The sequence below is a fragment of the Bos grunniens genome, chromosome X (genome assembly GCF_055505025.1).
Source record: "Bos grunniens cultivar Pamir isolate PY7600 chromosome X, Bosgru_T2T1.0, whole genome shotgun sequence".
NCBI classification, from domain to species: Eukaryota; Metazoa; Chordata; class Mammalia; order Artiodactyla; family Bovidae; genus Bos; species Bos grunniens.
The window spans coordinates 56,779,499-56,841,562 of record NC_141194.1 but is presented as its reverse complement, the minus strand read 5'-3'; the positions used below and the strand labels follow the sequence as shown (position 1 = coordinate 56,841,562).

At 49.7% G+C, this 62,064-nt stretch overlaps 3 protein-coding genes across 73 annotated transcripts; all 3 read left to right on the top strand.

The window, feature by feature from the left end:
* Nucleotides 1-4,614: 4,614 nt before the first annotated feature.
* UBA1 (ubiquitin like modifier activating enzyme 1) lies at nt 4,615-26,606 on the top strand. Of its 7 annotated transcripts, none has more exons than XM_086386391.1 (27): nt 7,762-7,844; nt 9,055-9,156; nt 12,427-12,543; nt 12,674-12,732; nt 12,833-13,001; nt 13,090-13,224; nt 14,154-14,260; nt 14,521-14,611; nt 14,719-14,851; nt 15,347-15,444; nt 15,565-15,711; nt 15,843-16,019; nt 16,146-16,250; nt 16,338-16,418; nt 16,775-16,930; nt 18,569-18,734; nt 18,889-19,085; nt 21,393-21,457; nt 21,701-21,896; nt 22,619-22,693; nt 22,813-23,002; nt 24,147-24,235; nt 24,524-24,616; nt 24,745-24,936; nt 25,853-25,954; nt 26,057-26,157; nt 26,278-26,606. In XM_086386391.1, the coding sequence occupies exons 2-27, from the start codon at nt 9,154-9,156 to the stop codon at nt 26,411-26,413; spliced, it is 3,180 nt and encodes a 1,059-aa protein (XP_086242517.1). In that variant the 5' UTR covers nt 7,762-7,844; nt 9,055-9,153; the 3' UTR covers nt 26,414-26,606. The 7 variants fall into 7 exon arrangements, with proteins under 7 accessions (XP_086242520.1, XP_086242518.1, XP_086242519.1 ...); XM_086386390.1 differs by having other exon boundaries at nt 7,762-7,970; XM_086386394.1 differs by lacking the exons at nt 7,762-7,844; nt 9,055-9,156 and adding an exon at nt 4,615-4,690.
* Nucleotides 26,607-29,571: 2,965 nt separating this feature from the next.
* On the top strand, nt 29,572-41,604 carry CDK16 (cyclin dependent kinase 16). Of its 44 annotated transcripts, none has more exons than XM_086386439.1 (18): nt 30,158-30,550; nt 33,735-33,803; nt 35,466-35,673; nt 35,936-36,071; nt 36,281-36,414; nt 36,517-36,642; nt 36,729-36,785; nt 36,883-36,997; nt 37,662-37,756; nt 37,854-37,916; nt 38,169-38,292; nt 38,494-38,614; nt 38,724-38,821; nt 38,905-39,010; nt 39,092-39,134; nt 39,280-39,370; nt 40,153-40,230; nt 40,644-41,604. In XM_086386439.1, the coding sequence occupies exons 3-18, from the start codon at nt 35,572-35,574 to the stop codon at nt 40,682-40,684; spliced, it is 1,530 nt and encodes a 509-aa protein (XP_086242565.1). In that variant the 5' UTR covers nt 30,158-30,550; nt 33,735-33,803; nt 35,466-35,571; the 3' UTR covers nt 40,685-41,604. The 44 variants fall into 44 exon arrangements, 38 of the variants coding, with proteins under 38 accessions (XP_086242564.1, XP_086242572.1, XP_086242554.1 ...); XM_086386427.1 differs by having other exon boundaries at nt 38,470-38,614; XM_086386444.1 differs by having other exon boundaries at nt 33,696-33,803; nt 40,331-41,604.
* A 2,806-nt stretch (nt 41,605-44,410) lies between these two features.
* Nucleotides 44,411-59,486, top strand: USP11 (ubiquitin specific peptidase 11). 22 transcript variants are annotated; one of them, XM_086386399.1, is made up of 21 exons: nt 44,411-44,703; nt 51,093-51,202; nt 51,377-51,507; nt 51,848-51,965; nt 52,108-52,253; nt 52,377-52,438; nt 52,556-52,655; nt 53,025-53,198; nt 53,302-53,460; nt 53,853-54,077; nt 54,220-54,303; nt 54,422-54,516; nt 55,325-55,531; nt 56,191-56,243; nt 56,462-56,704; nt 56,794-56,864; nt 57,202-57,314; nt 58,246-58,395; nt 58,501-58,616; nt 58,790-58,878; nt 58,958-59,486. In XM_086386399.1, the coding sequence occupies exons 1-21, from the start codon at nt 44,429-44,431 to the stop codon at nt 59,093-59,095; spliced, it is 2,859 nt and encodes a 952-aa protein (XP_086242525.1). In that variant the 5' UTR covers nt 44,411-44,428; the 3' UTR covers nt 59,096-59,486. The 22 variants fall into 22 exon arrangements, with proteins under 22 accessions (XP_086242525.1, XP_086242523.1, XP_086242524.1 ...); XM_086386397.1 differs by having other exon boundaries at nt 44,414-44,703; nt 56,462-56,719; XM_086386398.1 differs by having other exon boundaries at nt 44,414-44,703; nt 56,459-56,704.
* The last annotated feature ends 2,578 nt before the right edge of the window (nt 59,487-62,064 follow it).

Below are 62,064 nucleotides of genomic sequence, written 5' to 3'. Positions count from 1 at the left end.
ATTTACATAGTTCCAAAGTTTCAAGGAGGAAAATAGTATCTCTACAGTAGAGAAACTTGACAGATACCATCTTAATGAAGGGAAAAAAGTGAACATTCAGTTCAGTCACTCAGTCGTGTCCAACTCTGCGACTCCATGGACTGCAGCATACCAGGCTTCCCTGTCCATCACCAGCTCCCGGAGCTTGCTCAAATTCATGTCCATCCAGTTGGTGATGCCATCCAACCATCTCATCCTCTGTCATCCCCTTCTCCTGTCTTCAATCTTTCCCAGCATCAGGGTCTTTTCCAATGAGTCATTTCTTCACATCAGGTGGCCAAAGTATTGGAGTTTCAGCTTCAGCATCAGTCCTTCCAATGAATATTCAGGACTGATTTCCTTTAGTATTGACTGGCTTAATCTCCTTGCAGTCCAAGGGATGCTCAAGAGTCTTCTCCAACACCACAGTTCAAAAGCATCAGTTCCTCAGCACTCAGCTTACTTTATGATCCAACTCTCACATCCATACATGATTACTGGAAAAACCATAGCTGTGACTATACGGACCTTTGTCTGAAAAGTAATGTCTCTGCTTTTTAATATGCTGTCTAGGTTTCTCACAGCTTTTCTTCCAAGGAGCAAGTGTCTTTTAATTTCATGACTGCAGTCACCGTCTACAATGATTTTGGCGTCCAAGAAAATAGAATTTGTCACTGTTTCCACTGTTTCTCCATTTGTTTGCCATGAAGTGATGGGACCAGATGCCATGATCTTTGATTTTTGAATGTTGAGTTTTAAGCCAGCTTTTTCACTCTCCTCTTTCACTTTCATCAAGAGGCTCTTTAGTTCTTCGTTTTCTGCCATAAGGGTGGTGTCATCTGCATATCTGAGGTTATTGATATTTCTGGCAGTCTTGATTCCAGCTTGTGCTTCATCCAGGCTGGCACTTCGCATAATGTACCCTGCATATAAGTTAAATAAACAGGGTGACAGTATACATCCCTGTTGTACTCCTTTCCCAATTTTAAACCAGTCCATTGTCCCATGTCCAGTTCTTGTATTTTGCTTCTTGACCTGCATACAGATTTCTCAGGAGGCAGGTAAAGTGGTCTGGTATTCCCATTCTTTAAGGATTTTCCACAGTTTGTTATGATCCACACAGTCAAAGACTTTGGCGTAGTCAATAAAGCAGTATTAAAATCCTGAGCCATCCGATAGGATGAAGTGAGGAGACAGCTTTGCTTCTGTGATACTCCTAGACAGTATGCAGAACCTGAATCTAACCACAGGAAATGTCAGAGGAAGTCCAACTAAGGGACAGTCTACAAAACTCCTGGCTTATAATCTTCAAAAGTGTCAGTGTCATGAATGTCAAGGGAAGATTGAAGAACTGTTTCAGACTGAAGGAGATATCCCATTTGAATTTTCAAATGTCACCTCCTGGCTACCCCATTTAAGGTTCCAAACTCTACCCTGTCAATATTTCCTATGCCCTATTCCTTGTGTTCTTTTTCTCCATAATATTTCTCAATTTCTAATATACTATATGTTTTTTCCTACATTATTTGTTTCCTTCACTAGAATGAAAGCTTTCGTGAGGGAAGGGACTTTGGTCTGTCTTGCTCACCACTGTGCCTATAATGCCTTGAACAGGGTTTGGCACATACTGGACCTTGGAAGCACGAATAAATATACACACCACAACTGTTCAAATCTCTCTCATCCTCAAGACTCCATTTTTCAAGAGGCTAATATATAGAGAGTCCCTAAAAATCCATAAGAAGTACAACAACCCCATAGAAAATGGATAAAGGATTCAAACAGAAAACTCCCAGAAGAACGACAAATACCTTTAAATCTATGAAAAGATGCCCAAGTTCATGCCTAGTAAGAGAAACGCATATTATAATTATACTGGATTGGCAAACATCCAAAGGTTTGACAATCTGCTCAGTGAGGCAATAAACCAGCTGCACTCTCATATGTGGCTGTGGGCAATGTGAATGGTACACCTCTTGCCCCCACTTCTCTCTCTCCCTGCTTTCTTACTTCCACAGGCTTTTGTTGAAGCTGTTCCCTCTGACTACAGTGCCCTTCCCTCTCACTTGGGAAAGTCCAAATCCTGTCTCAATTACTCCTACTGATCCATTTGAAGGCAGTCAATTCCTCAGAGAAGTTGGCCACACCCATGGCTTCAGTTGCCACCTATGATGGCCCCCAAATCCAACCCCTGCATCTCAGATCTAGTCCCCAAAATTTTCACTCAACTGACATATACCAGACCTTGGATATCTAACAGGCACTGAAAATGTAACACATATGAAACCAACTCCTGATTTTGCCCCATGACTGCTCCTAATGGAGTATTTCCCCTGACAGTTAAGGACAACACCATCCCTCCAGCAGCTAAGGCTAAAAACCCAGGGGTCAGCCAGGGCTCCTCTCTAGTTTTCATGCCCTGTATCTGATTTCTCAGCAAACCCTGGTGTCTTTACCTTCAAAATAAATTGAAAAATCGAATCCCCACCCCCACATCCCCCTTGGCCTGACACTCTCTCATCTCTTCCTGGACTCTAGTAGCTTTCTCGCTGGCTTTTCTGCTTCCTCTCTCTGCCCATCCCACTCCCCCAACAGTTTTTTCTCCTTCCACACAGAGCAGCCAGATTGTTTATTCTAAAATATAATTTATATAATGTGACTTCCCTACATGGAATCCTTTTATGGCTCCCCATGGGTCTTAGAATAAAAACCTAATCAAACACAGCCTGGCGTACAAGGCTTTGCTTGACATGGCCTTGGATCTCATCTCCCAGTGCTCTCCCTTCCTCACTCCTCTCCAGCTACACACACTTCAAGAACTTCCAACCTCAAGGCTTTGCACCTGACGTTCCCTCTATCTGATGCTTCCCCCCATGTTAAATATACATGGTTTGCTTCCTCACTTTTCACAGGCCACCTCCTCAGAGAGTTATTCCCTGACTACTCTACATGGAGCATCAGGGAAGATCTCTCAGAGAGAGGCAAATGATAAACCAGAAGGAAAAGATGTGATGGAAGAGTGCTCTTGACCATTGCAAGGGGAGTAGGAGATCAAACCAGTCAATCCTAAAGGAAATCAGTCCTGAATATTCATTGGAAGGACTGATGCTGAAGCTGAAGCTCAATACTTTGGCCACCTGATGCAAAAAACTGACTCATTGGGAAAGACCCTGATGCTGAGAAAGATTGAAGGCAGAAGGAGAAGGGGATGACAGGACAAGATGGTTGGATGGCACCACCAACTCAATGAATATGTATTTGAGCAAGCCCCGGGAGATGGAGAAGAACAGGGAAGGTTGGCATGCTGTAGTCCATGGGGTCACAGAGAATCAGACATGACTGAGTGACTGAACTGAACTGAGTCGCCTTGCTGTGTTCTTTGCTGTGTTCCTGGAGCCCTGCACTTAGTAGGCACTCAATGAATCTTTTTCAGATGAGCAAATTTGGAGGATTTGAGGACAGGATATGTGATACAGAATTTGGGATAAGGCAATAAAGGCATTTTGTGTTAATTACCTTGGCTGGAGCAACACCTTCTCAGGAGGGCCTTCCATAACCAGACTATCTAAAAATGCAACCTTCCCCCACAGATTTCCCCTTGTGCATGCTAAGTCACTTAAGCCATGTCAGACTCTTTGAGGCCCCATGGACTGTAGCCCGCCAGGCTCCTCTGCCCATGGAATTCTCCAGGCAAGAATACTGGAGTGGGTTGCCATTTCCTACTCCAGGGGATCTTCTAGACCCAGGGATCAAACCTGTGTCTCTTATGTCTACCTGCATTGGCAGGCGGGTTCCTAACCCCTAGCGACACCTGAGAAGCCTAATTTCCCCTTACTTTGTTCTATTTTTCTCCGTAGTAGTTATCACATATACACAACACATATTTACATATCTATTTAATTGCATATTCACATATGAATATAGACTATACACAGTGTGTATGTGATATATTTATTATATATATAGTTTTTTTTTGGGGGGGAGCAGCACTGCTCCCTTGTGGGATCTTAGTTGACCCATCAGTGATTGCCCTGAGCCTTGGGCAGTGAGAGCACAGACTCCTAACTGCCAGGGAATTCCCTACAGATGTAAATTATTTACATACTGATACTAGTTATCATGTAACATTTACAAATATTGATACATTTTATTAGATAAAATTTTTACATTTATGGGCTGTCTCTCTAGTCTGTCAGCTCCCTGAGGGCAAGGAAGATGCCTAGCACCTGGCCCACAGCTTGAGCTCTGTAAGTGTCAAATGAATGAACTTTGGTCAACTGAGCCTCAGCTTTTCCATCTGTAGGATGAATGTGCCTTTCCATCTGGAGTTACTTCCATGTTCTGATTCCTTTTCCTACCCACCCCACCCCCCAAAGTACAGCTCCCGGAATTCCACAGCCCAAGTTCACATTTTCCAGTACCCTGGGAGCTCCTGCCCACCACGTGCACCAGGCACCGGCCCAACTGGACTACGACCCCCAGCATGCCTCGCGCGTTCGGGAAGTACCACAACTCATAGGGGTGTCTGGGTCTGACACAGGCTCCAAGAGAGCAGGAGCAGGGGAGGGCTCCCCTCTAGCTTAGCATCTGTGGTACGTCCCAAACCGGGGGCCCTCCAAGGCCCCGCGCTTCCGAGCTCCGCGCAAACTCTGGCTCTTCTTCTACGCCTGAGGTGATTTGCTCTTCCGTTGCCCCGTGGCTTCGGCTCATCTCCAGCAGGAAGGAGAGGCTTCCGCCCGGCACAGGGGGTGAGCTGGATCAAGGTCCCCCCAGTCCCCTGAACAGCATTCGAAGGAGGGAGCTCAATTTCGGGGATCCTCGAAGGGGCATATTTGGGAGCTCTGAGCCCGGTGTGGCATTTAGAGGTGGCTGTTTTTGAGGGGACGCAAGTGGCGTTAGGGACTCCGGGGTGGGACTTTGAAGTCTGTTTTCGGAGCGTCCCTCGGAGGCAGGGTTTATACCCCTTAGATACTGGGTTTAGGGGGATGTTTGGGGCGACCCTTAGGATCCATGTATGAATACTCTTGTCCATGAGGTAGGATTTGGTGTGCTTCCCAAGGGGAGAGGCAAAGTTTGAGGTTCCTGAACTCAAGGCGGAATTTGGGGAGGGCTTGATTCAGGAAGGGTCCTGATGACGGTGGGAACAGGCGGGACCGACGTGGCATGTGGAGGTATCTAATGGCCTTTGTGACCTCTGCTTCTATTATGATGTCTCACCGCGCTTGGGTATTAAAGGCTGAGAGACCGGACACATTGGGGCCCACATGTTGTTTTAGGAAGAGGAGCCCCCAGCCCAGGCTGTAGAAGGGACGCTGGAGCCTAGCGTGCTAGGCTCTTCCGAGGGGACAGAGTGTCACCGGCTTTCCTTTGCCATGGCTTTATTCGCTATGCATGAGGAGATGAGCTGTTGAAGAAGACCGTTTTGGCCCTTTTCACACCTGGTTCGTTGGAAGTATCAGCTTGTGAATTATTCACAAGGGAGCGGTTCATTGTGCTTAAGGGGCGTGCTGAAAGGGGCGCCTTGCAGTCTGCCGGGAAAATTTAGATCACACTGATAAAGCGTGAAAAGGTGAGTAGCGGCCGGAGTTTTCTGTGGCTTGTCTAGGGGCATTGTGCATAATTCATGAGGGGCGTAGCTTTTAGGGCTTCATCGGCACGATCCGCTCTTAGCTTTTCCTTAAGAGGTTTCAGGATTTAAAAGTTTTGCGTCTCACGAAGGGATGAGGCCTGGCGCATTGTTCATTCTTTGCTGCCCGATAATCCCAGATTATCAACAAAGACTCTAGATTCAAGTTACATCGATCCTTGCCAGCTGTGTGATCTTTGGCAGATCTGTGAACTTGAAAAAATGAGTCTGAGCATAATGGTGATCAGGTTAGTTTGCACTCATTTAGCAGCTTTATTAGACCATTTAATCCCCACAACAACCCTGGGAGGTAGGTTATTATCGTCCCACTTTATAGATGAGGAAACTGGGACACCAGGAGGCTAAGTAATTTGCCTAAGGTTACTCACAGTTAGCGAGTGGCTGAGCCAGGATTGAAATCCAGTTAGTCTAGTTCGAGAGTCTGTAGTCTTAAATACCATAATGTCTCTCTCCCACCCACCCAATTCACTGGTACTTCTACTACTACTACTGTTAGTCATATAGCACCAGGTGGCCAGGCACTGTTCTGAGCCCTTTCTACATGTTTATTCATTTAAACTTCATCACAAGGTAGGTTACTATTGTTCTCATTTTATGGGTGGGGATACAGTGGCCCAGAGAAGTGTCTGGTCCCAGGTCACAAAGCTAGTCATCGATGGGTGGAAGTGATTTTTGTGAGGATTTGAGAACTCAGGAGGTCTCTTTGACCTGAGACCTGAAGGAACTGATTCCCTGCTCTGCATTCCTGAGACAAGTGGCACAACGCATGGAAAGGACTCACCAAAGGAACCACCACATAGCAGGCGATCGGTTAATGTGATCTATTATTATTAAATAGAAATGTAGTGGGTGTTTATCATGTCCCTGGGGCTTTGGTATACAGTTGTGTCTCTTGGTGACCTTAGTGCTCTGTTTTACAGTGTAAATCTGGAAGGGTGTTTCAAGGCAATATTTTTTAGATAATGCCCCAAATTGGGGGTTTCTCTGGTGTCTGGGTATACTCTCACCCATAACTAATTTTATATCAATACAAAATATTATATTTACATGTTACCTTTACATTAATATATAATACTTTAAAAATGTAACAGTGCTCTGTGCCAGCACTGCTCTGAGTTCATTTCATAGTTTATACTCTCTGGTTTTCATAGTGACACATTTTGCCTTTATGATGTAGGTGGGTTCTACTACTACCCCCATTTTACGGTTGTAGAAACTGAGGCAACTGCCAAACGCCGGTAGTAAACCTGGATTTGGGTGGACCAAAGCAGCTCTGGTTCACGTGCTTTTAGTTAACGGTGGGGAGGAGGCAGCTCCACTTCCCCCTGGGTTTCCCCTGCGGCTCTGCAGCATCTTTCATTATTCATGAACAGGAAGCGGTGACCGTGTTGTCTTGGCTGGAATACCATAATCCTTACTTGCTGGGCGGGGCTGGCTGGAGTATTTCTGTCCCTCCAGCCTCATGCATAATTCATGAGTAACTGGGTGGTACCTTTCTTGACCTCTCTGAGTTTCCAGGTTGGGCTGCTGCAGTATCACTATTCATTATTCATGAGCCAGGTGAGAGTATTTTCTTGTGTTAGCCCTATTTCCCTGTTTACAGGGTATTAGATGCAGCAGTGGGTGGACCTGTCTCTTTTGTCCTTGCCCACCTTATGCATTATTCATGAATGTGGCCTCAGTCTCCTTGGCTTCCAGGCTGCAGCAAGATTATTCATTATTCATGAGCATTGGGGTGTGGCTTCCATGTTTTAACATTGGCTTTCTGGTTGCGGGGTGTTAGTCAACCAGCCACCCGGCCTCATGCATAATTCACAATCAGGAAGTGTGTCTTTGGTGGCCTTTCTGGGTTTCCATGGTATCCTGGCTGTAACAATGTATTCATTATTCACGTTTGACGGGCGTGCCCTCTGTGTCGTTTTACCTGTTTGCCTAGTTACTGCCAGAGAAGCCAGCAGATGGTGGTATTCCCCTTCGAATGAGTTACAAACGGGGACCATCATACATGATTCATGAATGGGCGCGGCCTGCGTACATCCGGGTTTCTGGGGGGTGGGGCCCAAGGTTTTGTTCCGGCCTCGGGCTCCGCGGCCGCCATCTTGTGTCGGCGGCGGCGGAGGTGAAGGAGGTGGCAGGAACGAGCAGAACCACTACGACGCGGGAGGAGAAGTCGGCGGCGGTGATTCTAGGCGGCCCAGGCGGCGGGGAGGAGGAGGAGGAGGAGAAGGAGGAGGAGGGTGGCGGCCGGGCTTGTCTTCGGCTCCTAGAGGAGTTGGCGGCGGCGCGACCCGGGGAACCGGCATTGGTAACAAACGGCCTTTCTCAGCGCCTTGGCCGGGGCAGGGGTTTCGGGATTGGATGGTGTTGGGCCGGTGCTGGGCCAAGCTAATGTCGGGGCGAGTGGTGATGACTTGGACGGAGGGATCGTTGAAGAGAAGTCGGGGGTCCATTTTGGGCGGGGCCGATATTCCCCATCTGGGACCAGTCCAGTCCCTCGGGCTCTAAAATCTGACCTTAGGCTCAGACCTCCAGAATCTGCTATTAGAGACTCAGCCAGCATTCCTAATCAGGGACCTGGCCCTGTCCTGCATCTTGCATAGCAGATCGGAACTTCCCCCAGTCAGCAATGGAGACTTAAACGGGATCGACATTCCTGGTCAAAGCCTCCTACCAGTGTATGTCATTAAAGACCTACCCCCAGAAGCTTTCTTCATTCACCCTTCGTTCCTCAGAATTTGTCCTCGCAGCTTCCAAGAGGGGCCAAACCTCAGGAAGGGTCCATTTGGTTTCATTTAACCTTCTCTAGCATCTTCCTTCAGAACCATCCTCCACACGCATACGCACACACACACAGTCTGCCCTTAGAGCTTTCAAGGAGTCTAGACCCTGTAAAAGGCTATTTGTGCTTGGCCTCCATGTCAGAGACAACTCCTCCACAAACCAGAGGTCTCCCAACCCACCTTGGCTCTAGCATCTTCCCTCTGAAACCCTTCTGGGCCAGCATTTCTATTCAGAGGTCCACTTCAGCATTCACCTTTAGAGACTGCTTTCATTCCTAGAATCTGTCCTTAAAGACTTCTTTAGGGGAGTGTCTCCTTTTGTCTTGTGGTCCAAGTATTCTCTTTAGAGACTATCCTTTGCGGGCCTCAACATCTCCCCCATCAGACACTTCTAAACCCCAGTATCTTACCTCAGAGTTTCCCAGGGGACCAGACACCAGGGAGGCATTGCTTGGACACATAATCCTCCATCAGAGATGTCTCTGCCAGCCTCTGCCCTTGCAGACCCTATTGGCTCCTAGCCCCTTGCATCAGACTTGCCTCTCAAATCCCACCCTTCACTCAACCTCTGCCTTCAAAAGCCAACCAGGGTTCTGGCTTCTCTCACAGATCGCTTAACGTTGAATCAGGCCTCAGAATCTGCCCTCAGAGCCTTCCAGGATCCCAGCATCTTCATTCAGGGTTTCAGCTTCGTTGGACCCCAACGTCATGGTCAGTTGTCCCTTCCCACAACAGGTCCAGTTGTTCTCCATCAGAGTAGAAAACCCCTCCTCAGCACTGACTCTTAGAGCCTCCATGGGCTTCCACATAATTGGTCAGAGAAACCCTGCGTATTGAAATCTTTGGGGCCAGAACTGTCTGGGCTCAACCTCCCCTTTCCATTCCTCAGAGCAGTTGCAGTACCTAGCATGTACCAATCAGAGATCAACACGAGGCCTTGTTGCTCTATTAGAAATCCCTCCACAACCCCACGCTCAGCATCCACCCTTGTAGCCTCCTGGATCTCTGACATCAAGGTCACAGACACCTTTTCCCCTGCAAGTCCCTGTTAATTTTGGTCAAAGATTTCCCTCTGCCACCAGTGTAGACCCCCAGGGCCCCAGCATCCTCCTCATGGAGAGCACCCTTGCCCCCAGACCCCATCATCTTCCTGAAACCTCCTGGATGGGAGGATGGGCCCCAGAATCCCCCATCCATTCCCTGTGTAGCCTCTGGGGCCTCCAGTGCAATTTCCCTGCCCTTTCCTGAAAGCTCCTTATCCAAAGACCCTGATTTAAGTCTTAACAACCTTGCCCAGTCACACCCTGGCTGTCCATCACACACCACCCCCACCCCCCCGCCCCGGACTTGTAACATCCCCTTTCCTGTCTCCCTCTGACCCTCCAGAGGCTCAGGCAACCGCTTCCTGATGCTTCTGTTTTATATTCCTGGGGATTTCTCATTTAATCCCTCTTAGGAGGCTTGACAGGCCCCAGCATCCTGTGCCCTACCTTCTCCCCGTGCTGATGTCTTGACCCTGTGGCTGCTTGCTCTCAAGCCTGCTCCAGGGCTCCTACCTCACACCACCTCTGGTTTGGGTGGTAGAGAATGCTCAGGCTTCAAAATCAGCAGTTTGGAGATCTCAGGCAAGCTCTGAAGCTCTCTGAGTCCTGGTTCAGGTTTGCTGAACATTTGGTAGTACGTGTGTCCTAATTGGGGCCATAGCATGTGTTGAGAGAGAAAAGGTATTGATTTTATACTTGGGGTGGAGGATCTTTAGATCTGCTCTGGGGTTTCTGCCCCAGACCCCTTTCTGCTTGCCCTGAGACTGGCCTGTTCCCAATCTCTGCAATTGAAGTCCTCTCTCAGACCATCTGCTGAAACCTGCTTAGACCCTCACTGCCAGCACTAGGGATCCCGATGTCAAAGTCTAGATAGCAGAGATCTCTCTGGCCCTGGACCATTTTTAATTTCAGGTGCAGGGAGATGGTGTGTGTTCAACAACCAAATCAGTGGCAAGGCAAGGAGATAACTAAGTAATAGAGGTCTCTCTGGAGGTATCTGGGGAGGAGCTTAAGTCGCTGAGTTCTGACCACAGACTGACTTTTTTAACCTCCCTAGCAGCCCCTTGAGGGTATTTCCATTTGTCTGTGCTTTGCGGGGGGGGGGGGAAATGGGGCTCAAAGGAAATGAGCTCCCTACTCTGTCTCAGGAAGTCAGTCATAGAAAATGGAATTTGCCGTGGTCTCCCAGCTAATTCACCAAGCTTCTACCTGGGTTGGTTCTTGGTATTCCCAGCAGTTCAGCTGGGTGCCTTGGACTGTAGCCAGCCTCCTGCCTCCTGGGTACCCCTCCCTCACCTCTCATCTGTCAGCCATGTGGACTGTGCCCCAAGCTGGGTCCTGACTCTGTTCCCCCAGGAGGCATTTGGCAAACAGTCTAGCACCAGCTGCATGACGCTGGGCAAGTGACTGGAGTTTTCTGAGCCCTTGTTTTCTTATTTGTTGCATAGGTATAAGGTTATTTGGTTTGTGAGCATTGTTAGAACTAGACAAAGCCCCTTACCCAGAGATTGATGGGCAGTAAGCTCCTAGTAGATGTTAGGGTGCTCTTGTCATCTTGCTTACTGCTAGCATGTGACAAGTGCCAAAGTGGCCTCAGGTACAGTGGGGGTACTTGGTGTGATTGGGTGTCAGAAAAGGCTCAGTGTAGGAGAACAGAGGCTTAGAGGTGCATTGGTGGTGAGGGGAAATGATTCAGAGTCCTGTCATCTCCAGCCTCTGGGTCCAGTCACCCCCTCGCTCCAAGATCTCACTTTCACAGCAGGCTGCATTATTCTGTCTCTGGGACCTAGTCCTCATGAGCTCAGGTTTTTCCATTTGTCTGGCAAGGACACTCAGCCCTGCCTCGCAGGGTCAGGACCATTGAGTAGATGAAACGCCATAAGGTTAGGAAGCAGCCTGGGCTTCCAGGGTCAGCAGGTCCTAGTATGATTCCAGCTTGGCCACTCTCTTTGTGGGGACCTCAGTCAAGTCTCCAAAGTCCCTGAGTGGATTATTTTCTTCCAGTGTGAGTTGGGGGGCCATCTTACTGGTAGTAGTCCAAACCCCACAGAGGTGCCCTGAGGACAAAGTGAGGCATAGCTCATTAAGTGCTTAGTTTGATATTTGGCACAAGGAGGACTCCTAATAAATATTCATTTATCATTGTTGACCTGTTTAAAGGACTCCACATAGGGACAAGGCTTGGGAAGTGTGTATTTGCTCTTTCTGTCTGCAACTTCTTTTATTGGCTCTGGGTGATTTCCCCTCCTGGAGCTGGAGGTGGTGGGGAGGGGGTTGGACTTTGTGAAACTCTTTTCTGTGAACCCCTCTGGGAGCTGAGTTCTCGGCATAATATCTCCTGCCATCATGCCACCCTGGTGGATGTCCAAGCCACGTTTCCCTCTCTAACCCTGGTCGTTGGGATTAAAGGGGAGGAGAATGGCTCCTTGCTGTTGCCTCCCTCCCTGCTCCATGTCAGGCTCTCTGGTCTGTGTTATATCTCATCACTTCAACTCCATGGGGTAGGTAAGTGGTATTCTCACCTGTGTTTTCCAGGCAAGGGAACCAAGCCCTTAAGGGTTAAATGATATCTATTGAGGAGTGGCAAGGTCTGACCTGAAGCTACATCCTTCCTCTGACTCCCCCACAAGTACATTCTTGTCACTCCTTTCCCCCCACAGGATTGGAGTCTCTCCCTCATTATGCTGGGCTGGGGAGAAAAGCGAATGGCCTGGTGGTCAGCAGCATGGATTGCAAGCCAGACCACCTGAGTTCAGATCTTAGCTCTGACAGCTGTGTGACCCTGGGAAAGTCGCCTCACCTCTCTGTACCTGTCTCCTCTTCTGTAAAATGGGGATATTAGCTCTTACATCTTCCCTTTCTGCCCCCCAGTCATCACTAACCAGCAGGAACACCCCCATGCCCCAGGCTCACTTCTGATTTCTTTTATGCTCTCCAGATGTCCAGCTCGCCGCTGTCCAAGAAACGTCGCGTGTCCGGGCCTGATCCAAAGCCGGGTTCTAACTGTTCCCCTGCCCACTCCGTATTGTCCGAAGTGCCCTCGGTGCCAGCTAACGTGAGTGTGTTCTTCCTAGAGACTGGCAGGTGGGGTGGTGGGTGGGAAACATCTTCTGTATCCCTGTCCTGTCTGTCCCGTCCCTCCTCCTGCACATCTCCCTGAACCTAGTGTTCCCCTCCATTTCTAGGGAATGGCGAAAAATGTCAGTGACGCAGACATAGATGAAGGCCTTTACTCCCGGCAGCTGTGAGTGGGGCCGAAGTTGGACTGTGAGGTGGGAGGGGGCTCTGAATGGATAGGGTCAGGAGGGCGTGACTCTGACCTGTGACACCCTCTAACCTGGCAGGTATGTGTTGGGCCATGAGGCAATGAAGCGGCTCCAGACCTCCAGCGTACTGGTATCAGGCCTTCGGGGCCTGGGCGTGGAGATTGCCAAGAACATCATCCTCGGTGGGGTCAAGGCTGTCACACTGCATGACCAGGGCACTGCCCAGTGGGCCGACCTCTCCTCCCAGGTTCCTCTTTCCATCCCCCTTCTTTGCCAAGGCCCCAGCCCTCTGGGCTACACAGCCAGTTCACTTCTTCCTACACTCTCCTTTGCAGTTCTACCTGCGGGAAGAAGACATAGGAAAAAACCGAGCTGAGGTCTCCCAGCCCCGTCTCGCTGAGCTCAACAGCTATGTGCCTGTCAGTGCCTACACCGGGCCCCTTGTGGAGGACTTTCTCAGTGACTTCCAGGTACCATAGGCCTCATGCCCAGTTCTCTCAGAGCCCAGCTCTGGTTTATTCTTTTGATAAACATTTAATGGGCTAGCCTGTGAGTCAGGTTTCCCGCTAAGGCTGCAGCAAGGGAATGCGAGCAGGCTTTAGGCCCTGGGCCTGCCTCTTTAGGAGGAATATTGTAAGCCAACAGGCGGGAAGGCATAGTGGTTATGTGCAGAGACTGAAGCCAAACTGCCTTGGCACGAGTCTCTAATTGTACTTGCATAATGTCGGGCCAGTAATGGAGTCTCCTGTTCCTGCCTTTGTCTGTCTGCAGACATGGGAATGGTAGTAATGCTGACTTGATAAAGGTTTTGTGAGGGCTATGGACTAGCAGCTGGTTGTTGGTTAAATAAAACTCTGGGCCAGAAAGAGGAGTTGTGGGAGCTGAAATTCTGCCCCAGGGTGTCCCTGCGAGCCAGGACACTGCTGCTGAACCCTGCTGTAGCCATGGAAGCTCACCCTGATGGGAGTGGGTAGGCATTCAGCAGAGACTCATGGCTGAGCAGGTGTTTTAAGAGTTGGGAGCAAGTGGGTGTGGTAGGAGTGAGCTCAGACTTTGGCTAAGGACAAAGTTTTACTTCTGTGTCTCCCAGGGCATGGCAGGGCTGTAAACAGGCAGCAGTGGGTGTTGGCAAATGAAGGAGTCAGCTGTTATCCAGACTCTGTCCTCCCAGTTGCCTCTTTACCTTGCCTGCCATAGTCTAGGGATTCACATTTCCTTTCATTGAGTTTTGCTTGGGCTGAATCTGATACGTGGTAGATACTTTCTGTTTGTGATAGAGAGCTGAACCAGCAAAGCCTTAAGGACCCCGTGAGCCCTCCTATCAGCCCTCCTCTATGATTGCTCCCTTTACCCTTCACCCTGGTGCTGGGCCCTTGCCTGAGCTTCCACCTCTCCACAGGTGGTGGTCCTCACTAACAGCCCCCTGGAGGACCAGCTGCGGGTAGGTGAGTTCTGTCACAGCCATGGCATCAAGCTGGTGGTGGCAGACACCCGGGGCCTGTTCGGGTGAGTGCCCCTGCTCTTTTCCACCCTGACCCCTGCCTTGTCCAAGAAAAAACCCCCAAGCTCTGACTGCCCTCAGCCCCCCTTAGGCCTTTGGGTTTTGGATGCTGCGTGTTTACCTTGCCTCACGTAGCATGAGCACAGTCTGATTCCCAGCAGTGATGGGCTGATTTGCTCAGCAAATACTCACTGCATCTTGAGGGACACGTGCAGTCTCAATGTGCGTGGGACTTGGGCATCAGCCCTGTTGCCTCCCTCTACAGGCAGCTCTTCTGTGATTTTGGAGAGGAAATGATCCTCACTGATTCCAATGGGGAGCAGCCGCTCAGTGCTATGGTTTCTATGGTCACCAAGGTGAGGAGGCCAGCCTTGGGTCCTGGCAGGCGGATGGGCGGTCACAGGCCTTCCTGTCTACTCCCAGTACCCTGAGCCTGCCTCTGAGGTACTCCTCCTTCAACCAGGACAACCCCGGTGTTGTTACTTGTCTGGATGAGGCCCGACATGGCTTTGAGAGTGGTGACTTCGTCTCCTTTTCGGAAGTACAGGGCATGATTGAACTCAATGGAAGTCAGCCCATGGAAATCAAAGTTCTGGGTGAGCTAGGGCCAGGGGGGAACCAGGGGAGATAGGAGGCGTTTCCCTGGGCTCTGCGTGAGGGGAGACACATCCTGGGTATCTGGGATGAACCAGAGGTAGAGTTTCCTAAGGTCTACCCAGCAGGGTGTGGGAGAGAAGTGCTGTCTTGTGTTTGAGCTGTTCGTAGAATAGGCCCCTGATGTCTGCACTGAGGGGAGGCGAGGTCTCTGGTGTTTGAACAAAGATCAGAGGATCCACTTGTGTCTGAGCTGATTCAGACAGGGAGCAGAGAACGTCTTCCATTGTAGACTTGGGGTTAGAGATGCGGGGTCCCATGGGTGCTGGGTCTGGGGTAGAGGGGAGATGGTTTCTGAAGTTCGAGTAGAACTCAGGATGGAGAGGAGATTACTCCTGATATCCGAGCTGGGTCAGGAATGGATTTTCCCTCATCTCGTAGGTGGTTGTAGGTTTTAGGGAGAGTGGGTGTCCTGACATTTTCCCTGTCTACCCTAGGTCCTTACACCTTTAGCATCTGTGACACCTCCAACTTCTCTGACTACATCCGCGGAGGCATCGTCAGCCAGGTCAAAGTACCCAAGAAGATCAGCTTCGTGAGTGTGAGGGGCGGTGGGCTGTGGGGGATGTGGGGGCTGGGGCTGGGTATCTCACGGTTCTCAATTCTTCTCTTCTGATTCTTTTTTTTTTTTTTCCTGATGCCCTGCTTCCCACAGAAATCCTTGCCAGCCTCCCTAGCAGAGCCTGACTTTGTGATGACAGACTTCGCCAAGTATTCCCGCCCTGCCCAGCTACACATTGGCTTCCAGGCCCTGCACCATTTCTGTGCTCAGCATGGCCGGTCCCCTCGGCCCCACAATGAGGTGCGTGTGGGTGAGCCAAGCCAGGGCAGATGACCTTAGCACTGCAGGCCCGTTCTGCCCCTCTGCCTACACCTCTCACCCCCGACACAGTGACCTAACAAGCGTGCTCTTGGTTCCTTTGGCCCCACTAGGAGGATGCAGCAGAGCTGGTGACCATAGCCCAGGCTGTGAACGCTCGATCCCTGCCCGCAGTGCAGCAGGGCAGCCTGGATGAGGACCTCATCCGGAAGCTAGCATATGTGGCTGCTGGGGACCTGGCTCCCATAAATGCCTTCATTGGGGGCCTTGCTGCCCAGGAGGTCATGAAGGTCAGCGTAGGTGGAAAAGGGCAGGGTTGGGGTAGGCCAGGCGCCTACCTGCCTCTATCACTTGTCCCATCTGCATGAGGCCCCAGGTAAGCACTGACTACTTCCCCTCTCCTGTCCATTCTCCAGGCTTGCTCTGGGAAGTTTATGCCCATCATGCAGTGGCTGTACTTTGATGCCCTTGAGTGTCTCCCTGAGGACAAAGAGGCCCTCACAGAGGACAAGTGCCTCCCGGTATGTGAGTAGGGCCCTGGGGGAGGTGACATAGGTGGCATTTCTGGTGAGGCTGCTCTCTGACCTTTCTCCCTTTGCATTCCTCAGCGCCAGAACCGTTATGATGGGCAGGTAGCTGTATTTGGCTCAGACCTGCAGGAGAGGTTGGGCAAGCAGAAGTACTTCCTGGTGAGTGATCTGCTGGGACACCTGCTTCCTTCATATCCCCTGGCCTCTGGCTACCTGTTTATGGGGTCTCTTGCCACCTGAGGGAGTGTCTTTTGGTTCTTGTATCTGTATCACATGACTTGTGCCCTTTTTTTTTTTTTTATCTTGGGAAAGCCTAGTATGTCCTGTTTCCCCCATCTGTGCCTCTGCCCTCAGATGACTAGGTTATTTTCACAGTCGTGGCACTTAAAGATGTGGCACTAGACACCCCTCTTGCTGTTTTCTGGGGAGTGAGAGTACAGAGTGATGAGTGACTTCATGCTGACCTGCATCACCCTGACCCAGACACTCTGTGTCTTTTCTTGGTTGTCTTCTAGGTGGGCGCAGGGGCCATTGGCTGTGAACTGCTCAAGAACTTTGCCATGATTGGGCTGGGCTGTGCAGAAGATGGAGAAATTGTTGTCACAGACATGGACACCATTGAGAAGTCAAATTTGAACAGACAGTTTCTGTTCCGGCCCTGGGATGTCACTGTGAGTGTGATGGGGGATGGAGGTGGTACTTTGTCATCTTGTTTTTCTCTTGTCTTTTGTTCCCATTCTTCCTAGAAAGGGGGCTTTACTGCCTTTTTCTTTGCTTCAGCTCTCCCTCAGTTTCTGTCACTCGTTCACTGAACGCTGAGTACCCTTCCATTGAATCCACTGTTTTTCATCTCCTGTTTTCTTTTCCCTTGACCTCTTATGAATGCTGGTTGGGACAGTGTGTTGGGGGTCCCAAGTTCAGTGATTCACTAGGGGGACTCACAGGACTCAGCATATAGTCATACTCAGGGCTATGATTTCTTCCAGTGAAAGAATGCATAACAAAATCAGCAAAGAGAAGTTGGCTCATGGGGTGAAGTCTGGGGGAGACCAAGCACAAGTTTCCAAGACTGTCTCCCAGTGGAGTTGCACAGGACACCTGTAATTCCCCTAGTAGCGAATTGTAACAACACATGTGAAATGTTGCCAGTCAGGGAAGCTTGTAAGAGACCTAGTACCCAAGGATTTTACTGTGGGCTGGTCATGTAGGCGCCCTCTTCTGGGAACATCCCCAAATTCCAGACTCCTAGAAGGAGAGCAGGAGTTTGGCCTAAGCCATAGGATTTGCATAAGCAGCCTAGGCACAGTGAGCAGCCTTTACTAGGTGGAGAATGGCAAGAACTCTCTTGAAATCCAGGTTTCCAGACTGCAGCCAAGGCCCAACCTGGCCAGGAGGCCTCTCCTAGGAGAGCACTTGTGCTAGGTTCACTGTTCTGCACAGATAGAAGCTAGGTTATACGGGGATCTAGCTAGTAAGCCTTGTGTGGGGAACAGCATCATTGCCTGGCCAGGATCGACTCCCCTTTTGTTCATTCATTTATTCACCAAGTAATTATCCAGGTAGGTGCTCTTGTAGGTACTTGCAGTACACCAAGGAAACAAAGATTTGGTGGGGTGGGGACAGAGTAAAGAATAAACACAGTACAATAATAAAGTTTATACTCAGCGTTCTTGGTAAGTGCTGTATAGAGGAAAGAGCAACAGCAAGATGAGGGAAGTGGGCAGGCCAGGGAGATCAGTTTGCAATTTTGATATGTGGAAGGGCTCATCTCTGCCGACTTGGAGGGCGTGAGGAAGTAGAGTTCCTCAACCACTCAGGCCAAGATCCTGAGGTGGGAGGGGAGTCGGAGATAAGCTGGAGGAAATGGGGACCAAGTCATCTTACCTTCAGTGGAGGCAGGAGCAAGGGAGGGTTTTCAGCAGAGGAAGGATATGGCCTGACTCAAACTTCTTGTCTGTATGCTAAGATTGTTTTGTTTGGGGGAAATGTTCCCCAGCCTAGGTGCCATTACCTGAAAGAACAGTGGATGTTGGGTAGGCAGAAGAACAGAAGGCTGGCCTGTTGTCTCCAATCTTTGCCTGTCCACTGCTTCCTTCCACCGAACCCCTGGCATATCTGTCCCTGCCCTAGCCCTGTGGTTCTGTCATGAACTGTCTCCTGCCAAACCAGAGAGCTTCCTGAACTCAGGGCCTAGTTCTTCGCAGCATTAAATATGTCAACCTTCAGGAGGACAGCTCTGTAGGGGTTCTCTGGTTGCACACATGAATAACTGAGTTTTGTTCCCCCATTCCCACTCTCACCTCCCCTAGAAATTAAAGTCTGACACAGCTGCTGCAGCTGTGCGCCAGATGAATCCTCATATCCGAGTGACAAGCCACCAGAACCGTGTAGGTCCTGACACTGAGCGCATCTATGATGATGATTTCTTCCAAAACCTGGATGGTGTAACCAATGCCCTGGATAATGTGGATGCCCGTGAGTTTGGAGGCGGGTGAGGAGGTCAGGGGCCAAGTTGCCAAGTTACGTGTATGCGTGCGCACGTGTGTGTGTATGTTTTGGAGGTGTCTGTCTTCCTGCCTCCTAATGTTCTGTCTTGCCACTCATGTTATGTTGTGACCCCACCCCCCAGGCATGTACATGGACCGCCGCTGCGTGTACTACCGTAAGCCACTGCTGGAGTCGGGCACACTGGGCACCAAGGGCAACGTGCAGGTGGTGATCCCCTTCCTAACAGAATCTTACAGCTCCAGCCAGGACCCGCCTGAAAAGTCCATCCCCATCTGCACACTGAAGAACTTCCCCAATGCCATCGAGCACACCCTGCAGGTGATCAGCATTGGTGGGAGAGAGCAGGGAACAGGCACCCTGGCCTCATGGCTACCGACCCCTCTGCTTTTTCTCTAAACCTATCTCTCTTACTTCCCATCTTGTAGCCTAGATTACTAGAATGATCCATTTCTTTTTCTCTCTTTTTTGGGAAAATTTTCAACATTTAGGGCTTCCCTAATAGATCAGTTGGTAAAGAATTCACCTGCAATGCAGGAGACCCTGGTTCGATTCCTGGGTCAAGAAGATCCACTGGAGAAGGGATAGGCTACCCACTCCAGTATTCTTGGGCTTCCCTTGTGGTTCAGCTGGTAAAGAATCTGCCTGCAATGCAGGAGACCTGGGTTCTATTCCCTGGGTTGGGAAGATCCCCTGGAGAAGGGAAAGGGTACCCACTCCAGTATTCTGGCCTGGAGAATTCCATGGACTGTATAGATTGCAGCGTATATTTCTAGAATGATCCATTTATTTCTCTTTTGGGAAAACTTTCAACATTTAGACAGAATACAAAGAATAGTATGAGGAACACTCAAATACTCTTAGATTTAACATTTGTTAATGTTTTGCCACATTTTCTTAGATCCATGTGTTTTGCCACATTTTCTTAGATCCATGTGTACGGCAGACATCACAATGTTTCACTCCCTATACTTCTTCAAAGGGAGGCTATATTCCCACACAACAGGGTCTCAACCTTAGCACTGGTGACAGTTGGGGCCCGATATTTCTTTGTCATGGGGGCATCCTAAGCACCATAGGATGTTTAGCACAATTCTTGCTTCTATCCACAAGATGCCAATGGCACCCCCTTCTGTTTGTGACAACTAAAAATGTCTTCAGACATTGCCAGGTGTCCCCTGGGGGCAGAATCACTCCCAAGTGAGAACTGCCACATCTAGCCAAAATACCTTCATGTTGAACACCATTAGTGGTAATTCTTACTGTCTCTCCTGGTTACTTATTTGTCTCTAACAGTCCATATTCATGTGTCCACTGCTATTGCTCCAAATGGGTTTAACAGCTGGTTTTCCAGGATGATTTTGTTGGTATGATGCATAAACATATAATACACAGCAGTGCACATATTATCTGCCTGGAGGTTTTTACAAAATGAACATATCTAGGGTATCCAGCACCTATGTCTCAAATCAGAACCTGAGGATAACCATTGTGCTATCAGATGATTCTTACTGCAGTCTTTGAAAGCAGACCATTCAGAATGTTTAGTTGAAGTATGGGGTATGGGAGCAAAATAGAGAAAAAAAAAGTTTCCTCCATCACTTTCCCTTCCCCCTCTCCAGTTCCAGGCTGGGTGTGTTTATGTTTGTGCACCTGCCACAGTGTCACTAGGCCTTGAGTGACCTTGGACTTAGCTTCTCTGTCTCATGAGATGGAGTTGACAGTGGTGTATACCTCATAGGGTTGCTGTAAAGCACTTAGCATTCACTATGTATCTGGTGCTATTTTAAATAAACTGTAAATGTATACATACATGCAACCCCTGAGGTACTTAGGACTGTTACAGTATCTATTTGGGAAAGAAGGCAATGGCACCCCACTCCAGTACTCTTGCCTGGAAAATCCCATGGATGGAGGAGCCTGGTAGGCCGCAGTCCATGGGGTCGCTAAGAGTCAGACACGACTGAGCGACTTCACTTTCACTTTTCACTTTCCTGCATTGGAGAAGGAAATGGCAACCCACTCGTGTTCTTGCCTGGAGAATCCCAGGGATGGGGGAGCCTGGTGGGCTGCCGTCTATGGGGTCGCACAGAGTCGGACACGACTGAAGCGACTTAGCAGCAGCAGCACCACAGGGTTAAGTGTATTCCTGAAGTCACAAAGTTAGATACTATGTAACAGCTGGATTTGAACCTAGATCTCACATCTGTGTCCTCCAAACCCCCTCAAAGGGCAGAACCTCTGTCCAGTTTGCTGCTGAATCTTCAGGGCCTGTATAGAAATTATTTTGGGGTTTGCTCTGAATTTTCTTTTTTCTTTTCTTTTTAAATTTTAAAATATACATAACTGAACCTTTTTTTTTTTTTAATTGAGGCATGCCATATTTCAAGTAAGGTATACAGATCTTAATTTTTTTTTCACACATTCACTAGTGTACTGTCCAGGTCAAGTTCATTGGTTTTTCAGTTGAAGTGTTAGGCGGTTGAGGAGTGGGGAAGTTTGCGGGGGGCTTACCTTCTCCCAGAGCAGCTATGTTCTTCCCATTGGATTTGTTCACTGATGGTGTTTCTAACGCTTCCAGAAGTCCGTTTTGTCCACCATTGCCCCCTGTAATCTGTTTGTCTGTAGTGGGCTAGAGATGAGTTCGAAGGCCTCTTCAAGCAGCCGGCAGAAAACGTCAACCAATACCTCACGTAAGTAACCAAATGTCCCCTCAGCCCACCCCCTGCCTGCCAGTCAAGGCATCCTGGCTGCTTTCCTCATTGCTGTGACACCCAGCACAGGCACACTTCTCAAATGAATCTGTGAATGAAGCTTGAGCCTCATTCCATTGGCGGTCAGGATTAGCTTTCTCTGGAGAAAGTGAGGTTGCCCTGGAGCCCACTCCTGAGGCTGCTGTGTAATCCTGCCCCTTTGACTCCCCCAATTCCTGATAGAGACCCCAAGTTTGTGGAGCGGACCTTGCGACTGGCGGGCACTCAACCCCTGGAGGTGCTGGAGGCCGTGCAGCGTAGTCTCGTGCTGCAGCGGCCACAGACCTGGGCTGACTGTGTGACCTGGGCCTGCCACCACTGGCACACGCAGTACTCTAACAATATCCGGCAGCTGCTACACAACTTCCCTCCTGATCAGGTAACGCCCACTTGCCAGGTCCACTTGGCAGAATGCGTTTTTTCCGTAATGGGAGCCTGCTTTGAGTTCTCTGGCTCCTCCTGGGGGTTATTCCAGCTGTGGCACATGCCCCAAGGTGTGGGGAGTCTCAGAAAAATGATTAAACTTGACCTTTTTTTGCCATCCCCTTTCCTTCTAGCAAGAGACTTTCATTTTTATTTCCCTTACCTGTGAGGTGGGCTGACTCATCCACCTCCTAGGACTGTAGCGATCATAGAGGAGAAATCTTCGAGTTAAGAGCTCAGGAAATCAGTGGGGGTTCAACTCCAAGCACCATTTGCACTTGGGCAAGTCACATAGCTTCTCTCTACTTCAGTTTCCTTGTCAGTAAAGTAGAGGTGGTAATAATTACCTCATGAGGGTTCTTGTGAGGATTTCTTGGTATTTGTTAATATTAACTCAGTACAGTACCTGGCAGGTCATAAGAGTTTGTTAAGCTGTGTCTTGCACAGAGTGAGTGCCAGGAGTTCTTTTAGTAACACCCCTAGTTCACCCTGGCATCAGAACTTCCATTCACAGGACCCTTACAGTCTGGGTTATTCATGATTGACTCTATCCCCTGCCATGCATGCCCAGCCAGGGCTAGTGAATAGGGCATACCCAAGGCCCAGGTGAGAAGTTAGGATTGCTGGAGAGGCTCCAGTTTTAGATCCTGCTCCTCAAAAATCTCTCCACTTCTTTAGCTCACAAGCTCAGGAGCTCCATTCTGGTCTGGGCCCAAACGCTGTCCACACCCACTCACCTTTGATGTCAGCAATGTAAGTCTCCTCCTTGGGGTCTCCTAGGGTCAAGTGGAGAGTGGGTGGGAGGGAAGGAGGCCGAGACGCCCCAGATGAGGGCAGACGTGCTCACCCTTCTGGGCCCTGCCTTCTCCCAGCCCCTCCATCTGGACTACGTGATAGCTGCTGCCAACCTGTTCGCCCAGACCTACGGGCTGACAGGCTCTCAGGACCGAGCTGCTGTGGCCACACTCCTACAGTCTGTGCAGGTCCCCGAGTTCACCCCCAAGTCTGGAGTCAAGATCCATGTCTCTGACCAGGAGCTGCAGAGCGCCAATGCCTCTGTGGGTGAGGATGTTTGGCCCCTCTGCCAGGAGTTACTGCCCCACTGGTCCTCTGCCCAGTGCAGCCTCCTCACCAGTTCTCTGCCCCAGCACTGCTGTGCGACTCTGTCCTGAGACTTCCTTCTTGATCTGTTTATCCGGAGGGTGTGGTCTTGCTCCTTTGGTATCTGCCCCTATCTTCTCACCCCCATGTTCCTCCATGTGTGTCTTCACCGTGATATTACCCTCCACATAGTTTTCCTCATCCCCCTCTTCATATTTTTACCCCAGTTCCCCATCTCTCTCCCCCAGCTCATGCTGTCTATTGGGTGAAGGGCCAAACAGTTGACTCTCTTAGGCCATATTAGTGTCTGCAGCTAATGATCTCTGCAGTTGAAGCCCAAAAGCAGCCATACACGATGAATTGAATGTGGCTGTTTTTATTTTCTCCCATGTCTCCCATCTTCTTCCCAAATATCTACCCCTCATGTTCCTCTCTGTATATTTTTTCTACTTCTGCATTTCACCCATATTTCCTTCATTTTTTCCCTCATATACATGCACATGTATTTGTATATGTATAAAACATAGATAAGGTACATGTAAAATGTGTATAAACGTGTGTGTGTGTATATATACACGTAGACACAGTGTATGTAGAGTATATATAGGGTGTATGCAGTCTTCTCACCTATCTCACTCTCTCTATATGTCCCTATTCTCTACTTTTTTGTATCTTCTGTCCTCTCATCTTAACCACATCTGCATATTTCTCTAAACTTCCTCTCTGTATATCTTCCCCTGCCCTTTTCCCCTGTATCCTCCATGTCTCCCCACCTCTCTGCATCATTCTCCCTGAGATCTACTGCTCTCCCGTTCTTATCTGTCCATCCCCACTTTCTCCTTATGTCTTTGTTTCGGTTCTTTAGTCTCTAGAGATACCTCTCTTACCTCTCTTGATATTCCATGCTGCACCCCTCCCACCCCAATCTTCTTCAGGTTTGTACTCTGTTGTCCTGCACTGTTTCTTGCCATTGTCCCTCGTCTCTCCCAGGATGTCTTTCCTTTTCAAATCCTTTGTTTCCCTAAACACCTTTTGCCCCACTTGTTTCTACCTCAGACCCTGGCCTTGGGTCTAAAGCGTTGATGGTGTCCCTCTCTCCCTGCAGATGACAGCCGTCTGGAAGAGCTCAAGGCTACACTGCCCAGTCCCGAAAAGCTCCCTGGGTTCAAGATGTACCCTATCGACTTTGAGAAGGTGCTGGGTGGGGGCCCCAGCAGGCAGTGGGGATGGGATAAGCATAGGTGGGATGGACAGAACAGGCTTCTGGGGATCGGGAGGCAGCCCCAGGCCTTTGTGGGATTGGATCATGGGCCTGCTAGGCGGCCCTGAATGAATAGATGTTCCCAGCCATGCCTTTGTGATCTGAGAGCCCAGCAGGTAATTGCAGTGGATACTTGTGCCCCTAGAGGCCAGGAATCTTCTTCCTCTGATTCTCTCCTATTGTCTGCCTACCCTCCTCCCTTAACCTCTCACTCCTAAAAGGATGATGACACCAACTTCCATATGGATTTCATCGTGGCCGCATCCAACCTCCGGGCAGAGAACTATGACATTCCCCCTGCAGACCGGCACAAGGTGAGGCAAACCCAGACCCAACGTTCCACCCCCTCCCGGGCTGGATTTGCCCACATTTCATCCCTTCTTTAGACTCAGCCTCTTCTACTCTTAACTTCCATCTTCCTTGATCCTTTGCTGCCTCACAGAGCAAGCTGATTGCAGGAAAGATCATCCCAGCCATTGCCACAACCACAGCAGCCGTGGTTGGCCTTGTGTGTTTAGAGCTGTACAAGGTGGTGCAGGGGCACCGACAGCTCAACTCCTACAAGAATGGTTTCCTTAACTTGGCCCTGCCCTTTTTTGGCTTCTCCGAGCCCCTCGCAGCACCTCGTCACCAGGTGAGGGTCTATATTAGGAAGTGGGTTTGTGGGTGGGATGTTTGTCTATAGAGCTGGCTCTAGTTTGCTTCATAGCCTGTCACCAGGAGAGGGTTTCTGTCAATGTGTACCTCTTTCCTTCGTGTACACCTTTGTTCATTTATTCACTTACCATGTTTTTTTTAAGTACCTTCTATGTGTTAAGTAGGTGTCTGATTCTGACTGTGGAAACCCTCAGAAAAGATATTTGAATATTAGATTATGATTAAAACTGCACAAAAGTAGCACCCAACATTTACTGAGTGCTTGCTATGCTCAGTGCTTTTACTTGCTTCATTCATTTATGCACTCAAATATTTATTGAGCACCTACTGTGTGCTAGGTACTCTTACAGGTGCTAAGGTTATATTCATGAAATAGAGTAATACAGTAAACAATATTAGAACCTCCAAAAAAAGAATAAGATAAGGAGAACTTGGGAATACCAGGGGGCAAGGGGATGGCTTTAGAATTTTAAATGTGGGATAGTCAGGAACGGCCTTAAGGAGAAGATGACATGTGAGTCCATACTTGGAGGAGGTGAAAAGACAGGCCAGGCCTTGCCAGAAAGGCATTCCATAGAGAGGGACCAGTGTCTGCAAGGGTACTGAGGTAGGAGTGTGCCTGGCCTGTTTGAAGAAGAAGTCATTAGAGCAGAATGTGGGAGAGGATGAGGGGATAGGAAATGAGAAGAGAATAGGATTCCATGATGTAAGGCCTTGTCTCAATTATCATAAGGGTTTCACTGCTTACTCAAGGCCAGACAAAAGCCACAAGAACATTTTGGACAAAAGAGGCTTGTGGTCTGACTTAGCATGTCTGCATGAGTGAGGGGGAAGACTGATGAGGTTTGGTGCCCTGATGGCCCCCATGCCAAAGACTGCTACTTTTCCCACAGTACTATAACCAAGAGTGGACGTTGTGGGATCGCTTTGAGGTACAGGGTTTGCAGCCTAACGGTGAGGAGATGACCCTCAAACAGTTTCTCGACTACTTCAAGGTGAGACCCCTTTCTGACTCTCACCCCACCTGGGGGTGGCATGTGCAGGTGACTGACTGGCCTGTCCACCCCTGTAACACTGCTGTCCTCCCCCTCTTCCAGACAGAACATAAGTTGGAGATCACTATGCTGTCCCAGGGCGTGTCTATGCTCTACTCTTTCTTCATGCCAGCCGCCAAGCTCAAGGAACGATTGGATCAGCCGTGAGTTGGGTGGTGGGGAGCCTCAACTTGCAGCTGTCCCACTGCTGCTCACTGCCCCCAGCTACCTGCCTCTTCTCACTTACCTTTTGCCTTCCTGACCCTCTGCTCCCTTGTCCCCAGGATGACCGAGATTGTAAGCCGTGTGTCGAAACGAAAGCTTGGCCGCCATGTGCGAGCACTGGTGCTTGAGCTGTGCTGTAACGATGAGAGCGGCGAGGATGTTGAGGTCCCCTATGTACGATACACCATCCGCTGATCCGTGTCCTCTCCTGTAGACTGACCCCAGATCCCCTCTCCAGATCCCTTCCATCCCAGGGCTCCCATTTGACCTCTGGCAGTGGCCCAGCTAGCCAGGCTTGGTGTTCTCCTCATCCCCCTATCTGAACTCCTCTTGCCGCTGCTTTCTACCTTGTTCGGAACCTGACTCCTAATAAAGAATTGTTAACCCAGATGTGGCATACCCTGCTGGTTCCAGGGAAAGAAGGGACTTCCTGGAGCTGTGTAGTTGATGTGGTAACCCAAAGGGCTCAGCCTCATCCCCAGCTGCCAGCATCCCAGGCAGAGAAAATGTGGGAATTGCCATGTCTTCCCCTCTGTCCTTCCTGCTTAGGAAGAAGTGGCAGCATGGATGAAGCCATAGAGAGCAGTTATCTAGGTCTCTGTGACTTCACTAGAGCTGGGTTCAAATTAGCCTTCTCTGTCTCTAGCTCCTAACTCCCTCCCTGCCTTATTGATTTTGAGAGGTAGTAGAGAGTAGTGTTTGAACAAGTCTTTTAACTTCTCTAACCTTGTTCCTCTTCTGTGAAGGAAAATGTATGGCAACCAGTCAGCCAGGGCTTGGTCACTATGGCTTATGTCCTTGGGGAAGATCCCTTCCCACCTGGATCGAAGCACTCAGACCCTGGACAAGCCTTTAGCATCATGGTTCCCAGTGCCAGGAATGCCTGTGGTGTCCTTTGTTCAACTTCCCTGCTGAAGGGAGGGCTCAACAGCTCTGCTGGACTGAGGAATGCCAGTGTTTGTGCATACTTTGAAGTTTTGATGAAAATATTTGGCTGAGAACATCTGTGGAGGAAAAACTTCTTTCCTGTCCCTCAGGTCTGGGCTTCTTGTCATGAGGCTTCCCACCTGTGAGAGCCGGATGTGGGTTGTTGATTGGTTAGAGCTGGCAGTAGGAGGCCCACCACAAACCCCACCAGGACTGCAGAACTTCCCATACTCTGTCTTAGGTCTTGGCTGAGCACACCAGACAGTTGAAAGCACCAGTCTGGCCACGTGGTGCCAGAGGATGCTATTTATAACCACTGTCCTTCACCCAGCCAGACTTCCAACTTTTTCCTTTTCTATTTAGAAATTCCTTCACTCAAACCTGAGTATTGGGAATTGCACAGCCTAGCCTGAACTTCACCTGACACCCATCACAGCCTGTCTGCACAACTTTTGCCTCCTGGGCCAGCTCCAGACCCCAAGCACAGCGTATGCCCTTGCCTACATTTCTCTGGTTACTTTTCTTGGTCTTTGCTGCTTGGGTGACCTCATCCTTCCATACTGCCCTTCATTCTCCACCAGGACATTAGGGATTGAAGTGCTTTACCTCTGGGATCCATTTACTGGCCATGCTGGCTGTGTAGGTCAAGTGGAGAGGTTTTCCCACTACAGGCACTTTGTCCATTATTGCTGCTCTAGAGTACCCCAAACACTCTGCACCTCTGTCCACTGTTTTTACTGTTGCAGCATCTGAGGCTTGCACACGAATTTGATTTCTCTGCTTCTACTATCCTGGTACCTTTGTGGGTACTTTAGGCCTTGTTCACTGTATCCCCCTCAGCACAGCTCCTGGATCCCCTTGTTACCGAATTCACACAAGGTATGAGAACAGCTTCTTCATCAAGAACCCATGATTTCTGGTTGCATCTTTGTTGCCCACACATGCCATTTTACTTCTCTGTCATTTTTGTCTACCATTATAACACTAGCAAGATGGGAGACCAGGGCTCAGTGGGCAGGGTTTCTAGTCACTGCACTGAGCCCTCTGCACCCAGCAGGCACAAAGGACAGGATAGGGACAAGGTTGTGTCTTGTCGCTGCCTAATACTGTTTATCATCAATCACTCACCAAACATTTGTCAACTGCTTACTGTGAGCCAGGCAGTATTGTAGGCGTTGGAGACAGCAACAGATAAAAAAAATCGCTGTCCTGGGGTGGGAGGTGTGTGTGCATGCACATACAGGTGAGACCCAGAATAGACAGTAAACACAGTAAGTAAATTGCATGTTAGAAGTTGATCAGTGCAATTCAAAAGGTCTGTAGAGCCAGGTGTGGAGGTGTGGAACGATGGGGTGCAGGCAGGCATTTTAAAATAGGGGAGTCAGAGAAGGCTTTATGAAGAAGGTGACATTAAAACAAGGACTTGAAGAGGATGAGGCATGTGAATATCTGAGGGAAGAGCATTCTAGGCAAAGGGAACAGCAAGTGCAAAGTCCCTGAGACTGGATTGTGCCTGCTTTATTCAGGAACAGCTAGGATAATAGTATGGCTGGAGTGGAGTGAGAAGGGTAAGAGATGAGGCCTGGGAAGTAATGGACCTGAAAATCTATCCTGAGGTGGACTTTTGTCAAGTATTTCCACTCACGACATGCTCTGGTAAATCCTTGTTTGTATGAACTGGTATGGCCAAGGGTATCATAAAGGGAAGCCCAGAAGAGGTGGGGGATATGGCTTTAGACAGTAAAGATGTGCAATGGAGTCTACCTCCATTTGAACTGGGCTTGGTGATGGTGTAGGAGTTTTCCAGGCAGAGATGGGTAAGGGATTAGGTTGGCTTGGCAATGCTTGACATACAACAGGCACCCAATAAATAAAATGGGAAACGAGAGCGCAGGAGGGAGTCATGGGCGGGGCTCTGGAGGCTCAGAAGAGGTAGAGGTGGCAGTTCAGTTCAGTCACTGGGTCATGTCTATTTGCGACCCCATGGACTGCAGCGCGTCAGGCTTCCCTGTCCATCACCAACTCCTGGAGCTTGCTCAAACTCCTGTCCATCGAGTCGGTGAAAGGTGGCAGTAAAACCCAATTTAGGGTGCATGTCCTCGGGCGAAGGGAAAAAGACATCCCCTTCCAAGTCAAAGCCCCAACCATGCCAAGTAATGCACTCGCCGCTTTAAAGGTCCGTCTTTCCCATGAGCCTAGGCTCCACCCTGTGAGCTTCGTTGATGGAGATGGGAGTGGCTAGAGGCGGGATGAAATTCGACTGAGCGATCTTTTGACCAATCACCTTGCGAGATGTTTGACCTATGGTAAGAGGAGCTCGGAACAAAAAGGAGACCCGCCCACGACGAAACCAATGAAAACCTGGTGGGGGCGTGGTCAGGACAGCGAAATCACGCCTCTCCAGGCAGGCCACGCCCTTCATTCTTGCTCAGCCTCACCCCAGGGAGCAAATCCGATTGCCTGGGCGACACCTCAAAGGGCGGGGCTGCAAACGTTCTCAGTCGGAATGAGCTCGCGGTCTGGGAGGAAGGTGGGGGAGCTGCTGGGCGGGGCTAGACACTGTCCTATCTAAGGTGGTAAAGGCCAATGATTTTCCAGGCCGCCTCTCCGAGAAAAGTCATCTCGCGAACCTTTAAAATCCCTGCCTCCCTATGCACCTCAGGGGACTAGGACTGACTGCCTCATCTGTCTTTTTCCTCCTTGCAAAAGTCCCGTTTTCTATTATGGGGATGTACCAAGTGAAACCGAGTAGGGTGAGCGAGTGGTGACCGGCACGCTGGTCACTGGCTGCTGCCCACTTCGGCGTTAGCAAACTTCTAGCAAGATCGGAACTCAGTACTAAATAACCTCTACGCTTTCCCGCTGGCGCCGTTCCAGGGCCAGCGCCACATTCCCCAGTGGGCGCGCAATGGCCGCGCCCCCTCCCGCTGCGGACCGGTCTTTTGGTACCTGCAGTCCGAGGTGAGTCCCCTCCTTCCCACTTCACCCTTTCCAGCGCGTGCGTGCGCATGCGCGGAGCGCGGCGCGCGCAGCGGTTTGGCCGTTGGCTGTTCGGCCCTGGGATTCGCCGCGTCTCCGTGAGCAGTAGGTTCTGAACCGCGAGCCGCCGTGAGCTCTCGGATTCCAGCGGGCGCCAGCGAGCCCGGGGGCATCGCCCGCAGCGGCCAAGCTCATGGCCGGCTGAGCGGGACGCCGCCTCCGCCTCAGCCGCCGCCGCCGCCGCCGCCGCCTCCTCCTCCTCAGCCGGCGGCGGCCCGGGCCCAGCAGCCATGGCCGAAGACTACTGGGACGGGCGCCTGCGGCGAACTGGAGGAGAAGGAGGTCGCGCGGCCTCAGCCCGGGCCGCCGCCCCAGGCGCCGCCGCGCCGGCCCCGCGGCACTGAGGTTGCTCGCGCGCCCCCGCCGGTGAGCGCGTTCACGAGGCATGGGGTGGGGGCTGCTCTTCCTGCAGAACCAACCCAGACCCCGGGCGGTGCCCAGGGGTCTGGGCTGCACCGCTGGCCTGTGCCCCCTCCCCCAGCGAGTTTCCCAGAATGCACCGGGGCGGGGGGTCATTCAGGGCCTCACTGACCTTGGCCCCGCCCTGGGCCTGGTCTGGGAGCTAGGGATGGGAAGTACTATGGGTGCTAGTGGGGAGTAGGCTGGTCGAAGGACCAGGGGGTGTGTAAATGGGTGGCAGAGTGGCGAAAGACTAGAGGTTTGCTAACGGGGGCCTCAGCTGTGAAGGGGTCAGAGCATGTGTTAATAAGTCTTAACCGCTGTGTAAGGTTTTGAGGCTCAGTGTGTGCTAGCAGAGGGGCGGTGCTGGGCCCGAGGATGAATAACAAGGAAGAGGACGTCAGAGGAGTGCTGAGATATGCAAATAGGGTTAGAGCTGTAGAAAGGCCCTGTGGGTGTTGCTGGTGGATAGGTGGTAGAGGTGCCGGAAGGGAAGGTTCGCTGGTGGGATCGGAGCTCTGAGGTCCTATATGTGGTAAGGGAGTAACGATGGTGTTAACACTGTGTATTTGTCCATGAGAGACTGCAGGGTTTGAGGATACAGTGTGCTCATAGAGGACAGGGTCCAGTGTTGAGAGGGTGCCAGTGGGGGTCGTAGCTCTCAAGGGTATGTGTATATGGTAATAAAGGTCTGGGGAGTATAAGGCCCAGTATATTAATGAGGGCAAACCGGTGGAAGACCTGAGCCCTGTGCTAATGGGTATCAGAATTGTGGATATATGTGTGTGGAGAGTGGGGATCGGTGGTGAGGGAAGAATCTTAGCATTGTAAGAGGTTCATTGTATTAAGGATCAAAATGGTGTGAGATGAGTGTGTATCTATGAAGTCAGGGGATGTGAGATTGTGTGTATATGTGTGTTAGACACTCAGTCGTGACCGACTCTTTGCGACCCTTTGGATTGTAGCCTGCCAGGCTCCTCTGTCCATGGGGATTCTCAAGGCAAGAATACCGGGGTGGGTTGCCATGCCCTTTTCCAGGGGATCTTCCCAACCCAGGGATCGAACCTGGGTCTCCCACATAGAAGGCAGATTCTTTACCGTCTGAGCCACCAGGACGCCCTATAAAGAAGAGGCAGGGTAATGTATGAAGTTCTAGTGACTGCTCATGTGGGTTTAGTGACAGGTATGTAAATGTGAGTCAGTGCGGGGAGAATCAGAGCAGTATGAGTTCTGGAATATGCTAGTGAGTGTCAGAATATTGTAAAGATAGTGTGTTCCTGAGTGCCTGAGATTTGTTGAGGTTCCAGGCAATGGCACCCCACTCCAGTACTCTTGCCTGGAAAATCCCATGGATGGAGGAGCCTGGTGGGCTGCAGTCCATGGGGTCACTAAGAGTCGAACACGACTGAGCGACTTCACTTTCACTTTTCACTTTCCTGCATTGGAGAAGGAAATGGCAGCCCACCCCAGTGTTCTTGCCTGGAGAATCCCAGGGACGGGGCGAGCCTGGTGGGCTGCCATCTATGGGGTCGCACAGAGTCGGACACGACTGAAGTGACTTAGCAGCAGCAGCACCAGGGAGTGCTAATGGAGGATAGAGCTATGGAGAAGATCTTGTGTGCAATAAAGAAGATGAGGGCTGTGAAGGGATCCAGTTGTCAACCAACAGGGGTTATAGCTGTGGAGGAGTTGAAGCAAAGAGAAATCAAAGAAAAGAATATGTGATGGTCTAGGTGTGCTAAAGTGGATTAGAGCCATGGAGGGCTGAAGTGTGCTACTGGGGTTCTGGGCTGGATGAAGATCTGTGTGTGCTAATGAGGGTCAGGCCATTATAGAACAGCGTGTTTGTGTGTCCCTGGAGAATGGGGCTGAGTACGGGTTCAGGGTGTGCTAATGGGGAGGCACTGTGAGGCCCGGTGCGTGGTAATAGGGGTCAGGGTGAAGTGAAGGTCCAGCCTGTGCTGATGGGAAGTGGGGGGACAGGGTAGTGGGAGGACCAGAAGACATGTTAATAATGATCACAGCTGTGGAGGGGTCTGAGTGTGCGCAAAAACAGGTTCAGGGATCTGCAAGATTCACTTTATGTTAAGGGATTCAGGGCAGTGTGAAGGTCCAGTGAGTGCTAATGTAGGTTACTCTCTACAGCTGTAGAGGGTCCTAAGTGCATGTAAATAGGGATCAGAATCTTGCTGGGGAACAGTGAATGCTGTGGAGAAGCTAACAGGCAGCATGTGGTGCTAAGAGTTAACTTAGAGGAGCCGGCTGGGTGCTAACAGAGTTCAGTGTTCTGTTGAGGCTTTGTATGCTAATAGGGTCAAAGATAAATAGGGACATTGCGGTGCTGTTGGCAGTTAAAATGCAGAGAAGCCTTCCTGAGGGTCCAGTGTGTACTGAAGGAAGCAGGACACTGTGAGAGTCCAGTGTGTGCTTATGGGATGATGTGCCTGAACAGAATGAGGATGGTATGTTCCTATGGGAGTTACTAGAATGTGATCATTGTGTCCTCAGTGGCTGGTGTAATGTGAGGTGGTGAGTATCCTTGGGTATGAAAATATTTTGAGGATGGAAACATCCCCTTGGGGAGTCAAAAAGAACATGTGCCCTTTTTTGAGTGTGGTTGTGTATCCAGTTTCTTGCTCCCTCATTCACTATTCTAAAATCTAAAAATCTGAGAAAACTGAGATGATATTTAAAAGTTTTACTACATATTAATGTTCAAGTGTCTCTGCTCACAGGACCTGGTGCAGGGTCCCCCTGCTGGAGGCATTGCATGAAACACAGGTTTTGTACCCCCATCTTCCTAAAATCTCCCCAAAACTAAGCCCTGGAACATGTCCAGCCCTTGGAGTTTCCAGTTAGAGGTCATGGACCCATGGCTCCTTCTGGCTCCTTCCTCATCCTCCATCCAGCCCTACTTACAATACACTACCTCCCCCCACCAGATCCCCTATTCCCTTCCACAACAGGCAAAACAACTGGGTATCCATGCCGTATGGACAGACCTAAGAGTCTTTGGGAACTGGCCATGCTTCATCTTCCTCAGCCTCAGGTCCAGTGTTCACTCTCCTGGGTCAGGATTTTTTTTTTTTTTTTTTTGCTCTTGTTATCCCAGGTTGGACTTCATCTTCTTTATTGAGATCTTTTCTGCTAGGCTGGCCCCTCTACCCTTTTGGGAGCGATGAATTCAGGCAGGCAGAAGTGGGGTGTGGAGACCACTGGGGTAAGCACCTGATTTCACGGTAACAGATGATTCACTTCTCTACTCAAATCCAGCCCCAGCCCCAGCCTCCTACCTAGCTCTGCTTCCCTTGGGCCCAGGGCCATCTTAGGCCCTGCTGTGAGTCCAGATGGTCCCTGGGCCAGGTCTTTCCCCCTCCTTGCTGGCCCAGAGCCAGGAGGAAGCAGAAGAAGGCCGGCCTAAGCCTTTTGGTGGCCCCATTCCTGCCAGCAGCCCCATCTAGGTCATCTTGCCAATGCCAGTGTCCCTGGGCCACCTTGTCTGGGGTTGTTAATGAGTAGCAGGGACTCACCCTGACAAATGTTGGTCCTAGGTCCTTAGCTCCTGATTCATTAATTTCTGCCATGAGCACTTTTTGAGCACTGATACAGATACTTTTTTCTGTATCAGTCACTGTTCCAGGTCCTCAGGATATAGCTGTGACCTAAACAGACATCCATCTATCCTGGCAGAGCTGATCTTCTAGTTATGGTGGTGAGGACACAGTAAAGAATAAAGAAACCAATAAATAGATGGTGTCATTTCTGAGGACATGATAAGTGCTGAGGGGACAATTGACAAGGTGAGGGAGCTCAGGATGGTTCAGATTTTAAATAGGGTTGTTTATGGTTATCTATGAAAAAAAGTGATATTTGAGCAGTGGCCTAAAGGTGAGGGAGTGAGCTACTTTGAAATCTAGTGGAAGAGTATTCTAAGTACCGGGAACAGCCGCTGCAAAGGCCCTGAGGAGGGCCTTTAGTTGCAGAACAGCAGTGAGCAGTGAGGTGAGGCCAGAAGGGTGGTAGTGTGAGTGGGGTAAGACCTTGTGGGCCACATGAAGGACTGAGACGTTTATTTGGGGTGATAAGGGACACATGGTACATTCTCAGCTAGACAAGAATTGTGACCTGGCTTGTAAAAATCTCGGTGGGACCCTGTGGTCCAAACCTGATTGAACCTTTCCAGCAACTTTCAGGACAGCTGGTATACTTTGAGATCCCCCTACAACCCCACCCAGTGGTTGGGTCTGGGCAGGAAACCTCTCCCTCTCCCTGCACCCCTCATCTGGGTAGCCCAGTGGGGTAGTCCACTAGTCACCTTGACGATGGTTGCTGGGGGAGGATGGTTGCTGGGGGAGGCGAGAGGGACCCTGTGGCCACGGGGAGCGTTTTGCCTTGGTAGTTGGGGGTGATGTGGGGCTGGTGCCAGCGGAACATGCCATTGCATGGACATCCCTGGGGCCGTGTCAGTGGTCTCAGGGTCCTGAGAGAGTCCCCCACCTCACCAATGGCTGGGTCCATCAGTGCCGCTGCACCTGAGAATGCCTGCTGTAGAGCCCTCTGCTCCCACAGTGAGGCTGCCCCCAAAGGGGCCAACACTTCACCAGTTGTGCCCTTTCCCTCAGCCAGCCACCCAAGCCTTAATACCCAGGTGGGCTCTTAGGAGCAGGGTCTGCTGGGGCTGGTTGGTGTAGGTGGCAGGCACTGACTGAGGTCTCCATCCATGCCAGGTTTCCAGGAATCCTGCGTGATTCCAGGGTTCCACAGTGATTGGGTGGGCACTGCCGCAGGTTCCTGTCAGTGCGCCTCACTGGGTTTTAGGGGGCCCATGAGGGTCAGGCGACTGCTAGGGTGGGACCCATTCCCATCCCTACCCCCTGCTCAGGTCGCCATGGATCGGATGAAGAAGATCAAACGGCAGCTGTCAATGACACTCCGAGGGGGCCGAGGTATAGATAAGACCAATGGTGCCCCTGAACAGATAGGCCTGGATGAGAGTGGTGGGGGCGGCGGCAGTGACCTTGGAGAGGCCCCCACACGTGCTGCCCCTGGGGAACCTCGCTCTGTACGGGGCCCACTCAGCTCTGCACCAGGTGGGTCCACTGACCATTCCCGCTCCTAGCCTGGTCCCCAGGGGTGCTGCCTGCCAACCGATTTCTTCTTAGACTTGTATTATTTTCACTTTCCTTTCTCCATTTTCTCCCCTACCTCTGCCATCCTTGCTCAACACCCTCTCTCTGTTGTCCATCTGTGCCCCTTTCCTTGGCTTTGTGCCCAGGTCTCAGGGGGAGGAAGGGTACCCCGCCTGCCACAGCTGCCCCAAGCCTCCCTCTGCCCTTCTGCGCTCTGTGACAGCCCCTTCAGGCCTCCTGGCACCTGCCTGCCCCAGGCCTGCCTTCCCAGGGCATTCGGCTACTTCTGCCGCTGCCTGCCCATTGGCCCTGGGCAAGCCACAGTCTCAGCTCGGCGCTGACACGGGGTGCTCTACTAGGTGACTATTGCCCCCCCTGCCCAATTCAACCTGTCTTGACCTGTGTGAACCTCCCGGGGCCTTCCCACCCTCTTCCCTGAGGAACTCCAGGCTGCTCTGGAGTCCATGTGCATAAATGTGTGATGAGGGAATGTGTTATGGGGGTGGGGGGATTTGTCCTGGGGCTCCTGAGCCCACCTGGTGTGCTCTCCCCCTGTCCCCACTACCAGAGATTGTGCATGAGGACTTGAAGATGGGGTCTGATGGGGAAAGTGACCAGGCTTCAGCCACGTCCTCCGATGAGGTGCAGTCACCAGTGAGGGTGCGCATGCGCAATCATCCCCCACGCAAGATCTCCACTGAGGTGCTTATCTCCCTGTCCGGGCAGTGGTGGGGCTGGAAAAAAAGGGTTAGATCTGGAGATTTGTAGTTGATGGTCCTGTTTCTCCCCCATCTTGCCTGCTAGGACATCAACAAGCGCCTATCACTACCAGCCGACATCCGGCTGCCTGAGGGCTACCTTGAGAAGCTGACCCTCAACAGCCCCATCTTTGACAAGCCCCTCAGCCGCCGTCTCCGCCGTGTCAGCTTGGTGAGCATCTTCTGTTCCTGTCCTCCTCTTCCTCCTCCCAGTCCCTTCCGCTGAGCCTACTTCAGTCTGCCTCCTTTACCCGACAGTCTGAGATCGGCTTTGGGAAACTGGAGACCTACATCAAGCTGGACAAGCTGGGGGAGGTGAGAGACAGCCAGGAGACCCATGGTAGGGCTGGGGTCAGTGGAAACTCCCTGTAGCCTCATAGCTTCTCTCCTGTCACTGTTCCTCACATCCCAGGGTACCTATGCCACTGTCTACAAAGGCAAAAGCAAGCTCACAGACAACCTTGTGGCACTCAAGGAGATCAGACTGGAACACGAAGAGGGGGCACCCTGCACCGCCATCCGGGAAGGTACAGGTCCCACCCAATCTGTTCCAGGTTTCCCAGGCTCTCCCCATGGTGCGTATGTGCACATATACACCCATAGTGAGGACAGGACTGGGGGTCCCAGAAGACTTCTCTCGTGGTGATCTGGGATTTGTGAAAAAGTGCTCATCACCCACACATCCAGATAATAAATCAGGGTAACCAGGAGTCTTCCTGTGTTGAGAAGAGGCAGATAAATTGTTTGCTTTGGTTCTAGGAATATCCCTGAAGTGCTCACCAGTTTACTTGACACAATAGTTTCTAGTCAGAAAAATCACATGGAATGAGTCTGAATTGTATAGAAATTGAGTGTGCAAACTCATTTTTACATGAAGCTGTGGGTCTGTATACTGAGGGTTGGAACAAGGGCCCTTTCCAAAACCAAAAACTGGTTGTAAAGATCTAGTGTCATGTAAGCCTAAGGCTGTGATCCCAGGTTCTGGTTCTGCATGTTTGGAACTGGGGGACACACCACCTTCCTGATAGCAGGTGGGTTGGAACTGGGTTGGAGTGGACTGTGAGCCACCATCCCAAACCACACAGGGAAAGGAGGAAACCCTGGGCTTGACCCTGTCTAGTCCTCCTCCTCGCCTCTGTCCTAAGTGTGGGCCTTGACTCTTCCCCTGTCCCAACTCCCTGCTTCCTGCAGTGTCCCTGCTCAAGGACCTCAAACACGCCAACATCGTCACGCTACATGACATTATTCACACGGAGAAGTCCCTCACCCTTGTCTTTGAGTACCTGGTAAGGTTGGGTGGCCATGGGTCCTGGGGGAGGTGGGGAGATGGCCAGGAGCCACAGGATGTGACCCTCTTTCCTTTACCTGCTCTTCTCTCCTCAGGACAAGGACCTGAAGCAGTACCTGGATGACTGTGGGAACATCATCAACATGCACAACGTGAAAGTGGGTGTGGGGCAGGAAGCAGGGGCACAAGGGGGCCCCCCACTCACCCACTCCACCCCATAAATCTCCCAGAAACAGACGTTTCCCATTTGGCTTTTTTGCTGGGAGCCCTTGAAGGGCATTGGGGCCCTATCCTCTATTTATGAGACGAGGCTCTGGGCTCAGTGCTTGTGTTTGGGAGGGGGAGCAGTGCCTGCTTGGGGTCAAGCTGCTGGCTACTCTGACTTCTGCCTGCTGTTCCTGGGTCCCCAGCTGTTCCTGTTCCAGCTGCTCCGTGGCCTGGCCTACTGCCACCGGCAGAAGGTGCTACACCGAGACCTCAAGCCACAGAACCTACTCATCAATGAGCGAGGAGAGCTCAAGCTGGCTGACTTCGGTACCCCTGGCCTCCCCCTTCATCCCAGTGATCCCCCAACCTTACTCTCCCAGCCCCTCCTTCCCCCTGACCACCTCATCTCAGTCCCTCCCCTTCAGCCTCTCTAGGCTTCACTTGGGAAGCCCTCAGTCCCAACTACATTCTCCCTCAGACGGCCCATGACCTCCTCAATTCCAGCTGCTCATTATCTCCACCTACCAGGCCTGGCCCGGGCCAAGTCAATTCCAACGAAGACCTACTCCAACGAGGTGGTAACACTGTGGTACCGGCCCCCTGACATCCTGCTCGGGTCCACGGACTACTCCACTCAGATTGACATGTGGTAAGGACAGGCTGAAATGTGGCAGGGGCCACGCAGTAAAGGGGAGTGGCTTGGTCACAACAGCCAACCAGCCAACTACCTGCCTATTCACTGTGCTCTCCCTGCCCAGGGGTGTGGGCTGCATCTTCTATGAGATGGCCACAGGCCGGCCCCTCTTCCCAGGCTCCACAGTGGAGGAGCAGCTGCACTTCATCTTCCGCATCTTGGGTAGGGAGGCATGAGCCCTAGGAACTGTGGGGACATGCAGGAAGGCCCTGTGAAATGCTTAGGATACTCCGTTTCCCCGCCAGGAACCCCAAATGAAGATACATGGCCAGGCATCCTGTCCAATGAAGAGTTCAGGACATACAACTACCCCAAGTACCGAGCCGAGGCCCTTTTGAGCCATGCACCCCGGTGAGGCTGGTGGGTGGGTGGCTGTTAGGGGCCAGAGTACCCAAACTCAGTTTAAAACAGGTCCCCTTGTCCTTGAGGTAGAGTTGACAGCGACGGGGCTGACCTCCTCACCAAGCTGCTGCAGGTGAGACCACCTTCCTGGGCCACCCTAGGGGGCTAGCGGATTCCAGGTGTGGGGAAACAGCTATAGGGGCAGGGTCTGAGGTGGGGAGGAAGAGAAGCCTACTTGTTGAAAGTGTCAATACTCCCCCACCCCAACACACACTCAGTTTGAAGGTCGCAATCGGATCTCCGCAGAGGATGCCATGAAACATCCATTCTTCCTCAGTCTGGGGGATCGGATCCACAAACTTCCTGACAGTGAGTGGGGCTTGGGAATGGACCAGCTGGTGGGGGACTTTGTGGAACAGGATTGCTGCAGATAGCTGGGCAGTTGTGTTGAGTTCTAGCTGTGCCACTTCTGATGGGGTGAGGCATATGCCCTTGTTCACATATGTGATATGTTGTTTTTTACAAAAAAGTCTTTTAGCTTTCAGTTTCTTTTACCTTTCATGGAAATTTTCAAACATAAAACCTGGCAGAACATCCATCACTTTACCTTAAAATCCCGTATATTTATATATTAAACCAAGTAATATGGTCTGTTATATATTGAACCAAATAATAAGTCCCCAAGTACTCCAACAAGTGATCAACTCATGGCCAAAGTGGTTTTATCTATATTCACTCTGATTATTTTAAATCAAATCTCAGATCTATCATTCATCTATACAATTTTAGCATGTACCTCTAAAATATTTTCTTAAGCACAACAATAATACAACGATCACACTGAAAAAAAAACCACATTGGATTAATCTCAGTTACAACCCAAACATCATCCATCATCTAGACTTAACAGGTGGTAATTGCAATACCACTATCACAGTTGACAAAATTACTAATTTCTCAGTGTCATGTAATAGTCTACATTCCATTTTCCCTAGTGGTAGCTGGTTTGTGTGTGGGATTATTTGGCCGATGAAAGTCAAGACTCAAAGAAAATTAGAAATTTTTCTAATTGCCCTGATGAGGCCACACGGGAGGTGGTCCTGGATGGCCTCATGGGTCATGCCCCACTTCTGTCTCTCCTCCACCCACAGCTACTTCCATATTTGCACTAAAGGAGATCCAGCTACAAAAGGAGGCCAGCATTCGATCTTCGTCAATGCCTGACTCAGGTAAGTGTAGGTGTGACCCTTGCCCTCTTCCCTGCCCCCTGGCCCCCATCCACTTACCTGCTTGCTCACCAACAGCCATCCGCTCTGCTTTCCCCTGCAGGCAGGCCAGCTTACCGAGTGGTGGACACCGAATTTTAAGCCACAGACCGAGGCCCCAGCAGGCAGCAGCTGGAGGGATGCCACACCCCTCACAGGGCAGCCCCCAACTGCATCCTCCCTGCTTGCTGCCTGCCTACCTGCCTGACTCATGCTCCCATGCCCACATGTCCCCTGCTGCCTGTCTGAACACCCGACCATTGGCCTGTTGGCCCACCCATTGGCCTGTCTGCTGGGTGCTAACAAAGCTCTCATCGCTCCTTCGCCTGGTCTGTCTGTCTATATGTCTGTGTCTCTTTCTCTCTCTGTCTTGGTAGTTGCTGGTGGACAGCGTGGCCGTGCCAGCCTCCCACACTGAGGCCAGGCCTAGACCCCTCCCCATCATACCCTCCCCCAGGACCACTACCCCATGGCCAACCAGGGGTCTGGAGCTAGCCCAGGCTGGGGATCTCGACTCAGACAAGACATGGTGATGGCTTGGGTCTGAGGCTCCCCTTCCTGCTTTCCTGCCTCATGTTGTGTGGGCCTTGTTTGTTTGTTTCATTCATTGTTGTTTTTTTTAATTATTTTAAATGAGGTTTTCATTTTTTAAATGCAATATCTCTGTATACAGACTGCTGGGCCCCACTCGGTGTGTGTGGCCCTCCCACAGTATTTTGTGCAATGAAGCCCTGCTCCCAGCCTTTTCATGGCAGGGACATAGCCCCTATTCAAAACCCTAATCATCACCAGACCCTGGGGTCAGCTAAGGGAAAGCATGCCTTGACAACTCGCCTTCCAACCCCCACCTGCCATCCCCAGCCACAGGGGGACTTGGGGACTACTGGAGACTCTCTGGGAGATGGATGAGGTGGGGGGCCCCCACTCTTTCCCTCCTGCAGTCCCATAGCTGGGGCTTCCTTCTCAGGGTCTCCCTAGCCCAGCCCTCCTGCCCCCATCCCGCACGGTGCTGTTGAGTAGGGGCCCTGCCAGGAACTGACCAACTCAGCGATGGAGCCATAGTGTGTATATGCGCACACGCAGGGACAGAGGGGTGCATGGGAGGTTGTGCCCAGGCATTACCCCCTAACCTTGGGGGAAAGTGAGACAGGGCAGGGACAGTCTCTGGGGTCAATCCCCAGATGGGTGGTTACCTTCCCTTCCTCCACTTTAAACCCTGGGGCCCTCAAATGGGGTGGGAGGGCAGGGGCAGGGGCCCTCCTAGGGGAATTGGGAGGGGTGGGTTCCTGAATGCACCGTAATCGCTGTATGAAATATTAAAAAGTCTAAAGTGAAAAACCTGATTGCAAATCCCTGTGGGGGTGGGCTTAACCCAGGGTGAGTACTGGGACCTTGGAGAATTCACACTGGGTGCCTACTATCTAGAAGAGCACTGCGAGTGGGCCAGGGATGTGTCAGGACTATGAAAAAGCATCTGAGGGGTTGCACATACCATGGTGGGACATAAAAGCAGATAGGGCAGGCTGTATAGAGGATGGGCTAAGGATTGAGCAGAGAGGAGTTAGATTTACCCCAGAATATGAAACCAGATGGAGGATAGACTGTTAGGTATGGAGAGGCTGTTTCTTTGAAAGACACTTGGAAGGCCCAATAAAACCAGGATTTGGGGGAGATAAGACAGAGAAACCCAATATGACTAACACGTGTCTAGCTGGGACCATGAGGCAGGCCAGTTGGGAATATGATAGGGTAGATTTTAAACCACGGAGAAGATAGGGGAATCTTTTTAATACATGGGTCAAATTTAGGACTAGGGCCATTGATGGAAGTTTAGGTTATTGGTATCTAGGAAGTAATGGAAACCATGGACATGTATGAGATGACTGTGGAAAGAATGCAATGGTTTGTGAGGCCAGAAGTCTATAGATAGGCTGGGACTCAAGTTGAAGCTTTGATTTCCTGTGTCCTGGGAGTTCTAGCCCCTGTCCACCATCTTGAGCAAAGCCTAGGATAGATTTCCAGGCAGAAGATGTGGGGTGGGCAGGGCCTGCCAAATGCTATAGGAAATGCAAGCCTAAGTGGCTGGTTGCTGAAGTCCAGCGGTGGCAGTGGACCTCTGCTGTGTCCCTGTAAGCACTCTGGTGATAGTCTACAGCTTTATGGTTCCACGATGACTGTAAAGTCCCCAAAGATGGGAAAGCAAGCGAGGAAAACCATCCTCCCTGTTTCCTTATAACGGCTAAAACTGTTAAGCTCCTCAGCAGACTTCTTGTGCCATCCTTTGGCTAGAATCAGTTGACATGGCCACTTCTGACAGCAAGGGAGGTGGGGAAAATGAAGACCTTGCAAAACAGGACAAGATTGCCAGGCTGGACTTAGGGCTAGAATTCACCCAACTGCTCTCAGAACTGGTAGGGTCATCGGTGTGGGCAGAGATTGGTCTCTGAAAAGTGGAGAAATCAAGCCTAGGGAGGGAGGCCTCTTGTTGGATTGTAGGAAGGACAGGCTTCAAATTAAATGGGGAGGAGGTATCTGCAGATGGGTGTGAGAGTCAGTTCAGAGAACCTGGCAAGCCAGGTAGGCCTGAAGGGCATCTATCTACCATGTGCCAGACCCAACTCGAATGCCACTTTACAGATCCTGAGGTGAAATGGCTGCAACCTTTCCTCCCTCAAAGATTACACAACTGAGTTGTGACCCCCTCATCTGTGCCAGGTCTGAGCTGGAGGCTGGCATCAGTAATTCACAATTCTTGCCCTACCAAAGTTAACTGAAAATAGAGGTAAATTGTGAGATCATGTGTATTGGTGGCAGTGGGGTTTGAAATTGTGCAAAGGGTATTTTGGACACCTGTGTGCATGGGTCTAAAGGTGTGAAAAGGCAAGGTGTGTGCCTGTGGGAATGGGTAGTGATAGTGAGGGAAATATACTGAAACAGACCCAGAATCATGATCCTGTCTTAGGGAGTTCCTGTGATGGTTAGGTGGGGACAGCCAATAGGCAGGCCAATAGGGAGCCAAAGGGGGAAATTTTAGTTATCACCAACATAGAGGGCTGGGAGCCCCAGCAGAGAAAATGTAGACATAGCCTAGAGCAGCAGTTCTCAGCAGGAGATAATCTCCCTCACCCGCAGAGAAAGTTTTGCAACTGGGGGATGCTACTGGAATCAGCAGGTAGTGGCAGCGATGCAGCTAAACTTTATCCTACAACAGAAATGTCAATAGTGCCTAAGCTGAAAAAAGCCCTGGTGCAGTGGACTGATTCTCAAACTTTTGGTCTCAGAATTCCTTCATATTCTTAAGGATATCCAAAGAGCTTTTGCTTATGTCATGCAGTCTCTGGAAAATTCCATGGCACACACAATAGAAAATGACCATGAAAAAGCCTTGTCGTGAATAGTTTTGACTTCGTGAACCGTGAAAGGGTCTCCTGAACGGGTAGAAAGCCAAAAAGGACCCTAGTTTGAAAATCTCTGTCCTGGAATTTAAACGTGGCACCTCTGGAACTGGAATTCCTGAGTTCCAACCACAACTCCACTACTTACTAGTGGGGCAAAGTGAATTAACGTTTCTGGTCCTCAACATCCCCATTGTTTCCCATAGGCAACCTGCTGCCTAAGACTACTATTTATGTGCAATAAAACACCTAAACAGGGCCAACTATTATTATCAGTGCTGTAACTCCAATAAAAATATACCTGGCCCGGGGCTGACTTGCCTTCAACACTTCTGTCAAGAGGATAAATCTAGTTCACACAAGGAAGAGGCCCACAGGCCTGGGTAGCGCCCTGGAAGTCATGCCCTCTTTTGCATTAGTTTCTGATGGAGAAGGGTAGTGCAATGAAGGAAGGGCATCCTGGTCAGGCCTGCAAAAAGGCCGCTCCCAGGATACAGGCGCGCGGTCCTCAGCAGAGCATGGGATAGAAAGGTCCTGGAAGCTTCCCCTGAGCACGTCCCAATATGTCCACCTCGGGGACCACTACCTCTACTTTCCACACAATCGTTTGTCCTGACTCAACATGGCGTTAGAATCCCACAAGACACCTTGGTCCTCAGTTCCCACCTGGAGGATTTACCCCGCCTATTGGTGGCGGAAATCACCGCCCACGGGCCTATGCCTGCCCAGCCCCTCGACGAGTTCGAGCGCGGGGGTCCCTTTTCAAGATGGCAGTAGCCCCCTGGCTGTATGGGGGGCTCTGCTTCCGTTTCCGGGACCAAAATCCGGAAGTGGCCGTTGAGGGGCCCTTCCTACTCCCAGCTGCGGTGGCCGTTAGAGGAGGGCAAATGGCTATGGCGGCGGTCGCAGCGAATCCCGCGGATACGGCTGCGACTGCGGTCGACCACCGAAAGCCACAGCGGGAAAAGGTGCCGGGCCTGGAGAGCCAACGGCGCCAGATAGAGAATGGGCGACGGCGTCCGCTGCGGGTCGGCGAAAGCTGGTAAGGCAGAGCTGAAAGCGGAGCCTCGGCTTGAGGGGACTGTGGGGAACGTGGCGGCGGAGGTCCACGTGAGAGCCGCCCTGGGGAGGAGGAATGGCCTATGGGACTGGGAACGAGAGGGGCGGGGAAGTGCCTAGTCTGAGAAAGAGGTGGGGCCTGTGCGATGCAGCCTGACAGCGCGGCGCGATTTGGCGCGCAGAGGCAGGGGGCGGGTCATGAGAAGGCACGGCCGCGGCGGCGGGGCGAGGCCAGCGAGGTGGACCTTGTAACTTGGGAAGGAGGGGATCTCAACAACAGAGCTGGGGAGCGTAGTCTGCGGGGCGTAACGAAGCATCTGGGGGCGGGCCGTGACTACTGCGCGGCGCCTGAGAACGAATTCAAGGCCGGTGACGTCTGGCTGAGGAGAGGATAGGGAGGCGGAGCGGGTCGGGGAAGAGGGAGGGAGTCGGACCCTGAGTGGTGGAGAGAGCTGGAGCCTGGGAACGAGGCTCGTGACTAGGCCGAGGGGCGTGTCCTGAGGCCGTGGAGAGACTGCAGAGGGGAGGTGGTGCCCGTGAAGCAGAAAATGGCGCCTGCGAATGAGCAAAGCTTGTGAAGCGGCGAGGTTTTTGCCTCTGGCCAAGCTCTTCGTCCCAGGACGGGAGAAAGTGCAGGTGATTGGCACGGGAGGGGCCTTCGATGTTACGTTTGTTTTCTGTTTTAGTAGTGCTTTGTTTTGTAATCAAGAAAAAACAGCTATTTTTAAAATATCAATGCGTATCTTGATAAATTGACTTGTTTAATTGATTTCTTTGCTAACCTCTGCTCGAAATGTACTGTTCCTGGGTTCATTTTATTTCTCGCCGAGTTGCATCTCGTTTTTTAAGTTGTGAAATACGTAAGACCTGCAAAGATTATATGAAACGTTTACGTAGGCCAGGTTGATGGACATTTTATAAAAATAAACGATCTGTACTTTTCAAAAATTTCAAGGTCGGGAAGAACTGTTCCAAGTTGAAGAAATTAACGGGATTTAACGAATGCATAACTAAATGCAATGTGTTATCCTAGATTGGATCCCGGAGCAGAAAAAATAAATTATTTAAAAATCTTTTTTTCACCTCATAAAGTGAACTTTCTCTCTTTTACTGTAAAAGATATGAATGAGGAAATTGATAAAATGTTTACCAAAGTCTGTAGACTAGATGTTAGTACTGCTAATTTCTTGGTTTTGATCATTGTATTGTGATTGTGAAAGATAATATCTTTGTTTTTAGGAAATTCATTTAGGGTTAAAGAACCGAAATATTTAAGGTTAAAGAACCATTGTGTAAGCAAGCTTACTGTGAAATGGTTGAAAGAATAGAATATATAAAGACGTGTTTAAAGAAATAATGACCGAGTGAGTAAAAATTTAAATTTGGAGAATCTTGAATGAAGGGCACGGAGAAATTCTTTGTATTATTTTTACGACTTTTCTGAGTCTATTTCTAAGTTAAAAATTTAAAGAATAATACAAAATTTGTGAATTAACCACCTAGGTTAAGATTCAAACCGTTACCTTAAGAAATTCTGTGCTGCTCCGGGATGAAAATTCCCCTCCCTGCCTGAATTTTTGATTTAGTTATCAGTTTCCTACCATTGTATGCGTCCCTGAATAGTATTTGTGGTCTAAGCTTTCATTTTATGGGAGGATATGTGTGAAATCAGACTGGCTGCGTATCAAGTACCCTTTGCATCGTATCAGGTGGGTACTCAGTATCTACATGATGTCATTGGTGACGGTAGCCCTGATCACTTGGTGAAGGTATTTGCTGGGTTTCTCCACTGTACTAGTATTATTTTCTTGTTTCTATACGGAGTGAGTCTTTATGTCCATCCTTACCTCAGAACGTTTCAAGAGTCTTACTGTTTCATGCAGTGTAAATGCTGAAATTCTTACAGTGACTTGCAGGGCTTTACAGTTTCCAGGCTGGTATCTGGCTGTGATCGTTTCTCCCATTTCTCTTCAGATTACCCTCCCCCCTTATTTTCTCCATCCGGCTGTATTGGCTGTATTGGACTCTTGGCATTCCTGCATTGCCGCAAGCAAGGTCTCACCTGAAAGCCTTTAGGATAGAAGTGAGGTTTGCTCCTTTTAGAGTTCTTTAATCACAGTACTAGCGAAATACATATTCCTGTTACTGGAGAGACAAGTTAAGATTCCCCAAATCGGAAATATGAAACCAAGCAGTTTTACTATTACACTATAGCTCTCCAGCAAGGTACAGCCTCAGTCCATCTTGAGAGTAAACGACAATAACAGAAATATTGCTATAGTCCATTTGGAGGTGTTCAGAAGGGCTTGCAGGCTTTAGTTCCTGCCCCATCTTTCTTACTTTTACAGTCTTGTGACAATAGCCTTTAAAAGTATCCCACCCATACCAGGTTTCCTTTTGGTGTGTTGAAAGTGTTTTGGAAGTAGATAGAGTTTGTGGTTGCACAACACTGAATGTACTAAATGCCACTAAATTGTTCACTTTTAAATGGTTAATTTTATGTTATTTGAATAATAAAATTAGGATGTGTCAATAAAAAGAATTATCCCATCAATGTTGGTTAAGCATTGAAGCCAGTTTAATTTGCTGTCTTTTTTATAAGGGGTCACTGGAGTGATCAGGAATTTTGTGTTCATAAAGCATTTCAAAGTCTTGGACCTATCGCAAATCATATACCTAAATATACATGTTAATATTTGCACTTTCTAGCTTTTGTCAACTGGCAGATCTGGGTGAGGGCATTTAATTTATTTGGCTATCTAAACTGATTAATTTCTGGGATAAGCTTAAATTTTAAGAGAAAATTCAAATCAATGATAGTATAGCCTCCTTGGCAAATTTTCGAAAGTGAACCATCTGAAGTTAAATCTGGGGTAGTGAAGGAGCCTCTGGTTGTTTGCAGGGTGTAGATAGTTTCCTAACAAGAGGTAGATAAGCATGAGCCTGTCTTTGTTCAGATCAAAGAAGGTGGCTGCCTGGGTGCAGTGTTGCAGAATCGATTGTGATGTGTGAAGGGAAAACAATTTCTCTCCGGAACTTAAGAGACTAGCCAGTGGCCAAGGCGTATTTATCCTGTGTAACAGCTGTAGCAGCAATTGTCAACCAAACATGTGAAAATTTCAGTCGGTTTAGTTCTAGGGTCTTCATTAAAGGTTAGTGCTGTGCAGACTTCTCCTAAAGCTGTTACACAGGATAATTATGCCTTGGCCACTGGATCTAATGAAAGAGTGAAATAAATAATAGGCCTCCAACAATTCCCCTGTAATTGAGTCAGCACCCCTAGTATCTGCTCAGATTTTTTATGAACCAAAAAGGGAAAGGGGGTTGTGAGTCTAAAGTTCTAGAGGGGGGGATCTTTTGGTAGAAAGTTATTGTACTAGTCTTTGTTGCTTGAAAAAGAGTATGCTCTTTAGCTTCAAAAGTATGCAGTTATTGAAAGGTTTTTATATTAGTATATCTAATTATATATAATTAACCATAACTAACCTAGGAAGATAAACTTTCTTTTTGGTTTGTCATTTTTAAAAATTTTAAAAAGTTTGAAAAATGAAAAATTTTAGGTAAACCTAATGCATTCCTTTTGTAGGGTGAAGGAGTAGATCTTTGTGATATCTCCCAGAGATAGTTTAGGCAGAAAAGAACATTTGAACAATGTTACTGTTCTTACTTTGGCCTGAATTTTGGAAAGACAAAGCAAGAATAGTTCGTTGTTTTATATTTATTTCTGTATTTTTGGCTGCGTCAGGTCTTAGTTGCAGCGTGTGTACTCAGTAGCCCTGCAGCATGTGAGATCTTACAGGGATCGAACCCCCATCCCCTGCATGGTAAGGCAGGTCTCAACCACCGACCAGCAAGGGAATCCCAAGAATAGTTGTTGTTGCTTTTTTAAAAACAAGATATAAATCGAAGTGAAGACAAGAAATATTTATAGTCAACCTTGTAAAACATACAGTGATAAATAGCAACGATTATTGGGAGCTTAACTTTTCTTAAAAGCAAGAATTCTTTTTAAAAAGTGAGTTAAGAGAGGTCAAAAGGCACCAAGAGTTGACAGTAATTTGGTGACAAAAAAGGAGCTTCCAGTCTGGGCATAAGTTAACGTAGTCATTTTCTAGGGGAAAAAAAAAAAAAACCCAATTCTAATTTTCCTCCTTTGGTGCATTATTCATGTAACAATTTACAGAAAGGACTTATTTATATCCATTTTTATTTATGTATTTAGGCTTATATAGATATATAAGTAATTTAGAACAGTGTAATTTATATCTGAATAAGCTAACAACCTTTTAATAAAATGAGTAGGAAATCATATCTTAGTTTATATCCATATTTCTGTTTCTCCATAATTATTATACCTAGCAATGTAATGATTAACCAAAATAACCGATATTTTCTCCAGACACGAGAAATCTAGAGGACAGACGATCTTGTTTAGTAATTTCTTTCCATAAGTACAAGTTTCATATCACTTGAACAAATTGGAGGAAACGGAAACATAAGTGACTTTAACAAGATCCATCTTATTTCTGTATATTAGCAATAAGAAATTAGAAAGTTAGAATTTTAGAGATACATTTACATTAGCAACCAAAAAAAAAAAAACATGAGCATGTAGGAGTAAATGTAATCATGTGCGTGCTTTTCCATTAGACACTGACAACTCTATATGTCCTGTCACCTGAGCTGACAAATTATGAGCCATCCCAATTCAGAAATGTTAAAAAAAATTCAAAGTGTCTTTGAATTGAAAAAAACATTGTAGTAATATTTTGTGAAAATTTATGTAAAGCTTCAGTCTTCTATGAAGGCTTCAGAAATTCATGTTGTAGCCAGGTGTGGAGGTTTTGTTTACCACTGTAAATAAAAAGTTATTTTAATGTTAATTTTCCTTTAAAATCTGCTTTAAAAAAACCTGTTAAGCTGTGCCTCCTTTTGTGTCAAAGTTCCCATTAACAAGAAACTAGCTTTACTGAGTAAATTCACCTCATAGACCATCCACAGAAGCAGTTAAAACCTTGAAGGTACAAGTGGTAGAGGGTAAAGTCCGTGATAGAATCTTCTAGATGGGTGTCTGTGGCATGAACGACCAGGGTGGGGATGGTGTGTGTGTGTGTCCCCAGCCTGAGTGAAGTGTGGGATCTGTGGGGGGTCACTGCAAACCGCCCCCCTCCAAATAAATAAAACAGCCCGCAGAAAAGTTTGCCTATTTTGGGCGACATTCCAGGTTAACAAAGAAAAGTGCCATTTTAAAGAATCTAATGTATACAGTTAAATAGCTAGAAAACGGTTACATATTTTTCATCCATTTTGTAGCTTTTTGAAAAGTTTTTATTTGAGGCTGTTAAATACTTTGGATAGCCTTCTATGTATCAAAAATTGCATAGCAGGAACTTCCCTGGCAATCTGATGGTTAAGACCGTCAGCTTCCACTGCAGGGGGGCATGATTTGATCCCTGGATGGGGAACTAAGATCATGCTGTGGGGCATGCCGCCCCTCAAAAAAAAAAGTCCATTTCAGAGCAGGTTTCTGTTGCAGAGCGATGAGGTGGGGGTCGAGGGGTGCCGGCATGAGGATTATGTGTACGTGAACTTTGTTGTCTGAGCCCTAGGATTGGAATGATAACAGCTAATGTTTATTTAGCACTTTCTATATATCAGATATTCTGCAGACTTGAGAATTTCTCATGGCATTCTACACAGGCACATTTCAGCAGTCCTAAATGTTTATCCTAGTAGTGCCTATAAAAGTGTCTCCTTTAAAAGAGAGCAGGTCAAACTGTACTTAAAGATGGTTCAGATGGTAAATTTTATGTTACATGTTTTTCACAGTTTTACACAGAGTGAGCTAGTCACCATACGATTAGAAATTTATTATAACATCAAAATAAATCCTAAAGACAAAAAAATTATTTTAAAGGTCACAGTGTGCAGTTTTTGAAGGAGGACTTTGTGATTCTTTTAGCAGTTGAAATTTTTTTTAAATTTCTGAGTGAATTTTCCATATTTAACAATCCATTTCTCAGCTGAAGAGTTTTGTATCCTGTACAAACATTGCACATTCAAAAAATGGCTGAAGTCTTATAACATTAGCTGCAAATAACAATTATTTTGAATCTAATTTGATTGTGTTACCCCACAGACTAATACAAGTAAATTATCATTTATTCTATAATAAAATCTCATGTTTTCTGGCATCATGGTATGAGTTTGGTTTTGGTTGTTGTTTTATTTTTTAGCTCTGTATTAGTTTCAGATGTTCATGAAACTTATCTTCTTGGTAACGTGTGGATACGTTTAGTCCAATAACCATGGGACGTGGTACCACACACCACCAGATAACTGTGCGACACCCTTGTCACCTGTCTGGTCCAGGTTCCTCGTGGGGCATCACTGGTACAAGCAGTGGGAGGTGTACGTGCGGGGAGGAAATCAGGACTCCAGCACCTTCCCTGGCTGCATCAACAATGCTGAACTCTTTGAAGGTACCAGGCTTCTGCCTCCCCATGTCAGCTGAGCCCTGGACTTCTTGTCATCTCTGTCCCAACAAACGATCATGAGCCCCTTCTCTGTGCTAGGTCATTGGTGAGATGGCCAGACTGACTCATCACTTTCCTTCCCTGATTGTTCCTCTGCCACCTCCCCCTGCCCTCCTGCAGACCAGGTAAACTGGCGCCTCAAGAAGGGATTGGTGGAAGGTGAGGACTATGTGCTGCTCCCAGCGGCTGCTTGGCATTACCTGGTCAACTGGTATGGTCTAGAGCATGGCCAGCCTCCCATTGAACGCAAGGTATAGTGGGTGGTGCGGGTGCTGCAGGGTGGGGGTTGACTTCTGGTGGGGGGAAGCGTAGGAAGAAGGCCTTAAAGGTCCAGGACGGGTCCAGACCTGTGTGTTCATGTCCGCTGTATCCATACACCTGGCTCTGCCCTTCTTAGGTCATTAGACGATATCTTGCTGCATCCCCTGTGTTTGCTTGCCTGTGTGTGCTCACTTCACACAGCCTCGTACGTGTGTCTGTGCCATGTGTGTTCGTCTCTGTGGATGCTCCTCTGATTGCAGAGGTGGTCACCCTGTGTCGGTGTGTGCACACGGTGGGTACGCCAGTGTGTGTACCCTTCCCTCCTTGCAGGTTGTGGAACTGCCCAGCACCCACAAGGTTGAAGTGTACTCAGTAGAACTGTTGCTTGTCCGGCACAGTGATATGGACACACCTCACACGGCTCAATTCAGCCAGACAGATTCTGTTGGTGAGCCCATGGGTCATGGAATGGATTGGCATTCCCAGCAACAGTCATGGTTCAGTGATCTAAGGAGTCTGAGGTCAAGAAGGAGGGGATCCTTCAGGGTACCAGGACGACCTTGAACAACGTGCACCATCCCCCTCCACAGACCTAGTTTTGCACACCGCTCGAGAGCAGTTTCTGGTGAGCCCCCAGGAAGAGACTCGGCTGTGGATCAAGAACGCGGAGGGCTCTTTTGAGAGGTTGTGCAACACCCGCATCACAGTGCTTGACGCCGCTCTCAAGACTGGGCAGGTGAGGGTGGGGAGGACTTGTTTGCCCACAGGCCATGCTCAGATTCAGAGAAGTGAGAGCTCGGTACCCATGGGCCCTCCATGAATGCCTTCCCTGTTTTTTACTCCTCTTCCTCCAACCCAGGTGGTTGTCATGGAGACCCGAAACAAGGATGGCACTTGGCCCAGTGCCCAGCCACATGACACGTGAGCCTTCGGGGTTTCTGGTCCAGAGTGGGGTCCCACAGTCGGCACACTGAGCCCATGAGCACATTTTCTCTGTGCATGGTACTTCTTCAGCTGATAAAAACTCATCCGTTTCAGGCGCAGCACATTGGAGGAGGAAGAGGACTTCCAGGGCCAGCCAGGCATTTGTGGTCTTACCAATCTGGGCAACACATGCTTCATGAACTCGGCCCTGCAGGTTGGACCATGAGGTCTAGGTCTGGTGCAGCATGGGGGTGGATTCACGAATTGGAAATGGAGGACAGAGTTGGGGGCACTGCAGGGCAAGGTGTCAGGTTGGAAGCTAGGTCCCCACAGTCTGGCTTGATGTGCCCATGTTTCTTTCTGAAATACCTGTGCCTTTCCTCTCCACTTGCTCCCTGCTCTCCCTAGTCTCCTCTCCTTCATCACCACATTCTTCTTTCTCCTGAAGTGCTGTTCTCTCCTCTCCCCTACTCCTCTGCCCATTCCCTTCTTTCCCCTTCATCCTCCTCCCCCTTCCTTTCATCCATCCCCACCTTGGTTACGTTTTTCTCCCCTTCACTCACCTGGCTCCTGCCTCCTACAGTGCCTCAGTAACGTGCCGCAGCTCACAGAGTACTTCCTTAAAAACCGATACCTGGAGGAGCTCAACTTCTGCAACCCACTGGGCATGAAGGGGGAGATTGCACAGGCCTATGCGGACCTGGTGAAACAGGCATGGTCTGGCCACCACCGCTCCATTGTGCCCCAGGTGTTCAAGGTGTGGCTCAGCCCTGGCTAGCCCCTATCTGCCCCCCAACCCCCAACCCCCACCCCCCACTCATCTCCTCCCTCATGCCTTGACGCCCCGCCCATCTCCTCAGACCAAGGTCGGCCACTTTGCGTCCCAGTTTCTGGGCTACCAGCAGCATGACTCACAGGAGCTGCTGTCGTTCCTCCTGGATGGGCTACACGAGGACCTCAATCGCATCAAGAAGAAGGAATATGTGGAGCTATGTGATGCTGCTGGGAGGCCAGATCAGGTGGGTGCTTCCAGAAGACCCCCATCATGAGAGCCTTGTTAAAGCCACTAGGACCTCTGCCACAGGGATTTTCTGGCCCCCCTGGGGTGCCCTCACCACTCCCCATTTTTGGTTAAGCTCATCTTCCCTGACCTCAGTCCCATCCTCATCTTCACCATATCTCCACATCTGCTCCTACACCCAGTGAGAGTTAACTCCCACCCAGTCTCCTTCCCCAAGTAACCGCTAGCCCTGACAGTGAACAACACAGTCTCCAGGTGGCCCTCACTATAACTCTGTCTCTGGACTTTACCAGTGGCCTTAACCTTTACTCCCATGTGCACCCTGCCTGCAAACCATGGTTTTCCCCAGCCCCTGGCATCCCTCACCACTCAGCACTACACTGTCAACAGGAGGTTGCTCAGGAAGCCTGGCAAAACCACAAACGGCGGAATGATTCTGTGATCGTGGACACTTTCCATGGCCTCTTCAAATCCACACTGGTGTGCCCTGATTGTGGCAATGTGTCTGTGACCTTCGACCCCTTCTGCTACCTCAGTGTCCCACTGCCTGTGAGCCATAAGAGGGTCATGGAGGTCTTCTTTGTCTCCATGGACCCCCGCCGCAAGCCGGAGCAGGTATGAGGGGAACGAGGACGGGGGTGTAATGAGGGACCTGCACTCATAGAGTTGGTTTGATTACTCAGCCATACCTCAGGGTTTCCTGCACTAACTCACCACACATCCTTCTGCTCTTCTGTGGTTACCATTTCTCCCTCAGCACCGGCTCGTGGTCCCCAAGAAAGGCAAGATCTCGGATCTGTGTGTGGCTCTGGCCAAACACACTGGCATCTCGCCAGAAAGGGTGAGGCTCTGCAGATGGAAGGAAGGTGGGATACAGGGGCAAGGAAACCAAGGGAGGCAGAAAGGCCTGTGGGAGATCTTGCAGACTGATCGGTCCCCTCTCTGTAACCCATTCCCAGATGATGGTGGCTGATGTCTTCAGTCACCGCTTCTACAAGATCTACCAGCTGGAGGAGTCCCTGAGCAGCATCTTGGACCGAGATGATATCTTCATGTGAGTAAGAAGACCAGGGGAGATGGGGTTTCTTAGGAACCTCCTTTGTTAACCACCTTCCCTCTCCCTTCCTCAGCCTGCTCAGGGCTTCAGCCATGTACCTTAGCAAGGCAGGCTGCTAGGGGCTGTCAGTGAGTGGGGTGAAATCCTTATGCAGGGTGTCCTTGGGTGTTTTCTTCCTTATTATGTGAGGGAGGCTCCTGTTTATTTTATTCAGCACTTAACTAGTACCTCATATGTACCAGATGCTGATCTGCACTCCTTACTCACTTTGCAGGCCACAAAACCCAAATGATTTTTAAGATAGGGAATGTTAAGCTGCTTTCTGAACATAAAAGCATTCAGAACAAGTTTGGGACTTCCCTGGCAGTTAGGACTTTGTGCTTCCACTTCAGGGAGCATGGGTTCTATCCCTGATTGGGAACTAAGGTCCCACATGCCATGTGGTGTGGCCAAAAAGAAAAACATGTTTGAAATGTTTGGGTAACTGAAATAGAAGGTGCTTTGTGAGTAGAAAAGTTCTTTGTAACCAAGCAGTTTTCCAAAAAAAAAAAAAATTGTTTTAGATCCTTGTGTCACGAAAAATTTTTGTCAGCTCCCTCAGTGCTCTAATAACACCAAAAGACTTTATCTAATATCACATAAACAAGGTGCTGTGTAAATGATCCAAAACCCTGGGTGACTCTTTGGACCCTTTTAAGAATACTTTCAGGCTGTGAGTAGTGAGTGGCTGGAGCAACTGGGGCAGAGTCCTTGAATCCCTCTTGGGTATATTTATCAGACGGGACCTGATGTTCATCTCCCACAGATATGAGGTGTCGGGCAGGGCTGCTATTGGTGAGAACTCCAGAGAGGATGTTGTGCTTCCTGTCTACCTGCGGGAGCGCACCCCAGCCCGGGACTATAACAGTTCCTATTACGGCTTGATGCTCTTTGGGCACCCGCTCCTGGTGTCAGTGCCCCGGGACCGGCTCTCGTGGGACGCCCTGTATCACATCCTGCTGTACCGCCTCTCGTGAGTCTGCGCTTTCAGGTCAGGTGGGGAGGTGGGGTCAGAACTCAGAGCCGAGTGTCCAACCACTTGGTTGCCACCTTCCGTCCAGCTCCTGAAGACAGTTCAAACTTAACATGGCCAGAGAGTAACTTGTAGGCTTTTTTCTTCCTCTAAATTTCTGACTTCGCCACCACCTCACCTAGGTGCCAGGGATATAGGAGTGAACATGGCAGACAACGTCATCTTGTACTTAATTGTCTTCCTAGGAGAGTCTTGGTTATTTGTGTTTCGATCGATTTTTATTGTGCTTAAAACCCAGAGTCCCCACCAGGCAAACAGCAGTGCACTATCTGGCTTCACCTCTCCCTCACGTGGCACTTATGCATGCTCCTCGGAGGCCTTCCCTGATGGAAATGTGCAGCTGATCATGTATCTGTATAACAGTGGCTTATCATACTTAAGATCCACACTCCTTAACTGTGGCCCACAAGATCCTCCATTGTCAGGCCATCTCTTCCCACGTTCCTGTAGCATCTCTTGAGACCTTCTGGCTCCTCCTCCACAACTGTGTGTGTGGGGGTTGACCCATGGCTTCCCATCATAAGCAAAGTGGACTTCTGGGCTCTGTCCTCCCTGCCCTCTGGCGCCCTCCTTGAGAGTCTCCTCTGTTCTGTTGGCAGACGCTACGTGACCAGACCCAGCTCGGATGATGAGGATGACGGGGATGAGAAAGGTGAGGAAGAGGAAGGAGAGCAAATCCGCAAGGATGAGTGTCTGTACATGGATCCACAAGGATGAGGGTCTCCTATGGCCTGAGGGAGGGTCAGTGGGTCAGTGGTGGGTCTGGGGTGGGTCTGACACACACACAGGGTCCACCTGGATGTGCATTGCTGCTCAGCCCTCTGGGGTTCACACATTCCCACCTCTGACATCCTCCCCCAATCCTAGCAGACCTGGAGGATAAGGATAGGCTCCCTAAGCCTGGACGTGTGACTGAGGGCAGCTCCCAAGACCCTGGGCTGGAGCAGGCTGGACCTAGCTCCAGAGTCGTGAGCAGAAGTCGGGCCCCTGTGGACAACTCTCCTGGGCCATCTCACTGGCCCCAGAGGGCACGGCGCAAGCACCTCTTCACCCTGCACACAGTGAATTCCAATGGGACCAGTGACCGCTCGACCTTCAACGAGGATACCCATGGTGTCTCCTTCAGCTGTGAGCCAGGATTGGGAGGCGGGAGGGGGTATTCCTTGGCAGCAGGGCCCATGACCACCTCCCCTCGCCCCTAGCCCAGCCGTACATTGCCATCGACTGGGAACCAGAGATGAAGAAGCGTTACTATGACGAGGTGGAGGCTGAGGTAAAGGAGATCTCGGGGATGGCAGGGAGGGGGATGCACTTTCAGTTGGCACCACACACACCCTCTCCTACCTCAGCTGAGCCGTGATCACAGAGCTCCCGGGGCCTCAGATTCTTAACTTCAAAGTCCATGCCCTTAACCACTTAGCGTGCATCTTCCACCCCTACTCCTTTTTATCCCCCAAGGGAATGGCTACTCACACCAGTATTCTTGCCTGGAGAATTCCATGGACAGGGGAGCCTGGCAGGCTACAGTCCACGGGGTTACAAAGAGTCCAACACAGCTGAGTGACTTTCACTTTTCATCCTCATACCTGCCATCCACTCCCCAAACCTAGGGCTACGTGAAGCATGACTGCGTTGGGTACGTGCTGAAGAAGGCACCAGTGCAGCTGCAGGAATGCATTGAGCTCTTCACCACCGTTGAGACCCTAGAGAAGGAAAACCCCTGGTAAGGGACCAGAACAGGGCCTCTGGGGGTGCTATTAGGTAGGACCACCTCCGCCCAGCCCCTGTTACCACTAAATACACCTTCCCCCACCTGCTCATTCGATCGCCTCCTGCCACTCTGGCCACCAACAGCCCAAGCCTATTTCCACCTCAGAGCCTTTGCCCGAGCTGTTCCTTCTCCCAAAATCATCCTTCCTCCAATTATCTACAGGACTTGACCTCCTTCATTTTGCTCAAGTCTCTCTTCAAATATCACCTTATCAGAGAGGCCTTCTCTTATTCTTCTGTTAAAAACTGCTTCTCCCCCAGCCATCAGCTCCCTCCATTCCTTTCATGTGCTGTTTTTGTCTGAGCCTAGCATTTCTTTTTTGCTCCATTAACACCCCTTGATGTCACATCTTAGGTTCTTCTCTTACGTCGTTTTTTGTCTTTCCTGTTAGAGTGAGCCCCTTGAGAGTGAAAACATTTTAAGTTCACTGTGTGTCTCTTCTCATTGGTTATAATGGTGTGGGCTGTGCAGTAGATGCTCATTAAGATGTTGGAGAATAAGTGAAACAGAAAGAACTGAAAAGATAAAGCCAATCTCAAAAATAAGAGGAGCATCTCCACGAAGCAGAAAGGGAACAAATATGAAGTAGTGCCGTCTACTTCATATCAACAGTAGGCCGTCAGCAAATACCTGGCGAGTGAGTAAAACAGAAGAGAGAAAACCAGAGGGACAGAGGCAGGCTCAAAAAGATGACTAGGGTCTGCCAGACCAGAATCCAAACAAAAACACATGCCAGTACAAAAGTGCCTATGTTGGGCAATTGATAAGTACGTGGCAAGGTTTTAACAAGCATGCTAAAGTAACATAGGAGTAGGCCCATCAAAGCTACATGGCAACAAGAGCTCAGAAAGTGTCTGTCTCCTGACCTGGGCTCCATCTCTAGGTACTGCCCCACTTGCAAGCAGCACCAGCTGGCCACCAAGAAGCTGGACCTGTGGATGCTACCAGAGACACTCATCATCCACCTGAAGCGCTTTTCCTACACCAAGTTCTCCAGAGAAAAGCTGGACACCCTTGTGGAGTTTCCTATCCGGTCTGGGGCCTGGGGAGGCTGGCTGGGGACAGGAGTGGGGTGGGGAGGAAGGCAGGGACTGGGGGAAGGGGGCGCCACTGATATTAACCCTTGCCACACCCACAGGGACCTGGACTTCTCTGAGTTTGTCATCAAGCCACAGAACGACTCAGCCCGGGAGCTGTACAAATACGATCTGATCGCAGTTTCCAACCATTATGGGGGCCTGCGGGATGGACACTGTATGTACCCAGGGGCATGCTCAGGGTGGGGGCAATGGGGTTGGGATGTCCCAGTGGGTAAGTAGATGTGTGAACCAGTGGCGAGGTCATTGGTGTCAGAGGAGTGAGAGAGCCAACGTGGACCCTTCTTAGGGGCAGGAAGGTAGGTGAGGACTGCCTGCCCTCTCTTACAGACACGACATTTGCCTGCAACAAGGACAGTGGTCAGTGGCACTACTTCGATGACAGCAGCGTCTCACCTGTGACAGAGAATCAGATTGAGGTGATTCCTATCTTCCTTCCTCCCCTTCTCCCGATACCTTCTTCCCCAACCCACGCTGACTCCTGTCTTCTCCTCACAGTCCAAGGCAGCCTATGTCCTCTTCTACCAACGCCAGGACGTGGCACGCCGTCTGCAAACCCAGGCCAGCTCGTCAAAGCCCCCCGCATCGTCTGCCTGTGGTGCCCCACCCAAATCAGAGTTCGTGGATGTAAACTGAGGGGCCCTGGCCCTGCCACCAGGAAGGAAGCTGTCCCGGCTCTCTTCCTTCCTGAAGCCACCCCCATTCTCTTAACCCGAGTTATACGTGCCCCACGCCAGGCGTCACAGGCTTAGTTGTGGCTACTGTTCTCCTTGCTGCTATGTTGCGCTCTCCCAGGGAAGAAGAGGTCGTGTCTCCTTCCAGCAGTGTGTTCCCTGCCCGTGTTTGCCCTTTAGAGCATTAACCTTCCTTCTATTCTCTATTTATGATTCTCCCCTTCCTTCTTGTTCTCAATCTGGGGTGTTCTCAGGGGGTGGGGGTGGGGTGCACCTGAACAGAGTGTATTTTCTTATTGAGACCCTGTACCTTGCGCTGTGTATATATAAAAGTGCCAGTGTGTTCCTTGGCATTGTGGGTTTTTTTTTTTCCACATCCTTAACCAAGCACCAGTATTGTGCCTGTGTGCATAGTGAATGCCAGGTGTGTGATGGCTGCTGCTCTTGAGTGCTCATTGAGCACCATCTGTGTGCCAGGTCCTATTCTAAGTGCTTGTGAAGCACCATCTGTGCGCCAGACACAACTTTCAGCACCAACTGCATGCCCAGTGTTTTCTAAAACATTTTGCAAATATTGACTCATAATCCTCACAAGAGTCTCACGCGGGAGTTGTCATTGCCAATTTCAGGTGGGCAAACAGATGCAGAGGTCAAGTAATTGCTCTAGTTATGTCCAGAGGTCTAGGCACCTCATCACTTACACTGGAGGTAGTAGTCCCCAAAGGGGACATTTGACCTCTGTGGACCCAGGATGGAAGTGGTAGTGGACATGACTTGTGCTCAGCTGCTGTGGGAAAGGTGTGTCTGGAACAGATAGGCATGTGTGGGGGCAAATGGCTGGGTTCTGGATATAAAGATACTAACCAGACCACCTCACAGGCCAGCAGTAGTGTCCTCTGAGGAGGGAGTACATCTGGCCCAAGCCACCCACAGTGACAGGACAGATGGGCTGTGTCTGTGTTGCCCCTATGCTTAGCCTCCCACCATGACTGCAGCTTCCCAACCAGGCAGGGTCCCTCCAGCCTCATCCCACAGAAGAGCAAGATAGAATGGGTGCAGCATTGTGTGAGCATAAAATGCCACCTAAGCACTGCACAGCCCCCCACTCCCCCGCCCCCGGCCGCCTGAGCCCTCCTGTGGGTGCCAGCTCTCACCTCAGAGAAACGGAGCTCCAGTGGGGACAACCGTGGGGCAGAATGGAGTGGACCAGTCTGCAGTATCTGGACATAAACAAGCACCCCAGCCCTTCACACTGAGGAAGGGAATCCTTATCAGGGCGGTTGAGAGATCATTCCCCCGACAAGCCTCCTGCCTTTGCACTGGGCCTGCGAAGCCCCCTCTGAGGGGCACTCAGCCCAGCCTTATCACCCACCAGCCTTCAGTCGTGCTGTAGATACAGGCGAAATCGAGATAGTTGCTGTGAGGAACTCAGCTCAAACTGACTTAAGCAAAAAAATAAAAATATTGGATCCAGGGACTCATAAGCTGTCATTTAGTCCTCACAACTGAAACTCCATTACTTCACCTGATGTGAAGAACTGACTCACTTGAAAAGACCCTGATGCTGGGAAAGACTGAAGGCGGGAGGAGAAGGGGATGAGAGAGGATGAGATGGTTGGATGGCATCACCGACTCAATGGACATGAGTTTGAGTAAACTCTGGGAGTTGGTGACGGACAGGGAGACCTGGTGTGCTGCAGTCCATGAGTTCACAAAGAGTCAGACACGACTGGGTGACTGAACTGACTGAACTGAAGTCCTCACGAAGACTGTATGGTTTAAGCACTATTACCCCATTTTGCAGATGAAGCAGGCATGAAGAGCTGGTTCAAAATAAGTCCTCATTAGCTATGACATCCACCTAAAAGGAATTAACTCAAAATAACTTCCCTGGTTTAACCAAAGACACCTTGAAAAGACAACATGCCTAAGAATCAGGACAAATAAAAGACAATATAGTAATACAGAGACACAATAGACTCCTCAGCCATCAGTGTAAAACATGCTTATTCTGGTCATGGAAATAGAGATACATGTGAAAAAAAATTTTTAAACCTTTAAAAGTGAAAATGAAAACAAGTAAAAATAAGTTGAGAAAGAACCAAACAGAAGTGATAGATCTGAGCTGCTGCTGCTAAGTCAATTCAGCCGTGTCCGACTCTGTGCAACCCCATAGACGGCAGCCCACCAGGCTCCCCCGTCCCTGGGATTCTCCAGGCAAGAACATTGGAGTGGGTTGCCATTTCCTTCTCCAATGCGTGAAAGTGAAGTCGTTCAGTCGTGTCTGACTCTCTGCGACCCCATGGACTGCAACCTACCAGGCTCCTCTGTCCATGGGATTTTCCAGGCAAGAGTACTGGAATGGGGTGCCATCACCTTCACAGCAAAACTTAAGAATTATCTTTTATTTTTTTGTCTGGCTACTTACTGTGAAACTGATAAACATCTTTTACTATTGTGATTATGTAACTAACATTTGCTTAATACCATTGTATTATGGTTGGTCAACAGAAAATAATAGAATTCTATATCACTAAAACTAGCATTTAGTAGGAAAAAGTCAATGGATGAGTTTAGCAACAAATCAGACCTAGCCGAAGGATTTTGTGAATTGAATACAGTTTAGGGCATACTAAGAAATGCATCTTCTAGAAGATTTTAAGTTAGACTAATACTGTATTTTAATAAGGGTATAAAAACTAAAAACTATAAAAGGTACACATTTCAAACAAGAGGGAGAAAATAGATGAATAATCCAAAAGAAGGCAAGAAGAAAGGAACATGGAACATGGTGGATGGGTAGAAAGCACATAGGCAACCACTTGCAAATAATCTGCTGTTTCCTCCAGTTCAAGGGAGGGGACTGGGAACCAGGCAGCTGCTTTCAGACCACAACTACCACCTTTCTAGGGAGAAGCTGGGATGAGGGTG

Bases quoted from the DNA above. Each gene is read 5' to 3' on its own strand.
- USP11 (XM_086386396.1), top strand. From the start codon at position 44,429: ATGGCAGTAGCCCCCTGGCTGTATGGGGGGCTCTGCTTCCGTTTCCGG. The intron at 53,199-53,301 runs GTGTGGCTCAGC...CCATCTCCTCAG, and splicing joins TTGTGCCCCAGGTGTTCAAG to ACCAAGGTCGGCCACTTTGC. The intron at 56,720-56,793 runs GTGAGCCAGGAT...CCTCGCCCCTAG, and splicing joins CCATGGTGTCTCCTTCAGCT to CCCAGCCGTACATTGCCATC.
- CDK16 (XM_086386459.1), top strand. From the start codon at position 34,992: ATGTGGGGCTGGTGCCAGCGGAACATGCCATTGCATGGACATCCCTGG. The intron at 38,293-38,493 runs GTACCCCTGGCC...TCCACCTACCAG, and splicing joins GCTCAAGCTGGCTGACTTCG to GCCTGGCCCGGGCCAAGTCA. The intron at 38,822-38,904 runs GTAGGGAGGCAT...TTTCCCCGCCAG, and splicing joins CTTCATCTTCCGCATCTTGG to GAACCCCAAATGAAGATACA.
- UBA1 (XM_086386391.1), top strand. The intron at 14,612-14,718 runs GTGAGGAGGCCA...TCCTTCAACCAG, and splicing joins TGGTTTCTATGGTCACCAAG to GACAACCCCGGTGTTGTTAC. The intron at 16,419-16,774 runs GTGAGTGATCTG...GTTGTCTTCTAG, and splicing joins GCAAGCAGAAGTACTTCCTG to GTGGGCGCAGGGGCCATTGG.